The sequence below is a fragment of the Chelmon rostratus genome, chromosome 17 (assembly GCF_017976325.1).
Source record: "Chelmon rostratus isolate fCheRos1 chromosome 17, fCheRos1.pri, whole genome shotgun sequence".
Classification (NCBI taxonomy): Eukaryota; Metazoa; Chordata; class Actinopteri; order Chaetodontiformes; family Chaetodontidae; genus Chelmon; species Chelmon rostratus.
In genome coordinates this window covers 20,913,641-20,985,729 of record NC_055674.1, presented here as the reverse complement: position 1 = coordinate 20,985,729, position 72,089 = coordinate 20,913,641, and the positions used below count along the sequence as shown (strand labels likewise).

At 43.0% G+C, this 72,089-nt stretch overlaps 1 protein-coding gene and 1 long non-coding RNA gene across 2 annotated transcripts; both read left to right on the top strand.

Annotated features, from left to right (window-relative positions):
* Positions 1-14,005: 14,005 nt before the first annotated feature.
* On the top strand, positions 14,006-34,832 carry col1a1a (collagen, type I, alpha 1a). Its single transcript, XM_041956239.1, has 49 exons — positions 14,006-14,255; positions 16,429-16,620; positions 16,978-17,000; positions 17,331-17,366; positions 18,908-19,000; positions 20,881-20,949; positions 21,040-21,084; positions 21,516-21,569; positions 21,662-21,715; positions 21,822-21,875; positions 21,977-22,030; positions 22,124-22,177; positions 22,594-22,638; positions 22,751-22,804; positions 22,901-22,945; positions 23,060-23,113; positions 23,759-23,857; positions 24,049-24,093; positions 24,241-24,339; positions 24,714-24,767; positions 24,881-24,988; positions 25,666-25,719; positions 25,864-25,962; positions 26,058-26,111; positions 26,207-26,305; positions 26,416-26,469; positions 26,581-26,634; positions 26,852-26,959; positions 27,050-27,094; positions 27,846-27,944; positions 28,099-28,206; positions 28,562-28,723; positions 28,842-28,895; positions 29,018-29,125; positions 29,258-29,311; positions 29,577-29,630; positions 29,724-29,885; positions 30,148-30,255; positions 30,628-30,735; positions 30,842-30,895; positions 31,558-31,665; positions 31,819-31,872; positions 31,976-32,083; positions 32,180-32,233; positions 32,380-32,487; positions 32,649-32,928; positions 33,078-33,268; positions 33,566-33,808; positions 34,112-34,832. Exons 1-49 carry the CDS (start codon positions 14,174-14,176, stop codon positions 34,256-34,258), a joined length of 4,344 nt encoding a protein of 1,447 aa, XP_041812173.1. The 5' UTR covers positions 14,006-14,173; the 3' UTR covers positions 34,259-34,832.
* A 22,193-nt stretch (positions 34,833-57,025) lies between these two features.
* Positions 57,026-59,275, top strand: LOC121620957. The gene is made up of 3 exons (XR_006007598.1): positions 57,026-57,120; positions 57,216-57,290; positions 58,049-59,275. It is a non-coding gene; the product is annotated as an uncharacterized LOC121620957 (long non-coding RNA).
* Positions 59,276-72,089: the final 12,814 nt, after the last annotated feature.

Genomic DNA, 72,089 nt, shown 5'->3' with positions numbered 1-72,089 from the left:
CCTCCCGTTCTTGCCATACACACACTTGCAGTAAATGATTATTAGAGGGAGGCCCCGTTATACACACACACATGCACACACACATACCCTGCATAAAACCCTAAACTCCTGTCCTCACCTCTACTCTTTGCCAGTAGCATAAACTTCAAACAACCAATAGCTTCCGTCCATAAAGAGCCCATTACACACACACAAACACCAACACACACACACACACACACACACACACACACACACACACACATGCATGTTTAACCATTGCTGAGGCTCTCAAAGGCAGTAATGAGAAAGCAGCAGGTAGGCTAACCTTTTCATCCTCTCTCTCTCTCTCTCTCTCTCTCTCTCTCTCTCTCTCTCTCTCTCCATCACACACACACACACGCTGTCTTGCTGTGTGTGATGACAGGCAGCTGTGTATTCAGGTTTTACAACCTGAGAGGAAGTGCAAAGTCGACAGCAGAGCAACATCAAAGCGGGTGCTACTGTACAGTTGAGTACGGTTTAATTCAATACCCTTCAGTTGAGTTTCAGTGTGAAATTCACTTCGGTTCCATCAAACTGACTTTAAAGCACGAAAAAACACAATGACGGCAAACTCAGGTTAAGTTCAACAACACAGTTGTTTCATTCTCCTCAAATGTTGTTTGTGTGGAGATCTGAAACGTAATCACATCTTTGCATTTACTGGCACTCCAGCACCTCTCTGCCCTCACTTCACTTTCTAATCTGTAACCGTGAGTGCACACTAGCCTGCTGGCATGTGCACACGGACATTTATAACCTTTTGTGTGTTAGTGTTGATGGCTGCCCAAACTGCAGTGTTGCAGATGCACACACGCACAGAGACGCACAAATCGACAGCTAACATCTGGAGGTAGTACCGTATCAAGTTTATTTTCTTGATTTGAGACAAGAGGCAGAATTCTACCCAGCTGACTTCTGACTAACCTCTGTCTCAGTCACACCACTCTCCAGCTAAACTAGAAGCTATGATTTAAGTATAAGTAGGCTATAATACTGATGGTATTTAAACACACATATCAATAAAACACAGTGCAACTAAATGTGTCTGCAGCCATGCAAGCAGACATGTGAGGCTGTATTTAAACACAGCTTTGTGCGACAGTACTTTGAGCTAAATGCTAACATCAGCATGCACACATCAGTGTTAGCAGCTACAATATTTACTTATGTTCACCATCCTACTCACCATGATTACGTTGCTCATTAACACTACGCGTGAAGTACAGCTGAGGCTGATGGGAATTATTTGGGCAGGTATTTGCTCATTAATCAAAGTGCTGGCCAGATAAAATTTTGATGTTGTGACGTCATTAACATCTGCACAAATGTGATCCATCCAATATATATGATCAGAAAAGTTTTTCTTTTCGACACTGACTCCTAGCAGTGTGGACAGAATCCCTTTGGGGTTTTGGACCCAAAAGAGCCAATTTGACCTGAGCCTCTGGTAAAGAGCAATTATCACCAATTTCTGACACCATGTTCATATTGAACAAATCTGCTACACTTGACTTGTAGACATAAAGCGGCTTTTCCCTCCTCCTGCGTGCATGTAGTGGATCAGTAAAGCTGCTGCTCCAGGTCACTGTGTATTTACACTCAGAGCTGTCTTGCTTGCGTTTGCTTGTTGCAGCATCCTGGCTGCATTGTGACGCTGCCAACAGTTCAGATCCAGATCAAGAGGGAATCACATCTGTGTGTGCGTGTGTGTGTGTGTGTGTGTGTGTGGTTACAGTGAAGGCAGCTCCACCCTGCAGCATGTCTCCCTGCTCACTGACCACAGTACATATACAGCAAAGAGCGGAAAGCCAGTCAGATAGAGGACAATCAGGGAATCGCACAATCAGAGAGACAGACAGTCAGACAATCAGTCAGACAGTCAGCTAACAGTCGCACCAGTACAGGGACTAATGACTGCTTCTATTTCAGTCTGTTTGAAAAACACACTGCCCTCCAGCCAAGGACACACACGCCCTTTTCTTACTCCGTCTTGCTTTGAATCTCCTTTTCTTCTTCGTTTGTCTTCTCTAAATCTTGTTTTGTTCTCCTCTCCATCTTCCTTTTTGTCCTACATATCTTTTTTTCTTCGTCATCCTCCTACTTCTCCTCCACTTTCTTTTTGACATCATCCTCTTCTTCATCAGTTTTCTCTCCTCTTTTCTTCCCTTCTCTAATCTCCCTCTCCCCTGCTCTTCTTGCAGCCATGGTTGCATCTTCTCGAAGCGATGAACTGATTACTACTGTTAGCATGCTGTTATAGTTTTCTGAATAGAAATTCACGAGGAAAAGATATCTCTTAACCAGGCTCTGGTGACAGTGCTGGATGTTTTCCTGCTTATTCACATTCAGTCCATCTGTCTGACTCAGTGAAATTGTCTCCCAAGCAATGTTTTAATTTGAAAACACCAAAAATATCATTGTGAATACTAGTTAGAAAAGTTGGGTCCAGTTAACATTCCTGCCCTCCCTGTTTGAGCTCTGATGCTCTTGAATAATACACTAAAGCTTGATGTAAAACATGTATGTATGTATACATAATGCATACATGTCTTTGCACATTTCTGTTACTGTGACTAGTTAAGTGAGAAAAAGATGAACCTCCAAAGGGCACAAAGTTAACTATGACATAGCAAGAGTAGTGCATTATTTTTGTTTTGTACAATTTCAGAGTGAAAAAAAAGCTCCATGCAACACCCCAAGAGATTTTAGCTCTCATTTATTTTACCAAGGTCTCATTCATCCAGGTCATGGTACTTCTACGTGCTTTAAAATGGGAACTGTACTTGCTTGAGGTTCCAGAAGACACTTGGCCTCTCATCCAAGAGGCAGACCTTAATTAGCTTGTTAGCGCTATGGTTTGATCACAATGATCATTAGGAAAGGCCAAGTTTCACAGCTTTACAAAGGTTGTGTGTCCTCAACCCTTGACCCAGCAATCAGTAGCCATGGGCGCCTCTCAGCAGCTGCCAAGCACTCTGAAAATTAAAATCACTGATGCCCACAAAGCAGAAGAAGGCTATAAGGAGATAGCAAAGCTGTTTCTTCAGTTCATTACGTAATTAAGAAATGGCGGTTAACAGGAACAGTGAAGGTCATGTTGAGGTCTGGCAAACCCAGAAAGCTGCTTGAACGATTGCTGGAAAGACAAATCAAACCCCTGTTTGACCTTCAAGGAAATTTAGCAGACTCTGGAGTAGTAATGCGCTGTTCTATTATCAGTCCTTCAAAGTTCCTGCAGGAACATCTAAACAATGCATTGCCTGATGCATTTTGCCCACAACACAAGTTAAATAAAGCTTTTTGGCTAACAAAAGCCAGTTGCATGGGGGATATTTCATTGGTAAAGGGAAGAATGGATTCAATTAAATACCTGTGAATTCATCACACCATCTGTCAAAAAGCTGAAGAGGAAAAGAGGATGGACACAACAACAGTATAATGATCCTAAACATGGCTCATAATCTACAATGGACTACCTCAAGAGGGCCAAGCTGAAGGTTTTGGAGTGGCCCTAACAGTTGCTCAACCTAAAAATCATCAAAAATCTGCATATAGACCTCAAAAAAGCGGTGCATACAAGACGGCCAAAGAATCTCATGGACTAAAAGCCTTTTGGCAGGAGGAATGGGCCAGGATGCCCCAAACAAGAACTGAAAGACTTAGCTGGCTACAAAAAGCCTTTGCAAGCTGTGATATTTGCCAGGGGGTGTTACTTAGTACTGACCATGCAGGGTGCTTAAAGTTTTGCTTCAGCCCCTATTTGTTATTTTGAAACTGTAAAAGATGGAAATTAAAAAATCATCCTTAATGAGTCTTTAATGTCACACTAAAGACGTGTTATCTTTACTCACGAGTTCAAGATGAGATAAGATAAAGCTTTATTAATCCAACATCGGGGTAATTAAATAGTTAGAGCCAGCAAAGTATAAAAAGAGAGGCAGAGCAAGATCAAGATAAAAAAAAGGATACAGAATAAACAAAATCAGGTCATCTTTTACTAAAAAGGACAAAATACAAATAAAAAAGGGGGGGGGGGGGGGTAAATGGAAAAACATCTGTAATATTATCTTAATAAATGTATTTGCATGTCTGTGCACTCAAAATTGAGGCACAAATATAATTGCATATATTTGGCATTGGAAGCAGCTGGCAGTCAAAGGTCAGGGTTAGAGTCTGCTAATGCTAAAGGAAGTTGTTTTGTCTTACTTCTTCTCCACTTACACAGAGCTTTTCTTGCCCTGGATTTGCCTCCCAGGCTGTATACTCTGCAGGCTGCATGTTTTGCTCATAGACGTAACACAGCTCACATACACTATAGAGCTTCAAGGCACAGTATAATGTTAAGGTTAGGGCCACACATCTTTGGTCTGCCAACTCCAGCGAGGGAGGTGGGATATCTTCATTTACCAACGGTTCCTACACAAATGGAAAAAAGGACATTACATTCAAATTGGGAATTAGTCTCCAGGATAGTGATTAGGACATATGCTTAGGCAGGACTACGTTCTTGTTCTCCAAATTCCCCGAACCCAAACCTTCCATTACCCACTACACACCCACAAGCACACACACACGTATACCAGTGTGGCTCTCCCTCCGTCTGCTGCATTATTCTCAACGTCTTGGATCCGAACTAGAGGGATAAAAATATGTTTGTGAGGAATTTTAAACGTTTGAAGGAGGGACCCGTCGGTACAACTTTCTCTCAAGATGAGCCAATGACGACTCAGAGCCAAGTGGGGCCTAATTTGAGAGTGTTAATTGTGCTGTTTTGGAAATTGCAGGGATTTTGAGGTACATTTAGTTCTACAGTCATGCTACACCAAAATAGATCTGCTCTGAATGTAGTCTGGTGTAGTAAACTGTCATGTTGGAGTGTTACCCCTCACTTCCACCTCTCATCCTGTCTATCTGAAAGGTGGAGAGAAAGTATATAGAGTTACAAACAGGTAATTTCACCCTGTCAGGCAGATTGAAGGAGGGTCGAGGGCATTCTGGTAATACGTCTAATACACGGTGAGCTGTTTCCTGTTCAAACATCTCCATCTGTAACTGTGATTTATTACTGCGACCAGTCGAACAGTTCTTCCTCTCCGCTCCATGTCTTCCACTCTTCCTCTCTCCATCCCTCCTCTCCACATTCTTCCACCCGCCTCCTTGACTCCGCATGATCTGTTTTTTAACGACACAGTCGGAAACGAAGGTGAGGAAGAGCCTCGCTTCGGGTGGGGGTTGAAGGTTTAGGACCACCCTTCTCCCCCTCCCCTCCTCAACCCACTCCTCACCTGCCTCTGCTGAAAGATGAGCAGCAGAAGCCCAACAGTATAACACCTGGACTGACAGCTACCCATCATTTAAATTTGTGTGTATGCTCTGTTTCAACAGATAGCGTTTCACATGCTAATTAGGCAGATATAGTCACATTTACACGACAGCAAACCAGTGATATACTGCATGTTATGAAATGCATATGAACTGGGAAGGGGTAAAGTAATCTACGTCAAATAAAGAAATACTTACTGTACATGTACGTTTGGTGGAGTTCATAAGAAAGTAACAAGACAATCTCAAAAGATAAAAACAATCTGTAAAGACAACATTGACATACAGTATTATCATCATATAAAGTTATTATGCAGAACAGCTTAGCAAACTGTTGCATATTAACAGATCCAACACACACACAGAGATACATGATGAACCCACTGGAGTTTCATTTTTTTTCACCTAATTCACACCCAGTATTTTCTCTCTTTTAGCTCTGTTTTTGGTCTCCACCAAATCCAGAGGGAAATGTTTGGCACTTTCGCTGTCAAACACTCCACTATGCTCACCAGCTAGTCGCTAACTGTGTCAGTCTGCAGTGTGGTGCAGGGAGATTACATTCGGTTGATAAAAAATTGCTGCCTGCTGGAATGGACGTATGAAAGCGGAGCGAGTGAACCAAAACAGTAAAGCTACAAGCCGCTGAAACCAAAACGATGAGCTGAAAGATGCTAAAAAGCTTAAAGTGGAGTTGAGTGACAATGCTCTGCTGCTTTGTCACTATGAGCATCCCCTTTTAAAACACACAAACCAACACATTTTAATCCAAACTCAGTAGTCAGAGTACAAACCCACTTTGTCTTAGCATCTCTTACAGACGGACCCTTTATTTCCTCCTCCTTCCAGGAAGTCTTTTCAGATGTGCTTTACGTAGTGAAAACGTCACTGCTGTGAAACACTCAGTTTGGTTAGGTGTTGGTACCAAAACTACTTGGTTAGGTTTAAGCAACCCTTTCTGACACATGGATAACGCTGTGAAATTGTCACAGTTATACATACTCATACATACAGATGCTGAAGGGTACCTTGTGCCAAGGGGCGTGACAAAACGTTGGTATTTGATGAACTGGGGAATTAGCCCGAGCTTGACAAACAGAAGCTTCACGCCGCTACACTGAACTAGATATCTGACACTACAAACTGGAAGAGGTTAGGTTTGTCCCCCAGCAGCTTCCATGGCAGGGTCATGGCATCTCCAGAAGGATCAATAACAGCACTGTCAGACTTACAAAACACCTCGTGGCATAAACCTGCAGAGCATCTCAGACGATGGTGGGGCCTCTTTGACTTGCTAAGTCCTGATGAGTATGATTAGGACTAGTGGCACTATCACTGTTATTAGTCTCTGCTGTTCAACCGAAACCTTTCATTTCCCAAAAGCTCAGGATCTGTGGAATTCTGAAGCGTGGCCTAGTTTTCTGATGGATGACTGTGTATTTCTGGAGTTACGTAATAAGCTCCGATCATGATTCATGGCTCACGTTTAAGATGTGCTTCCATGCAGATCAGACACTTTATGACGCTTTGTATCTCAGACATCTGAGACATTGGGATCTCAGACATCTGCCATGAACTTTCCTCCCCTCACAGAGAGAGTTACAGTCATCAGTACCAATGCCGAAAGTATTGTGACCTTTTTGTACCAAGGTAGAAAGTAAATATAGAACACCTAACTTTCATATATGAGATCTAGGTTTGTGTCTACAAAGGAGTTTTTTTAAGCTATGTTTTACACACATAGCTAGTGATTGTGTGCTGGCCTCTGAGGGCTGTCAAAGCGTGTGTGACCTACACTCAATACTGTGCATGAATACATCCTGTGTAGACAGAGGCTATTCCTGCAGCTGCTGCTCTGCTAATATGCTGCTCGCAGTACGTCTTAGCTGTCGATTACTTTAATCGCTTTACTCCAATGTTTCGGTCCTCAGACCGTCATCTGGACACGTTCAAATGCACCAACACTGCTTGATGTACCTGAGAACGTTCTGAGGACCATGTAAATAAAGTGGTCTTTTAGTTCTTTCACAGTTTTTAAACCAGCGCACCTGTCAGAAAGCCAGCCACTTATCTGCCTGTCGTCAGTGACGGTGATATTACTGACAGAAACAGAAGAAGCGGTAATGACAGCAAGCGTTGCTCCACTAATATGAGGTCTAAAGGGAAAAAAACGTTTAACTTACAGCAGGGAGCATGTTAACACTGTGTTAGCATGAGAAAATATTCCAAGCATCCCCTGACTAATGACTGTAATCTACACACACTTAGGTAAGCAACAGGTTTGGGATGTTTGAGGATGGGAGTCAAAGGTCAGTGTTCAGTATCGCTGCACAGTAAGTGAGCGACAGCATGGAATTCATGTCCAAGCCTGTTATGGGGCCTTTTCTCTTTACAGTGGTAGACCACGTCGGTCTGTGGCTCTGATGCCATTGTGGTGATGATGTGGCAGTGGTGACATTGCAGCTTCCATATCATACAGAGAAAAATGGGAGATACCACCTCCCCAGTAGAAAATGCAGCTCAGCTCTGCCTATTCGGGAGCTTGGGTGAATCTCTTTTCAAATTCTTTCCTTCTGTCAGCTTCCTGGATTCTGAAGTTCAAAAGCTGCAGTCAAGGACTGACCAATGACATCCATGATTTTCATCTCCTCCGTTATTTTATGATCAATGTTGTTAACAAGGAGAAAGAAAAAAAGAAGACACAGTGACATGACAGGCAATCATACAAACATCCATCACAACAGGACTCAACTCCAGCTCCTCACGGCAGATAATGTGCATCGGCTCGGATGTAGACAAAACGCATCTGTGTGTGTGTGTGTGTGTGTGTGTGTGTGTGTTGACATCTTGGTGTCAAACGTACAAACAGATAAAACTGAACCAAACTTCAGAGCTTGTTAACAGTTGTCTCTGCCTTTTTCTCACTCTCCCTGTAAACTCTGTGTGTGTGTGCGTGTGTGTGTGTGTGTGTGCATGTGTGTGTGCGTGTGTGTGTTTGTCCGTGTGTGTGTGTCATTGCATCCTTTAGACTGAAAGAGTGTTAAAGTTCTCATAGATCAGTCATTTAAAAACCAGCTACTACACACACACACGCAATTTTGTCTCATGTCACATTTTTAATACATATTTTAGTTGCTGATACACTTTTTTTTATTAGTGAATAACTAGAGGTACCTTTACAATATTACAATTAAGGACATTTTCAAGCAATATCCAGCAGATCCCTTTATATGACAAGCATCCAACACTTGAAGGTCTCTGAATGCTGCACTCTGAACTGTACAACACTGATTCAGACAAACACTATTGTTTAATAATCTCAGTCACATTTTCATTCTCTCTTATCCTTTATTGTGACATTTGTAGTACTTCCGTCTGTTGCATTACATTACATTTTTATTCTTTTTCTATTCAAAAATAAATGGGGTACTTCTGTGTCGAAGTGTTAGGGACCGTAAGGAGAATTATTTAAAAATGTGAGCTGCCTCCTCAAATTCCTCCTCACAGATTTTCCACGAAAAAGAATTTGACTCTTCTTCTTTTCAAAGACATTCAGCCAACATTTCCCTCCCCTCTCCTTCCTTACTGCGAGTGTGCAACCTGTGGATGGCTCCTTTGTTAGGAGCGCTCCACAGCAGATGGGTGACTTTTTTGTGACACATTTTCATTTAATTTTTTACGCCATGTTCAACTGACTGACATGTTTAAAAGAAAGAAATAAAATCACCTGTCCATCCACAGTGCCAAACCACCTCTCTGACCTCTTCACACATAAAACTGCAGGCCAACTTGGCCCACGTCGGTTGTTGTGTTGGATCGTACCAAGCTAGTGTCATTCCTGTCATCTTCATCAAGTTCAGTTTGTGGCAAAGGGTCGAGCTAACAAGTTCATAAGGTTATAAAAAATAAAACCATATTTGAATGACAACTAATTGGTTGGTGCACTTACCATTCAGCAGCAGCAAATGTCAGTTTCCACAAACAAACATTATTCTGCATGTGTGTCCAATTCTTGGATATGTTCCCACATATTCTTATTATATATTTAGCATTTTCACTTAGAGGTGTAACTGACATGTGATTCATAATCAGTACCAAATCATCTACATACAAAACGATTTTGCATGTACTTTTGATCACAAACTGTTCCACCACATCAAAAGTGGGTATTATCTGCTCAGTGAAATAGCAAACAGTTGTGCAAAGGTCTCTCTGTGTCAGTTGAATCAAGTCCTGACTCACTAAAGGCTAACTTTCCATCGTTCAGTTCCAGGGTCGTTTCAGAAGCCACCGATAGGCTGCTTTCATTGGCCCATAGTTTCCTCACTAAATCTCAGCGGCTCAGCATCTTCCAAGGTGAACTGGATCAGAATGAGTTCCCTTATCAAAGTAACAGTTATCCTAACAGGATCCTTTTCCCTTTCTTTATTAATGTTTTTGTTACCTGTGTCTTCCATAAAGTGTCTTTGTACCTCCTGTCTGACCTTGAGGGATAATTAATATAATTTCAACTTCTTCTTCCCTTCCTCCTGTGCAGAAATCCTAAACATTTCAATGGTTTTTCTCCAACTCTGCCCTGCCGGGGAAACGTTGGAAATTACAGAGTTGGATTTTTTTTGCTCCACTGATCACTCAGACTTTATTGCTTTATGGCCTTTGCAATGTGCTTTAATTAGATCACACTTATACGTACGGACTGTGTCCTTGCCGATCTGCGTGTGTGTAGTCCTGTCCCCGGGGTCAAATGTACTGTTGTGCTTGTAAGAACTGATGTGACTGTTCAGCGGGCTAAAGATAAACCCCTTGAAATTCTGAACCAGCCAATTAACTTACAATTAGTGAGTGACAGCTCTGTGCATGCAATGCCTTCTATGAAGGACTCTAAAGCCTTTATGTGCATTTATAGAGCTAAAGAGAAAATGTACATGATTATGTACCCTTTAATTTAGGTCCCATTATTTTGTCAGAGTCTCAATCATCACCTCGACGAAAACAACAAATTTGGTCCCGACTGCACAGAAGGAAAAACACAACTTTCATCTGTTTTTATGTATGTATTTATATTAAAGAGACTGATACACAGAAGCTCCACTCATTTTTAGCATCACTTTATTTCTCAGTATTTTAACCTACAATTACAGCTGTTTTGAAATCAGTTTTGCAAAGATCTTTCAAGTTCATTTACAACCACTGATTGCTTCCATGCTTCTTTAATTCGTGCTCGGATCGGCCAAAGACTTTACCGCCGAAACACTGCATATTACACACTGACTGACTGAGAGCTGAAAATGCCACATCGTGAAAATACTGTTGAATAATAGGTAAGTCTCAGTGGTGTGCTGCTGAAATGACAGCGATGTGTTTTTTTCATCAGAGACACACTGGAACAAAAACTAAAAGTGTGTGTGTGAATATGTGCGTTTGTGTGTGTTGGTGCGTGACGCTCTTAGGATCCGATCAGAGCTGGAGGTTGAACTGGAGAATGATGAGGTGGCGCTTTCCTCCCTGTCTTCTTCTCTACTGCCTCTCTTTCTTCCTGAAAGACAGATTGCATTCCATCCTCTTCCCTGTAAAAAAAAAAAAAAGGAACAGGCAGACACATGGATAATGTGAAGGTATCTGCAGTGTGTGTGTGTGTGTGTGTGTGTGAGAGAGAGAGAGAGAGAGAGAGAGAGAGAGAGAGAGAGAAGAGGAGTGAATTAGAGGCTTGCTTGGCCAGCTTCAGACTGTGCAACGTGTCTGCTGCTGCTGGATCAGATGGCAGAAAGCTGCTTTTCTGCGTCTCCCTGCAGCTCTTCTGCTCCATAATGTCTGCTTTCTGCTTAATTACAGCTCACCTGCAGCCTGGCCGGCGCTGCACACAGCCTTCTGCGGGGGGGAAACGAGAGAATCGCGCATATAAACCTTTATTTGGACTGGGGGGAAAAATGCAGCCGCTAAAAAAGGGCTTTTATTATTTAGAGCCAATAACAATCATAATGTCGGCAAAACCCACAATTGTGCAGGTATTTCACAACAGAGGCAGTTTCGGCCAACTGCTGCCACTTGCTCAAAACAATGCAAACATCTGGTTAACTCATAGGAAACTGAAGGTTTTTTTTACATTCAGTTGCTTCACTGAGCCAGGTATCTATCTATCTATCTATCTATCTATCTATCTATCTATCGACATGAGTATGTGGAGACATAGGAGCAGCACCTTAAAGTTAATATTCAAACACCTACTCAATTAATGATGGATAGTACTTTGCTGACCTGCAAGGTATCAGAGGTGGATGTGAAATAGTTGCATTTGAGGTTCTCACAGCACTCATTTATTGCTGCATTGTGTCTTTACAGAAACAATCCCCTCATTATAGTGCACAGAACAAACTGTCAACAGTTTTAATTGGGACTGGGAAGTTCTTTAAGACATTCATTTATATGATGTTATGGTTTTCATCGGTGTCTTCAACTGAAATCAACTACATCGACTCAAGACTGCAATTAATAAGTAACATTCTTGGTCCACGGGTGATGAACCTTAGCATTTTGGACACTGCTGATTTTTTTTCTGGGGTGCCATGATCATGCTAAACTGTCATCTTTGACAATTTTACCTGATAATAAAAGAAGAAAAAAAGATTTTCTGTGGATATTCATGGTTCCCAGAGGAGGAATCTTGTTTTTTGTGCTCCCCTGGTTTCTCTACTGCCATCATCAGGCCAAAATTTGCAATTGTACACAAATGTTAAAATCCAATGAACTGCAATAACAGTCAGAGAGCATACTCCCCACAAATGTCACTTTCGCAAACAATATATTTAATAAGCTACCAAAGGTTTTTTGTGTCTCCAGAGGGAGCTGCGTGATGACTGATTAATATCCTCATGTGATGTCACTTGAGTCAGCGTTATTTGGGTTTGAGGCCTACAAGTTTGAGACAGACAGAAGTGAGCTGACTGTGAGCTCTGTAGCCCTCTCCTCATCTCAGCCTCAGGCAAGAGGCTCAAGGTTACATTATCCTCCATTATCATAACACACCCAAATCTCCTGAGTTGCATTGTGGGTCATGTAGGCACCAGGTTTTTGCCAAAGAAGACGGGTGTGTGTGTGTGTGTGTGTGTGTGTGTGTGTGTGTGTGTGTGTGTGTGTGTGTGTGTGTGTCCATTGTGATTCAGATGATGTTATGGCTCTGAAATCTGAAAGAGAGGAGAACTCAACAACACAATTAAGTGTAGCAATGTAATTCTCTTACAGGCACTGACTGCTGACGAGTCACTGATCAAGATGTGAGTTGTGTCTGAAGTACAACCCTCTGACACTTGAATGAAAATCCTGATTTTAACGAGTTCTGGGAGTCATTTAATGATAAAGGACTGTGGCAGATAGCCCATTGACTGTCACATGAAAAGTAAAGGGGCAAACCAGACATTTAGTATTGCAGATACAGAGATATCCAGACTTTCAATCTCCATTATAGACGAGCTCCAGGATCCTGCTAGATCCTACAATTCCCACAATGCAACTTGTCATTGCACCCCTCCCTGCCTGGTAAATGCTTGCTTCTTTCCAACTCTATTTACCAAGTTTGTAACCTCGTTTATGCAGAGAAAATAAAGCTATCCTTAAACGGACAGGATGATAAAGGATGAATTAAACACAGCACAGGTGTACAGTAATTTGACAATCCAAAATACAACATATCATCCTTAAAACAGCTATAATCAATGTTTTTATATGTATCAAATGGCCGCAGCAGGCAGCCGTTTACAATGAAAAGGCTCTTAAAAAACACCATACACTACTTGCTCAGTACCCAAAGCAGAGTAGCGACTAGCTGGTAAACACAGAGGGACATTTAGCAGATAAAGAGCCAGACGTTTCCCTCAGGAGATGGTGGAGACCAAAAACAAAGGAAAAAGCACAACTTCAGCTTCAGCTAAAGTCACGTGAACAGTGCCAGCTATGAGGATTTCCTAACCAGAACTCCCACACTGATCAGAACTGAATTAGCAGGAGAAACAAAAATACAAGCTAAGCTAAACCTACCAGCGAAACCAAACACTTCTAAATCTGCAGCCATGTTCAGCACATGAACATGAACAGTCTGACAGCTAAAACCGTCGCTAAAAATCTACAACTAAAAAATAGTTTTAGCAAAGTCCAAGACGCCAGCTGGACACACCAAAACTGACTGAAACTGCACTGGTCTAAGACATGAGTTTGTGAACTAAACCTCAACAAGAGCTTGAACTGCTCTGAAAAGCTCAAACTGAAGTCAGACTACCAGCAGCAGTCTACAATTGAACTAAAATCAGAGTGAGTCAGGAAGTAGACCAGAACCAGAAATAAAATCTGGATTAAACCCGTGGCTGCTGGAGGAGGAGATCCTCCTCCGACCCTCCGATGCTCTTCAGGATCAGGTTTCCTCCTGCTCAGCTCCCCCCCTTCCAAACCCTTCTGCTGTGGAATTATGGAAGGAGGGACCTGCTGATTTTTCCTCTTCTTTTCTCTCTTTTCTTCTGCTTTTTTTTCTTTCTTTGAAGGAGGGGTCCATTCTTGTCTTCCCTAAACGTGAGCGGCAGCAGCTGGGTAATGAGGGTGCGTCCCCAATCGGTGCAGTCCCCAGCACCTCCCAGTTCTTCAGGCTCCCATATAAAAACCCTGGCGGAAAGTGAGTGTAGGCAGTAGGGAGTTTTCTGCTGGGGTCAGGAGGACTGTGAACAGACGAGCGGACCCTGCCCCAAACACCCGTGTATGAGTGGAGTGTAGCAGAAAAAGAGAACACCCCCAACTTTTTTCCTCTCTTGCCTCAAAGAGTCTACATGTCTAGTGGCATCTAGACATGTTCAGCTTTGTGGATTTGCGGCTGGCGCTGCTGCTCAGCGCGGCGGTGCTCCTGGTCAGAGCGCAGGGCGAGGACGACCGTAAGTTTCATCACTGTTTACTGGAGCTTCTCAACCCTTTTTTTTTCTGGTTTTTGAAAGTGGATTGTCTCTACGTGGGTGGACGGCTGCTGAGATCTTAGACAGAGAAGAGAAGAAAGGAAAGAGATTGAACTAGAAATAGAAACTTTGATGCGTGCTGGTCCTTTGTCTCCACATAGATAGATAGATAAATAGTTAGATAAATAGATAAATAGATAGAGAAGCTTGTGCAGCTTGTACTTTAAAGAGTACATGGTGTGCGTAATGCATTGGGCATCTTAAGAAGGCCTCTCTCTCTCCTTGTGCTTGTCAATGTCTCTCTACCCCCCACCTCCCCCATGCATGCAGAGCGAGTTGCTGCAGGTCTGGCAGGCTTGCTCCTCCAGGCGAGGGTTCCTAACGGAGACCAGCATAAATGCATGTTTAATCACATTTGAACCCAAAACAGCTGGAGTACTCTCAAAAAAACATCAGCTTTTTTTTTCCCCCCGACACAAGAGGCCTGATCCTCCAGCGGCGTTTTGTCAGATCGGTACACTAAATTGCAGTGTCTGCACCCCACCCCCTGAGAAGGTGGTGAAACCCCACAGTTTTGGATGTAAGATTGGAGGAGGAAAAAAATTGGCCTTTGCATGGCATCACCAGCGAAGGTTCACCCGCTTTCAGCAGACACGAGGCAGACAGGGAAAGCTTTTTACAGGCCTGATTGATGTGGCAGAGTAATTCACTGCCTGGAGCCAAGTGCTGAGTTGGCCAGGTGAGCGAGAGAGTCACATAGGGAGAAAACAGAGAGAGAGAGGGAGCAAAGGAGCTGAGCAGGCGTAGTCTTGTCTGCTAGGAAACATCTGACCTCTATCACCTGAGCAGGCTTCCTCTTTGTGCCTTGCAACAGAATTTACTAAAGCTCAGATGTGTTTCAAAAGAGACCATGGAGGCTCAGGGGAACAAAGGCCTCTGCTGGTGTTTAGACGCAAACATTTTCCTCCTGTAAGAAGACAAAGAGAATCAGCTCGGCTCTGGAAACAAGAACCAAGGAGCTGAAATTCAGTTTTTCCAGATGTTCCTCTTGTCTGGAAAGAGCTCAGCTGTCTGCCTGCCTGCCTGTCTGTCGGTCTATCTGAAGCAGATGTGGTTTGACCCTCTGAACGGTCTCGCAGCGCCACCCAGAGGTTTCTCTCAGACCTGCAGACACATCTGGCCGCCACGTCCCCCACACCGCCTCCTGTCCCCCTCCTCCTCCTCTTCTTCTTCTTTCCACTCTTTTTTTTTTTTTTTTTTTGTTGCTCTAATTACAAACACATGCGGACTGCGTTTCCACCAGCTGCTGCCAAGCCGACAGTCTGCTGCTGTGAGCTCAGCGCTTTGGCACGCTGCATTGAGGAGCCCTGAAAGGAGCCCCAGCTTCGGCTTTAGTTTCTTTAAGAGGCAAACAGCAGCAGCAGTGGTGAGACAGCTCAGGTCGGAAAATGTGACTCTGAGCGAGAGCAGTTTTTACTGCTGAACTGAATCGCTCCGTGCGTGTCGGTGATGTGACCCGCGCCCCGACGCAGGGCGCCGTTGCCCCCTCTCTCACCTCAGCCTGTCCTCTTTGGTCCGTTTCCGAGGTCACCACTTCCTGTCCAAGCTTTCCCCAACACCTTTTTCTCTATTGGATGCTGTAGCGTTGCTGTCTTCTCCTGTTCCTCTGTTCATGGTCATAGTTTTTGTGTCATTATATCTACTCTTTTGACGTATTTTCTCAACGTGCAGCATTTTTAAAACTGAACTTTTAACGCTAAAGGTTTTATACCAAACAAAAAAATAGGCCTGTGCCGATCGCAACTGTTATTAAAGCTATAAAAACTATACATTATTGATATTGTTATGTGAATTATATTCAAATGTCACTTTTAGTTGATGTGATAGGCCATAGATTTGAGCTTTTGGAGAAAAAATCATTTTTTTTTTAAAAGACAACAAAAATGAAAGCTGAACATGTATTTGTATTTATTTTTTAATTCATTTTAATGCATGATGTTTAAAAAGTTTAGATCAAGCTGCATTTGTTTTCTAGTTATAAAATAGACTAACATAGGCAGGCGAATTTGTTCATTGGTGTGTTCAGCTTCCATGTTGCATGTGCGTGTGCGCGTGCGCAGGTGGCTCACCTGTCTCTGTGTGTCGCCCCCCTCAGGCACGGGCGGAAGCTGCACCCTGGACGGCCAGGTGTATGCGGACCGACATGTGTGGAAACCAGAGCCATGCCAGATCTGTGTGTGCGACAGCGGCACGGTGATGTGCGATGAGGTCATCTGCGAGGATACAACTGACTGCCCCAACCCCGTCATCCCCCACGATGAGTGCTGCCCCATCTGCCCCGATGACGGTACCACTTCTCCGTCCCCTCACCTCTTCTTTCTTACTTGACCTTTTTTTCCTTTCTCCACTACTTTTTCATGGCGTCAGCTGCGTTTTGTCCTCTTTTTCTCACGTCTGTTCCTGGCCTCATTACAAAAAGTGGAAAGCATTGAAGCTCTTCCAGTTTTTCCTCTCCATCTCTAACACTTTCCCTCACTCCTTTCACATTTGTGAATAACATTACTGAACACATTATTACAGGGTTCCCCACTGCTGTCAGACAGTCTGCATCTAACTTAATGATTTCAGGATTCCCTAGTGTGTGTGTGTGTGTGTGTCTTATTTCCGAATCATAAGTCTCTGTCTGTGTCTCCACTCTCTGCAGGCTTCCAGGAGCCCCAGGTTGAGGTAAATATTGACTATTTCATTGATTATCCATCATTCAAATGAACGCAAATGACTTATCTAATTATCGTCATATTCTCTGTATTAATCATGATCATCATCACACAAATGTAATTCAATGTAAGAAAGAGACCTAATGGGTCTGATGTAACTATTGATAGTAATATTGCTTACTGATCATTGATGGATGGGTGATTTGAACATATGATCACTACATAATCACGAATCATCAGACACATCATTAAGCACGTGAATCATATTCTGATATATTAGTTGCATACTTTAGTTTTATCATGCACTGAGACACTGTTTTTTTTTTTTCTTTACTTCCAGGGACCCAGGGGAGAGCGCGGACCCAAGGGAGACAGGGTAGGTTCACACTCTCTTCCTCTTATGAATCACTCATCATCATCGTCGTTAGATTTCTGGTCAGCTGAGGGCCACGCGATGTGTTCACAGTCTGCCACTCTGAGTAGATTTTTATGTGTCTATGACGGAGCTGAAACAGCTATACTGACAAAAACATGGTGCATTTAGGTGATTTTGTCTCAGGAACATGTGGAAATAGGACAGATCCTTCAGCCCAGTCCAGCATTAACAATCTTACTTACATCAAAGCAAAGAAAGTGCTGCAAGAGCACTCACATTACTGACATACCACTGTGTAAACAGCAGCTGGTCTGAATGACATGAGCTCTGAGAATTTGTCCTACTTTAGCAGCAAAGCAGCCACAGACATCAGATATGATGAGGTAAAAGTCCCAGAAAATTAAATAAAGTAAATTGTACATATAGTTAATCAAAACTGTACTGAAGGATACTACTTGTATCCACTCCTAGCTCTGAATTAAGTCACTATCGCTTGTTTCTACAAATCATTTTACAGCAACAGAGTGAACTGAAGCAAGAGATTTGCTTTAACAGGGCTCATGATTTACTGAGAGCGGTGAAGTGATCAGTGACTGAAAACATGCTGGGATCAGGTTGAAACATGCAGACTGAGGTTGGAGCTGTTTGGAGCAGGACAGGAAGTGGAAACGTTGCTTGGTTGGAAGTTAAAAACTCAGGAAGAGATTTTGCTTGTTTCATTTTCTATTTAAGCAAATAAAGTATTTAGACACATTGATCACAGAGAAACGTACCAAAAATGATTAAATTTTCAAAACGTTAAAGGTGGTTTTATCTGAGGTATGGAAAAATCTCCAGCTACATCTGTAAGCTTTTACAGATCTCCACATTGATTTGATAATTTTATTTATTTTTTATCATAATGGGATTTGATTCCTCCAGCTCAGAGGCGCCTTTGGTTAGCCACATTAAATAAGATGAATACAGCTAAAAGACTTCAGCTGTTGTATTTTGGCAGGTCGGCTCACCTTCAATTGAGTCTGGAAGGGGATTTATAATCATATATAATTACGTGTTTTCAGTAATGATTGCTATAATGTGTTCATGATCATATTCATAATGTATCATTTATGACAATAATTTATCTTGAGTATTTGATGATCATGTAATTCCCTACAGAATAAGTGTAGTTTCCTACAAAAGGGTCAGTGACTGTTCTTACCCAGTTCCTGTATTTTGATGTCACATGACCACTACCAGTCCATTCCTGGTGGTCACATGGTCAGTCTTAGAGGAGAATAGACAGCAGTTCTTCCAGGTGTAATGCTGCTCTCATCACTATAGGGAGCTAATGAGCCTGTCAGGACACACATATAGGAAATTAAATATTATACACAAGGACTTGTTTTATAACAGAAGTAGAGGCAGTCATGTGACTGAGGTGGATGTTGTGTTTCCTCTCTTTGTCTATGAGTGAGCATTAGAGCGCTGATGACTCTTCAGGTGACTCTGACTCTTGAGGCTGACCCCTTCTCTCTGTATTTCTCCCGCTGCTGTCACAGGGTCTTCCTGGTCCCCCTGGCAACGATGGTATCCCCGGCCAGCCTGGACTGCCTGGACCTCCTGGCCCTCCTGGACCCCCTGGCCTTGGCGGAGTAAGTTGTTTATTTATTCTTTTTTTTGGCGTTTCTTAAACTTATTTAGGTCTAGCATGACCAGTTCTGAGCCAAAGCTGGAAACAAAAGTCACGTGACTGGTGTGTAGCTCACTAATAGGACAGCTGTGCCGTCATATCAGCCTGCTAATGTCAGCAACGGCAACTAAGAACACACAACAAAACAGCCATATTCAAGCATCTGTCCCAGTTCAGTTTTGTTAATCTTGACTGCCCAGCACTCATACTCCATTACCCATAATCCCTTTGTTAACTGTAGATGTTGGACTGCATTCTCACACCAGATGAACAGAGCACCTTAGTGCTTCAGTTCGAAAAACAAACAATTCCCAGGTGCGAGCAAATGCTGTGTTGTTTTCTTTTGTGAATTGTATGAAAGTGGACCAGTATAAGCCAGTAAGAGCATGCTGGGTGTGAACACAGCTTCACAGAGGGCAGGAAGAGCTGGGAACTTGAGCTCCATGTTCGCAGCTGAAACTCCAAGGACTTTGGCTTTCGGCCTGGGGTCAGAGGGTCAGAAGTTCACTTGTGTAGACCCACAGGGAGAGGGAGGAGATGTGTTCAGGACACTTGTTTGATCCATTAGCTGGTTGGTTTTTTGTACAATGAATAGATTTACCATGTTAACCATGTATACAATCCATCCTCATTTAGTATACAAAGCCGTCATCCCCACCTGCTCTCACTGTAGCTCAGGATACTGTGCTATCATTCCCAGGCTAATCTGCATTCTTACTGTATGTAGAATTTGCTAACGCTAATTCGTTTGCTAAGATAAAATGACACATCATCCCAGTCTAACTCTCCATGTTAACGTGGAAGGCATCATTGACTAGCATGCTACTTCACCACACGTAGTTAGTAGTATCACAGTCAAGTTTAGCATGCTGTGACTCAGCTAACTGTTGACTTTGACCCTAACTTACATGTAGAAGTACACTAAAGCAACATTTAAAGCCACATTCTAGGTTAGGGTGCTGAGCTAACGTTTCCTTTTGCATTCCTATATAGAATTTATCATTGCCTCACATGCTAATTCAGCAGGCTAAGCTAATATGACATATCCCAGTCTAATTTGATTTAGTTGTATAAAATTCACCGCTAACTCACATGCTCCTGTAATGTAGTTTTAGAATCGAATTAATCATTTACTCCCATGATAAAATAGCAGTGACTTAAATCCTACAACAACATATCAACAACAACCATTCTCTGTCTCCACGCTAAGCTAACACAGCCAGCATTAGCCTAGATTTACCTCACCTGAGACTGCATATTCTCCATGAGCAGCAGTGTGTCACACAGTGGCCTCTGTGGTCAGGTAACAGCAGTAGCATCCAAAGAGCTCAACAAATCCTACATTACTAACAGTACAAGTGATGAGGTCAAAGGTCATGGTCTGACAGAGAAGTGAAGGCAACCAAGCGGTTTAATGGCACATAAACACTTACAGAAACCAACTGCAGCAGAGCCAACTGTGCTGCGAGACTAGATCTGACATGTTTTGCTTGAGGTTGCTTCCCTGTGAATCATAATTTTCAGGATTTGATTGAGACATCATTGTGGATGCTTTGTTTTTTGCTCCAAAATCTATTAGAACATATCGCTTGAATGATCTTGCTTCTATGGCACATCCGCCTCTGAGTACAAATGCTTGTAGAGGAAGAGGAAAGGGTTTTGAGCTTCTTGTGAAAATGCATTGTTTCACATATAACTGGCATATAACACTCAGGGACAAGACAACATAGAAAAGGCTTTTTAATCTATGTCAAGGATATCTTAAACCAAACTGACATTTTCAGACTATATCTCACATGACAGATGGATTGTAATATTTATATCTCTGTTTGCCTTTTCCAGAACTTCTCCCCTCAGATGTCTGGTGGCTATGATGACAAATCCCCTGCCATGCCTGTGCCTGGACCCATGGTAGGACACACACACACAAACACACATGCTATCATTTCACTGTCAATCAGGGTGATACGGTGTCTGATCTTGCCTCTGTTTGATTGACAGGGCCCAATGGGACCCCGTGGACCTCCTGGAGCTGCTGGTCCCAGCGTAAGTACACCACATCCTCTTTCCTCAACTCATAATGTTTTAACGATGATGCTGCAAGGATAGAGGAGGAGAGGGCAGTGACATCACCATGACATCACTACCCTCTCCGCAGTGCCAGTCAGACAGAGTAGAGTAAAAAGGAGAAAGATTATGAGATATAATGAGAGACAGACCTGCAGTTCTGGAGACTTCTGAGTCCAGCCAGAGGTTGATTTGAACACAACACACAACTATTATAGCTATCTTACAGCTAGCGTCTGTACATTTTGTACAATGGCTGATTTGGGCAAATAAACACAGCAGTCAGATTTGCACAAATGAAGCGGCTTATGTGTGCATATGTAGATCAAATAGAGAGTGTTGTCAGAATGTTTGCACAGTATTGATGTTGTACGTGTAGTGATTGTGTTTATGTGTGTGTGTCCCCACAGGGACCTCAGGGATTCACTGGCCCCCCTGGTGAGCCTGGAGAGGCTGGACCTTCTGTGAGTACTAGGAACAAGGAAACAAATGCACACCTACCGCACACACTGATGATGTGCTACCATTCTCACATTGTGTGTTTCTCTCTCTGCAGGGTGCCATGGGTCCCCGTGGCCCCGCCGGCGCCCCTGGAAAGAACGGAGAGGATGTGAGTCACCTGGATCTGCTCATATTAAGCATCTATATCTCAGTTTAGAGTAAGAATGACTTTATCCATCCATTCAACCCTTCCTCTATGTCTCTCTTTTCCTCAGGGTGAGTCTGGCAAGCCTGGTCGTGCTGGTGAGCGTGGACCTTCTGGCCCACAGGTAAGTTGCCATGGCGGTGTAGCTCTCAGTGATGCAAAGTAAGAAACAAAAACAGAGCTGTGATAATAAATTATGTCTCCTATCTCTTTTCTTTCCCCCAGGGAGCTCGTGGTTTCCCAGGAACCCCTGGTCTGCCCGGCATCAAGGGACACAGAGTGAGTCAGCGCTCACACCCCTGTTCGACAAATTAACAATACAGCATCTCTCAGCTGTGGGCCTCATCTGAATGTCTCTCTCTCTCTCTGTAGGGATTCAGTGGTCTGGATGGTGCTAAGGGAGATGCTGGCCCTGCTGGACCCAAGGTGACTGTCCCTCTTTGTTACCAGCGCAGGAAAAGGTTTTACACATGCTTGGTAGCACTATGACAGGAGCAGCACGAGCAGTTGTTAAACTATATAAGTAAGAATAGTAGCAGCAGCGCTAATAGCAATGGTGATAGTGGCAGTGCTAGAGCTTGTAGTAGAATTATTAATGTGGTGCTCCAATGAGTAGAACTGCACTTCCATAATGTGCAGGAGAGATTTTTAAAAGAATAATAAAAAGGGAGGCCAAAAATTGGCTGCTCATCTCACCCTTTATCTAAGGCTTGATATTAGTATTAGTTGTGGGCACAGCCATAGTGCAGCCATGTTGGCTAGTTAAAGTAATATTGACAAATGATGCTACAGCTTCTGTCGTTCTCGTCATCTCACCTGCCCGTGTGTCATTGTGTGTGTAGGGAGAGAGTGGTGCCCCTGGAGAGAATGGAACCCCTGGTGCTATGGTGAGTATGACAAGCCCCTCATCCCAGCCAAGTAGCTGCCATGTTGGATTCGCCCCCCCTTCCAGCAGATTTCAAGGGTAAAACTGACTGACTCTCTCTTCCTCTGTCTCAGGGACCTCGTGGTCTGCCTGGCGAGAGAGGCCGCACTGGTGCTACTGGAGCTGCTGTGAGTCCGCACACACTCACGCACACACTCACACACACGGCTACTCTAATCAATCAGTGAACCGGTCAACCAATCACGTTTGTCTGTGTGCTGCAGGGAGCTCGTGGTAACGATGGTGCTGCTGGTGCTGCTGGACCTCCCGTAAGTATTTCATTCTCTAAAGCTTAAATGAAGGTTAAGTTGATGTGTTTGGTCAGATGCCAGATAGATCTGCTACATTTGTCTGAATCTCTTTGTCTTGTTGTTTCCGCTCAGGGTCCCACTGGCCCCGCTGGACCTCCCGGATTCCCTGGTGGCCCTGGAGCCAAGGTACTACCACACCAAACATGATCCATGCCAACAAACTCCATTTTTAATGTGCTTCACATTCAGCATCTTCCTAAATCTTCCACAGCTTTCTCCATCCAAAATACAATCACACGTCTCTTTGCTATATCTCATTTCTCTTCTCTTCTTTTCTCTCCTCAAGAGAGGTTGTGTCAATAGCAACAATGCATTTCCCTTAGCATATGTGTAGGTAGATGACCTTTAGTTTGATCTTTGATCCAGAAGGGGTCACATGGGGTGGGGGTCGTGCAAGGTCATCTAGGCTGCACAGGCATTCTGCATCATGCTCCACTTCCATAGCAAACCCTAAGTAAGTTTGGTTTATGTAGTAGTATATGAAAAGTCTCAGAGTTTCTACAGCATATATATTAAATTACAGTATTTTTGAGTGTGTTGCTGATGGACACTAACGTCTTGTATATCAACTGCAAAAGCTGTGCATTATATGAAGATTAGTATACCGCGACACAGTGGCCACTAAAGATACACTCCTCTGTTCACTCACTATCACATTTCCTTTCCATAGCATTTTTTCTGTCATGCCCATATTTTTCAAGTCATAGTTCATGTCTTGGTTTGGCAATGATGATCTGACTGAATCCTGTTCTTTGTTTCCCCTTTAACCAGGGTGATGCTGGAGCTCAAGGTGCTCGTGGACCCGAGGGCCCCGCCGGAGCCCGTGGTGAGCCTGGTAACCCCGGACCTGCTGGCGCTGCCGGACCTTCAGTAAGTACAAACAGTGATCCTCTATAACACACTCTTCAGGTCCTGTATGTGATCACAACCATAGAGGAAGTGTCCTTTTCTTAAGTGAAGACGAAACTTCCTCAGTGGCTGCTCCTTGAATGATGATAGTGATGTATTAGCATCTACATCATTCCGTTGATCAAAATCTCTTCCCTTCTTTCGCCTCTCAGGGAAACCCCGGAAATGATGGAGCCACTGGACCTAAAGGAGCCCCTGTGAGTGTCCCTCTCAGCACATTTACCTTATAGGCATATTAGAGTTGAGGGTTTGAATCCCTTTCTGGCTCAAAAGCTCAGATAAAGCAGCTGTGTTTCAGTATAGCATGATGTGACTGTGTTGTTGCTGTGTGCTGCCCCCTGCAGGGTGCTGCTGGAGTTGCTGGAGCTCCCGGATTCCCCGGACCCCGTGGACCCTCTGGACCTCAGGGTGCTGCTGGTGCCCCTGGCCCCAAGGGTAACACTGTGAGTAAAAGCTCTCTCAGCACTAATCAAAGCCAAAAAAAGTGTTTTCTTCTGTCCTCTTTAATCTACATGAGTGAAAATAATACTTCATCCAAACATACTGAAGTAGAAATAAATGTACTGAGTAAAAGTAAACATAATGTTATTTTAGTTTCCCTCCTGTGTAAGTCAGATGTTGACTTGTCAGATTCTTGTGTTGTTTTTAAGTTTTTGTTTGTTTGTTTGTTTGTTTGTTATTTGTTTGTTGTCAAGATTGGTCCCAATTATTGTATATTCATAATGTGTTTGTCCATGTGTTTTAGATGACTGACATTCACAGCTCAATCGTTCTTTGTTTCTTTGTTTATGTTTGATTGTTTGCCTGATTCCTTCAGGGTGAGGTTGGTGCCCCAGGAGCCAAGGGAGAGGCCGGTGCCAAGGGAGAGGCTGTAAGTTGAGGTTCACCACAGTCAGCACGGCGCACAGCTCTGTATACACACATGTATGAATACACTTTCGGTCTCTTATGCCATCTGTGTGCGTGTTTGTGTGTATTCTCCAGGGTGCTCCAGGAGTTCAAGGACCCCCAGGACCATCAGGTGAGGAGGGCAAGAGAGGAGCCAGAGGAGAGCCTGGTGCTGCAGGAGGCCGTGGAGCTCCTGGAGAGCGAGTATGCATCTCACCTAGTTTTCACAGTATTATTCTGTTCACTGTAATATTCTTTAAGATGACGTGTAATGTGTAGGGGTAGTTGCCTGTTGATGTATTGTTAAGTCAAGTCTCTATACAGAGTTTTAGATGTATTCTTAAATATCTGCTTGAGTTACCATTTTAAGGCAGTTATGCCACTTTTAACAGAGTTAATTTGGAATTATTCTTATGTTTGTGCTGCCACTGTCGTAACAGATATGATTTTAAATTAAAAAAAAAAACAAAACACTTTTGCCAGTCAGGGCAATATAACTGAATATTCTTTTCAGCTATGAACCCAAACACCAATGATGGAAAAGGTCAAAATACTGCCTTTATATATATATATATATATAGTATATATAGTGTAAGCAAACTCACTTGTGCCCCCTGCAGGCCAGATGACATAGAACAGCAGGAACGGAGTAGAATTTCAAGATAGCTGGAAACATTATTACTACTACAGTATCTGGCATATTGTCTAGTCTCCTGAGCCAGAATCTAGCCCACAATGCATCATGCCTCACGTTTGAATTGCTTTCCACACTCGAGCATACATCACAGTGTTGGCATGGACTGACTTCATGACAAAGGACATGTCAGGATCTTGGTTCGAGATCATAGAGCTAATCAGGATGTGCTTGACTCTCTCTACAGGGTGCCCCTGGTGGTCGTGGTTTCCCCGGTTCTGATGGCCCTGCTGGACCCAAAGTGAGTTAAACACACACACACACACACACACACACACACGTTTGATATGTCGTTCCATTTTAGTTACAAGTGTTGAGCCACGTCAGATCAATTTCAATTTAATTAATCCTTCTGCCTTTTCCCTCTCTTTCTTTCCCATCATAGGGTGCCAATGGCGAGCGTGGTGGCCCCGGAGTTGTTGGACCTAAGGGTGCCACTGGTGAGCCTGGCCGCACTGGTGAGCCTGGTTTGCCCGGAGCTAAAGTGAGATTCCCTGCCAACTATCTATCACATAATTGTTTGCAACATCATTTATTCACTTCAAGGGTTCCCCTCTGACCTCTGACTTCTACCTGTAGGGTATGACTGGCAGCCCTGGCAGCCCTGGACCTGATGGCAAGCTGGGAGCTCCTGTAAGTTTATGTTCAGTATAATACATTTAATCTTAATCAAAATGCCTACATTTTGTGTTTATTTAAGTTAATCCTTAATTAATCCTTCTCTCCAGGGAGCCCCTGGACAAGATGGCCGCCCCGGACCCCCTGGTGCTGTTGGAGCTAGAGGCCAGCCTGGAGTCATGGGATTCCCCGGACCCAAGGGAGCAGCTGTAAGTGATGTGTCTCAGCTGCTACACAGTATCTTTGATCATATGTTTATGAATATTTTGGTCACCAAAAATTGTCTCTGGTAATAGTGCTTTTCTACTCCTGTGTGTAGGGTGAGGCTGGAAAGCCCGGTGAGAGAGGAGTAATGGGACCCACTGGCCCTGCTGTAAGTTGCCTACACTATCCGACTCTTTTAATCTACTGTACTCCACTGTTTTCCTCTAACGCATAAAAGGTAGACCCTGTGTGTCTAAAAGCCTGCTATCTTTCTACCCAGGGTGCCCCTGGAAAGGACGGTGACGTTGGTGCTCCAGGTGCCCCTGGACCTGCTGTAAGTAAAACACACACAACTACACACACACACACACACACATTAGCCCACTTTAACACAAGGCTCATTAGCAGTACCCCTGATAAGCCTGATAGAGTCACACTACAAAATCTTTTCAAAACTTCAACATGCAGCTACTCACAACAAGTCATACCCACACAGTGCCTTCTGGTCATTTTCAGTTCGCTCTAACAGTCCTTCTCTTGCTAATCCACAGGGTCCTGCTGGTGAGAGAGGAGAGCAGGGACCCGCTGGAGGTCCTGGATTCCAGGGTCTTCCAGGACCCCAGGGTGCCATTGGTGAGAGTGGCAAGCCTGGAGAACAGGTACTGACTGAGATATGGTTGATTTGTATACCTGATTAAATTGAAACTTCCTAGTAAATTAATATATCAATTGCCTGTCTGTCTATCTAGGGTCTGCCCGGTGAGGCTGGAGCCCCAGGACCTGCTGGTGCTAGAGTAAGTAGCCCATCATCATTATCATCATGTTTACAATTACTTAGCAGTCTGCTCAAAGCACCATCCATTAATGGAACATCATTGTAGAGTTGTCCATTAATAATAAGTACCATCTTTACAAACCAGGCCACAAACTGGTAAAAAGTTGTTTTGTAATGAGAAATGTATTCAGTAATATTTGCAGTTAAAGGGAACTGTCTCAAAAACTATGTTTGGTTCCAAATGTAGGTTGCTGTGACACAGTGAACTGGCCTCACCTTTGCCCATGTTTTTAGTCCAAACACTCCAAGCTGGAACTGTGACTCGTTTAACTTGACCTAACTGTTAGCTTAACTCGCCAGCAGTTTCCTCTAGCAAACACACAAATGTTAATGCTAACAGGCTAAAACTTGCTGATAATGGGCCAAGGTGATGTTGGTTAGCTATGGAAATAGCAAGCTCTTTAAGCTTACATTGTTTACTATTAACATATAGCTGAAGATGTTCAGTGTGGCCATCTGAGGAAGAGGCCCTTTATAAAAACCAAGAGCCTATCTGACCACCCGCATTGATCAGAAAGTTTTGAAAAGGCTCTCACACAGATAAAAAGGATGAAAGCTTTCCACCCAACATCAGTACCTCATTTTATTGTTATCATCAACCTTATAGATATGCATTCCACAGCCAGATAGATCCCCTGGATTTTTTTAACTCTTGCACTCTTGTAATTTCACCTCAACTTATTTAACTCTTTGTCTCCCCTTCCAATCAGGGTGAAAGAGGATTCCCTGGTGAGCGTGGTGCACCTGGTGCTGTTGGACCTGCTGGTGCCCGTGGATCCCCCGGAGCTGCTGGAAACGATGGTGCTAAGGTAAACCTGAGAGACGTGGAAGAAAATGATCTTGATGGCCAGGAAGTTCTCATTTCCTGTGCAGCCATGTGGCACATGATGATTGATTGGAACTTGATTGATAAGTGGAACTTCTTTCCCTTAATCCCTTTTCTTTGTCCCCTGCCTTCCTCAGGGAGATGCTGGAGCCCCTGGTGCTCCTGGAGCCCAGGGTCCTCCTGGACTGCAGGGAATGCCTGGTGAGCGCGGTTCCGCTGGTCTTCCAGGACTGCGGGGAGACAGAGTGAGTTGCCACAACACTGTTTCTAGTACTCCCAGTATTCCCAGCATATAGGATGGTGTGTAAGTGGTCACTGTTTGTGAGTGGCACAACTCACAGACCACTTGCAGGATTATCAGAGGTCTAATGCACTAATGCAACAAAAACATTCCACTATGATGAGTCCAGCCAGTGTAAAGCCATCACCACCATCAACAGCAACTTCCCAGAGTTTTACCACCACACCACTGGCATAATTTTATTAACAATAATTACTAATCAGATGTGGCGCCACCTACAGAATGCTCCCAGTATTACAGGATCTGAAGTATGATAATATCTTGAATAACTCACTCACCCTCTCCATCCAATAACCTAGGGAGATCAAGGTGCAAAGGGTGCTGATGGAGCTGCTGGTAAGGATGGACCCCGTGGTTTGACTGGACCAATTGGACTTCCTGGACCCGCTGGAGCCACCGGAGACAAGGGAGAGCCTGGCCTTGCTGGACCTGTTGGACCTGCTGGAGCCCGTGGAGCCCCTGTAAGTGCCTGCCTATTTGTCTGTCAGGACCAGGAGATGAAGCTCCAAGTTCCTTAGTTGAATGACAGCTGAATGTTGAAATCCTTAGCTGACTTCTTTTACCCCTCCTCTTCCTTAGGGCGAGCGTGGAGAGGCTGGCCCACCTGGACCCGCTGGATTCGCTGGACCTCCTGTAAGTCATGTCATCATGAATGTCCTATATTCCCTCGACTCTTTTTGTTTTGCTTGAAGCTTCCGCACAGAATTTACAGAGAAATTGTTTGTCTCTCTCTATACATCATCGTTTCACTACAGGGTGGTGATGGACAGCCTGGTGCTAAGGGAGAGGCTGGAGATAATGGTGCTAAGGGAGACGCTGGTCCCCCTGGCCCTGCTGGACCCACTGGCGCTCCTGGACCTCAGGTTTGTATACTCATACTGTACATTCACACATCATTATAGTAAGAAAATGTGCAGAAAATCCTCCAATGTAGAGTGAACATCAGAAGTCTCTGTGGCTACATTGCCATGTTGACTGACACTATGTCTTTTCAGGGTCCCGTTGGAAACACTGGTGCTAAGGGAGCCCGCGGACCCAGTGGACCTCCTGTAAGTTCTTCTTCTACTCTGTCCTTCTCTTGCTCTATTACATTTACATTGTTGTCAACCTGCCTGACTTCAGCTTCAGAGAGACTAGAAAATACTTTACAATCCATACAATCCACCATAAAAATGCTTTCATTCAGTTGTTTTACTTTTATTGTGAAAAGCTAGGGGTGTTTCTGATCCATCTATGTTTTTTTGTTTTTGCACTGACTTGATACGGCCATTTTTCCAGCGAAGTCAGCTCATGGACATGTGTCTTTCTCCCTAGGGTGCTACTGGCTTCCCTGGTGCTGCTGGCAGAGTTGGACCTCCCGGCCCCTCTGTAAGTAATCTCTAATGTTATTACCACTTCTTGTTCCTGTGGCAGGGCTTAATGTCCAGGATGGTTTTCAGCAGTGTTGTATTCCTCCTATAGGGCAACCCTGGACCTCCTGGACCTGCTGGACCCGCTGGCAAAGAGGGAATCAAAGGAAACCGTGGTGAGACTGGACCTGCTGGTCGCACTGGCGAGATGGGTGCTGCTGGACCCCCAGGACCTGCTGGAGAAAAGGGTAGCCCTGGTGCCGAGGGTGCTCCCGTAAGTTGTCTTTATCGTGAAGTCCTCAAAACAAACAAGACTGCCAGTGGAAGGAGAACCAAATGATTGGTTGCCAATAAATAACTTATTTGATACCAATTTAATTATTTTCTTTATGTAATAATACTGAATTAATTAAGTCTCCACAATTTCACAGGCAACATGCAGACCTTGTTTAGCTGTTGGTTGCTGTCAATTTCTGCTGCCCTACACCCTGATGTCTAACCACTTTGTCTTTATCTCTCTTTTCCCACCCATGCAGGGTAGCGCTGGTCTGCCTGGACCTCAGGGTATTGCTGGACAGCGTGGTATTGTTGGTCTGCCTGGACAGAGAGGAGAGAGAGGTTTCCCTGGCCTGCCCGGACCTTCTGTAAATTCCTATTGTTACTCTATAAACACTACAAATCTAAAAACTGCACAGTGGATCTGATGTAACCAGAATATCCAAACAGCTTTAACCAAGCCAATGTGATGTTTAGAATCAAACATGGCTCCAAATCCAGAATATTAATGATCAAGAACCACTTCTAGTTGATGTGACGATGAAACCAAAACCACTGAGAGTGATTGGACAATACAATTCAGCTCCGGTTCAGTCAATGAACACTGTGTGGCCTCCAACAACAATGTTTGTAATGTTTATCCTCAAATAACAAACTTGGATTCAGCAATAAGCTTCAATCACTTAGAAAAGTAACTGAAATTATTATGACCGGACTGACTGTGGCTGTGTCACTCACAGGGAGAGCCTGGAAAGCAGGGACCAGGTGGTCCCGGTGGTGAGCGCGGACCTCCCGGACCCATGGGACCCCCTGGCCTGGCTGGAGCCCCTGGCGAGCCTGGACGTGAGGTATGAAGAAACAATCATACCTGATCACGAAGTCTATTTATCTGCTTTTTCTGTGCTGGTGTATTTAAGTCTGTTTCCTAATCAGTTAACCTGCTTTGTGCTGTAGGGAGCCGCTGGTAACGAGGGAGCAGCTGGTCGGGATGGAGCTCCTGGACCCAAGGTGAGTTCAAAAGACATCATCACGAACTAACTAGCACCAGAGAGCAAATTCGTTCTCAGTGAAGGTGAACAGTAAATGGATAGACTTGATTTGTTTTTCCAAATGGAAGCTACACTGGTGCAGTAAACCAGTCTCTACTATAGCACTGATCTTGAGAAGAGTCAACAAGGTTGACCTGAACCAAGCAATAGCTAAACTAACCTCCAAGGTCATTTAGCAAACAAAATGCTAACTGCAATGGCTTCTGCTAGGTACAGTGATTCTTAGCAGAGCATCTACTACAGTTAGCAAGCTGAAAAGCTGCCAGTATCACACAGTCATAACCACATGACATGGATAGAAACTTCATTATCAGCTGTTGTCAGAGCTAATATCGCCAATATGGCTGCCAGAGAGCAAAGTTATACCACCTGCAAGTATTGATATGTTTTGTGAAGCCTACAGTGGCCAGTTTTACCAAATCTTGTATATCTGAATTTTCTTTGGACAAAATGGTCAGTGACCATAGACATATTTGGTTTTATCTGAGCCTTTTTCATCACAACCCATTAAATTCCTTGAACACAGGACTGGACAGACCATGGTGATAAAATAAAGATATTATGCAGTATAGCATTATGTAAGCTGTGAAGTAAATAAATTATTTTGTGTTTGCGTTTTAGGGAGACCGTGGAGAGGGTGGCCCTGCTGGAGCCCCTGGTGCCCCTGGACCCCCTGGTGCCCCTGGACCCGTCGGACCCGCTGGAAAGAACGGTGACCGTGGAGAGACTGTGAGTGACAAAATTATTTTTTAGTTTAGCCAATGTCTTTTAATGAAAATATTCATAACTTTAGTATACGTTGATAAAAGTTAGCCATTGCTACAAAATCTACTGAAGATGGGAGACCTGCCTTTGCATTTAACTGATTTTTGTATGTTTCAGGGACCTGCTGGCCCCGCTGGCCCTGCTGGCCCTGCTGGACCTCGTGGCCCTGCTGTAAGTACCAACATCAGCACCATTAATAGACCACTACAAAAGATGTAACAGCATGAATAGGAAGGCAAAAACACAATCCTCACCAACTTCTTCCAACTAACAGGGAGCTGCTGGAGTTCGTGGAGACAAGGGAGAAACCGGAGAGGCTGGAGAGAGAGGCATGAAGGGACACAGAGGATTCACTGGCATGCAGGGACCTCCTGGACCTTCCGTATGTCACTTTACACTCATAACAACACACATATAAGTAATATATGCAATATGCACACTTTATTTCTAACTCCTGTTTATGTTTGTTGACCTACAGGGATCTTCTGGAGAGCAGGGACCTGCTGGTGCTGCTGGACCTGCTGGACCTAGAGTGAGTTAACTCACCACAACATTACTAGTGCTTGGAGCAGTTTTAAGTGTTTTGCATTTTGATATTTGCTATTTTCCATGTCTCAGAGTGTTTGGAAGGACCTTGACAGACAGAGACTTTAAGGTTTCCCTTTATGCTGTTTGCAGGGCCCTGCTGGATCTGCTGGATCTCCTGGTAAGGATGGTATGTCTGGCCTGCCTGGACCCACTGGACCTCCTGGACCTCGTGGACGCTCTGGAGAGATGGGACCTGCTGTAAGTCTCAGTAACAGTCTAACTACCAATCCATTAATCCATCCTCTGGTTTTTCATTCATTCATCATATAGAGGCTGTGATTTTGTAGGAACACCACAAGGCCTCTACCAGCATTGAAATAACTTCTTCTCTTCCTCCTCTTCCCTCACTTGTATCTCAGGGTCCTCCCGGACCTCCTGGACCTCCCGGAGCACCAGGTGCCCCTGGCGGCGGATTCGACCTTGGCTTCATTGCCCAGCCTCAGGAGAAGGCCCCTGATCCCTTCCGCATGTTCCGTGCTGATGACGCTAATGTTCTCCGTGACCGTGACCTGGAGGTGGACAGCACCCTGAAGAGCCTGAGCCAGCAGATCGAGCAGATCCGCAGCCCTGACGGAACCCGCAAGAACCCCGCCAGAACCTGCCGTGACCTCAAGATGTGCCACCCTGACTGGAAGAGCGGTGAGTAAAGGCCTTAACAAGAAGTGGATAGTGGTAGATGGCAGCATTTAAGACAACATTAAGGCAGTCGCCATATTTGGAATTGGAACATTTGCCTGGAGGACAAATAGGTTGCTGGAGTTCTGACTTTTCCTCTCCAAACTCTAAAGGCGAGTACTGGATTGACCCTGACCAGGGCTGCACTCAGGATGCCATCAAGGTCTACTGCAACATGGAGACTGGAGAGACCTGCATAGCCCCAACTCAGCGCGAGGTCGCCCAGAAGAACTGGTATGTCAGCAAGAACATCAAGGAGAAGAAGCACGTCTGGTTCGGAGAGGCTATGACCGATGGCTTCCAGGTAAACACACTAAACCCATGAAATAGAGCATTTTTTAACCCCTAGATACCACCTCCTCTCAGTTTCTTCTGTTTCTCTTTACCCCCCCTCCATCCTGTCCTCCTTCCCTTTACATTCAAATCCATCCCTACTTTGGACAGCTTGCATCTTAGTTCCGTCTTTCTATATTCATCTCAGTTTCACTTCTTCACTTCTCCCTCCTCTTTTGTTTTCTCAACTCTTCCTTAATTTTCCAATTCTACACCTCTCCCCTCACAGTTCAGTCATTAACTTCTCCCCCCTCCTCTCTCCGCACAGTTCGAGTATGGCAGCGAGGGCTCTCTGCCTGAGGATGTCAACATCCAGCTGACCTTCCTGCGTCTCATGTCCACCGAGGCATCCCAGAACATCACCTACCACTGCAAGAACAGCGTCGCCTACATGGACGCCGCTGCCGGCAACCTCAAGAAGGCCCTGCTCCTCCAGGGCTCCAACGAGATCGAGATCAGAGCCGAGGGCAACAGCCGCTTCACCTACAGCGTCCTGGAGGATGGATGCACGGTGAGGAAACTTTAGCTGATACTCTCATCCCAATCCCACCTTTGGATGAATACGCTGAATAAAATGCTAAACCTTAAAAGTTAGCAAGGAAGTCAAGGGTCAGACTTCACTATTCGGTGTGCATGGACGTGACATGGAAGCGTTCATCAGACGTGAAACATGCCTGCTAGTTACTGTAGCTAGTCTTGCAGTTCATGTGCTTTAAACAAATGGAGAAAGAAATTTTGAAATTTCCAGTGTTAACTACGCAGTGGCCATTTTGAATGTTGACCCTAACTCTCCTCTTGTCTCTTCTCTCTCCAGTCACACACCGGTACATGGGGCAAGACAGTCATCGACTACAAGACATCGAAAACATCTCGCCTGCCCATCATTGATATCGCTCCTATGGATGTTGGTGCTCCAGACCAAGAGTTCGGCCTTGAAGTTGGACCCGTCTGTTTCTTGTAAAAAGAGAAATCTGGACTTGAAATTGTTGTTGTGTGTGTGTGTGTGTTTTATTTTTTCTAACAGTCATCTCTCTCTAAAAAAACCCCCACCAAAACGTTCCTCTAATGCCATTTTTCTGAAAAATCCAACCCCTCGCTCGTGATTCTACGAGTTTGCATTTGGCCGTTGCTCCGATGGTCCACTTTGCCTAAAACCTGCACTTCAACAAGATGGCGGCGATGTGGCGGAGTCTGCATCGTCGTTTTTGGGACCACTACTTTTTTTGTTTCTGACTCTTTTTTTGTTTTTTTTTTTTAACCATCACCAACACCAAGGATCCTGTAGAGAAGACATTTTGTTTCACTGGCAACAAGAAAATAATATATGCTTCTGTAAAGTGTAAAAATTTACTTCCCCTCTTCATCCAGCCAAACCAGGCCTCTCTGGAGTTTACAGAAACCAACAGAAACACACAGGTGACTTTTGTATTTTTATACACCACTGCGGTGAAAGGAATGAAAGGACAGTCCCAACAGACAGAACCCAATTGCTTTGTACCACGTTTCAGGTGTTGATGAATAAACGGTGAAACTGACAGCCATGTTTGTCTCTGTTGTTCTCCCCCCCCACCTCTCCACCTGCCCCAGACAACACTGACAACTCCCTCCTCCTCATCCGCTGATGTTGTAGCTGTCGTGATTTGTTTGTTGTTGTTGCCGCTTTCTTGTCTGTTCCTTTCAAGTTAACCCTTTTTTTTAAAGAAAAGTCACATTAAACCACCAGCAGAGAAACATGGGTTTAAACCTCTTTTTTGAAAGAAAAAATCCTATGGCTACCTCAGAAAAGCAAGGAATTCCAGCTGTAAAAAAAAAAAGGGCCCAGTGTTTTTAAAGTGAAGCCTGCAGTAGTTGTGGCGCTCGGTGGGGTAGTCGAGGTTGACTGACACTTTAGCAGAAGCAGGAACAGCTAAAACTTAAGGTGCTATTCTTTGAGGTCTCCTGGCCGTGCAGTATGGCTTTGCTGTTCTGTAGCGTTGAGCTCACTCTGGCGTGGCAGGGCCCTCTTGGTGCTAAAATGAAACCACGGCTTTTATTCTTGGTGCCGGACTGACACAGACTTCCTCTATTTCCAGCCTTGGCAGTGCTGGCGGTCAAACTCTTGCTCTGTTTCTGAGCTCAAGTGAAAAGTGGAGCCGCTTGTCTTCTCTTCATAACACTTTTTGGTTTTGTGTTTTGAACCTCCCCACCACCTTTCTGTCACCCAAATTCTTCTCCACTCCTCCATCCACACATCTGTTGTAGTTTCTTTCTTGTTTTCTTGTGCGAAGGGTGAATTTTCTCAAAAAAATTGCAATCCAACAGATTTTCAAAATGCACAGAAAGAGAGCCATCAGCAAAGACTTTGTGAGAGAAGGCAGACAGACACACCCATGGGGGAAAAACACCACAAGGATCTGTACCTATTTTGTATATGTATAATAAATTGAGATGTTTTTAATTATTTTGAATGCTGAAATAAAGCATGTTAAGTGGTCTAACATTGAATCCTGCCTAATTTCCCTGACTGACTCACTGACTGCCCCTCCCCCCGCCCAGGACTTGTCTGTTTTACCTATTTTGTAGAGTGACTGAGAAAACAAGATTAAAGAAAAATCAAATGTTTTTTTTCTTGTCTCTTGTTCAGTCTATACTATTTGGAAGGGCCAAAGTGTGACTGTGTGGAAATAGAAAAAGTTGCAACTGACCACCCCAGACAAAACAGTACTTTTATCTTTTGCGGTCCTTGTTTGCTTGAAAGGTCAGAATGGATTCAGAAATATGTTGAAGCAGTGCTGTGACATTTTGCTTCTGATCTGAGTTCTTTTTCTTGATAATTCAAAACCTCTTAAGCATCTTTGTTTACTGGAATGATCAGTCAGCAATGTCAGCCTCCTCTCCTCTCATGTTTCCTACAATCTTGGCCTAAATTGCGGTCTGAAAACGTAGCCATGTAATGTAAGCAGCTCAACACATGTGGCTTTTTAACTGGGCAGCATGTACAATGGCTGGGTCAGAAAAGAATAACTGTGGCCTACCTCTCAGTTGGTGGAGACTCCTTGTTGTTGTCAGGCAGTCCCAAAGAGCTGGTGATGTTTTATCCAGGCCATTAAATCCAATTTGTGAACATCCATAATCCACCAAGAAAAGACTCCAGCACTCCTGATAATCCAGCACTGATGACGATGAAGATATTTGTCTGAAATAATCCAATGTTTCCACAGAGAGGCAGACCATCTGCACAGCTCAGGCAGCAGGACTGAGGGGCTGCCGGGTGGACCAGCTCTCAGCTCAGCCTGTTGGCATCAGCTTGGCTTCACAAAGACACTGATTGTCCACCTTGAGGGAGGCAGCTACCCAGGAACAGCGGATAGGTTTGCACTCCCAGTGGGAATCTGGATTATTTCTGCAAGAATTTGGGTCTTTATTTGAGGCCTGGGCAGAGGAATGCTGACCTCTCCAGTTTCAGACACAGAGAAGGCTCTGTTTGCAGAGAGGAAACCCCTCTGCTATTCTACACTCAGGGTAACAACATCAGAGGGAGGATGATGAGGTGAGGCCAGGTAAAAGTAGATAAAAAGGAGATGGTGATGTATATACATGGGACTTTTAAAACACTTTAAAGAGTGAGGTAATGCAATTTACAAAAAAAAATATTTAACATAATAACATATTATTATGTGTATCATTATATCACCTACCCCTTTGTGGTTCAAAAACAATTGGAAAATTGCAATTAATAAGATTCAACAGCTATAGCAATCTGTTTTTCAGAAAAAAAAAATGTACAGACAAATACTGTAGTTACAATGTAATCTGACCATGCCATGTTTTCTGGATTGTGCTATAACTAGGGCATAGTTTCTGGAAAAAATGTTTAACTTATTTCAGTGAGCATCAGTGTAAAGTACTGTTAGTAAATGTTGTGAAACTGCTAGTTTCACATCTTAATATTAAGTAATTACTTCACTAATTACTCAGCAGTAAAAGTAATATGTTAAGTTACTTGTTACTTTGCTTTCATTATTCAGCCCCAGCTCTCTTTAATGTGCCTTAAAACCTGCAATAACTGATTCTGGCCATTTGGGGGAAGCAAAAACAAGATGAACTTGTTACCAAGACATCCAGAAGTTATAGAGCAACATTATCATTGATTTGGATGTCATGTTTGTGTCACCAGAAGTATGTATTTCCAATTTTCACTCTATTTTAGCTGTGTTTTTAGTCTCTACTGCTGACAGAAATATTAACTCTTTAGCTGCTACACACTTTTATTATTATTTAAGATTTTTGCCATTATTATTTATAATCATTTATTTCATCTTGAAATTCAGTCAATTTTTGTTGACCTACAGGTTCCACGTTTATTTACAGACAAGCCAAGTACACATCACCTCCTCCGCCTTGCCCCTGCTTTCCACTGTGTCAACCCACTGTTTCTTCTGTCTGGACAACTCCGCTCAGTCTTGCTGTTCCTCGCACAACTGGTGGAGGATGCAAGATGAGATGGTTACTGTGAGATGGAGATGTGCAACATGCCCCCACCAGAGTAATCACGTGGTGGTAGGGGCTATAGTTTGTTGTTTGGAGCTGCAGGCAGGAGCAGTTCAGGTGCATCTCTCTGCCATAGTCAGCATGCGTGTTGGTGGGGATGGCTGGAGTTGGAGGTTGGTGGGTTGGGGTGGTGGTTGGGTTAAACGGCCAAGTCAAATAATCAAATCCAAGGATATGCAGCTCTTTTTAAGTGAATGGTGATGAAATATTAATATAAACAACATCATTTGAGAGAAGCTTCAATGACTCACGCTTTCAGTTTCAACCCATCACAGATTCAGTGTTGGAGAGTACAGTCTCCCACATGAACTCATCCTCCTGCATCTTAGATATCATCCCCACTATACAAAATTTGAGGTATTTCCCACTGGAAGCCCTGCACTGAAAAAAGTATAACCCTGCTTAAACAAACAAACAAAAAAAATGATGTCCAGATATCACATCTAAAATATTTGACTTCACAGAAACTATATTTAGTGACTTCTTATGACCTGATTATTTTATGTTGATCGTAACAATAATTCTTCACTTGAACTAACCTTAATATTTTTGCCTTGATCCAAATTATTTATAATATAAATATAACATTTTAGTTACTGAGCCAAACTATTAAATTGAAACTGAAACAAGCTAATTTATTCACTTTTAACTGAATTAACATGTTTACATTGACACCAGTTAATTAATTTATGTATAACCAAACTATATTTCTCACATTTTATTTGACTTTATTATTGAAAATAATTTGTATTGCCCATCTTATAAACTCTATACAAAAACACACTTGTCCAACAGATTATTCTAAATATATTTATTAATCTTTAACACATGAGCCATATGCAACACATTTAACATCTGGCAATATATGAACCAAACAGCATGAGAAAACATAAAATGACAGGCTGCAGTCTTTACACATCCGATAACTGTGAAAACAAAGGAAATAATAGTGAATTCCCTTACAGATGATCCACTGATCTGTGTTGGTTCAATCAACAGAACTAAAAAATATATAGTAGTCCATCTGCTGCTAGATGAGTCATGGTCTAGTGTTCAGGGTGATTTGAGGAATAGTTAAAAAGGCGATGCGCAGTGTAGATGCAAGATATTACCTGTTCAAGTTGAATGAAGCTACAGAGAGCCAAAGAATACAAAATAAAATGACCTATTACTACTCTCTGAAGATCACATAATACATAAATGCAGATAATACAGTAACTGCAAAATATGGGTAAAATATCAAATTAGTCACTGGAACCACTAGAGACTGAAGGACTTGTGGAGATTGACACTGAGCCACAAACACCAACAGTGACCAACACAAGAGTTGTGGAAACAGCTGCAGCGACACCTGCCGACCAGAACCCAACAGTACAGACAGAGCGAAACAAAATGTCTGTGCAGGTACTCATTGAGAAACTGTTTACTAAAATCTTCAGAGAAGCAGACGTGGACTTTCACACTGATGACCCACAGGACATCGCTAGGCATCTGCTTGAGTGCACATGGGCCCAAGTCAAGGGTGAAGACATCAATGTAAAAACCTTTCAAAAGCTTGACGAGGCCATTTTCATGGACCTGCTGGACAAGTGGAGGGATATAGATATGTTGCTGATTTCTTTGAAGACAAGGGACCCAGCAGTTGAAAAATGTATTATCTCCACTTTCAAACGACACCTAAAAAAACGCAGCACCATCCGCAGGTTCTTTTCCTCTGTGGGCAAAGTCATCTCTGCGCCCTTTACTGCACTCTGCAGATCACACAGAGTTGGTCCTTTAGATGAATTATAGCATTCATCTTGAAGGGAAAAAATGTCTCCAATCTTCTTTTTTCCTTCAAATTGAATGCAATAAGAGCTCAAGTCCTGCTTCATGTCCAGGATATACCTTCTCCACCACCGGCCGCTGTCGACAGACACGGACCAGTGGAGCAGGAGGACCTCGATCTGGGCCAGGACTTGAGCTCGTGCAGCCACCTCAGCAGTGTGACCACATTACCAGAAGCGAGGGTCCGGCCCCGATCCTGAGCCTTTCTAAGTTTGTGTGTTATCTGCCTGGTGGTGAGGTTTTCTCCGAGTGCTCCGGTTCACAAACTTTCTTCAAAACCATGCAGCAATTGGGCACTCTCAGTAGTCCCCAAAGGCTGACTGGTTTTTTTTTTTTTTTTTAAATCCTCTCTTATATATATATCCATCCATCAATTTTTTTACCTGGGGCCGGGTCTTCTCTCCCCACGACACTTCCTCCAGCTCTTCCGGGGGAACCCCGAGGCACCCCCAGGCCAGCCAAGCGACATAGTCCCTCCAGCGTGTCCTGGGTCTTCCCCAGGGCCTTTTCTTTATAGATAAATAAAATGAAAATAAATGCATCAACAAGTTCATGAACCTTCTAGAGCTCCAATAACTATAAATAAAAATGTTAAATAAAGATTTCAGAGTTTCAGTGTCTATAAATCTACATCACAGGTGTCTCAGTGTCATTGTGCATCATTCCACTAAGTGTCTTGTTCACAGTGAGCACCTGAGAGCAAAAGCAAAAGAAACAGAACATTTAAACAGCACTTTAGACTTTTTTTAAGACAAATATCTGAACAGAACAAATTTAGGGAAATTAGGATATTTGGTGAAAATGTTCCTGCACTCAATTTTGAGGAAGAGCGTGTTTTTAATGGAATGAAGATTCACCTGTTACTGATTCTTTTGGCGTCATGACATTACCAGATTATTGAAATTCAATTCAACTTTATTTCAGACTCAGAGGTTCACATTAGTGTAAAGAAAGAAACTGAACAAGGACAATAACACAGAGATGTGTTATCATTGCAGCTCACAAGTGTGCTGTGATTAAAACACCTACAGACAGCTGTTCCAGTGTTTCCAGACACACCAGGAGAACCTTGAGTCACTTTGTGTCTCGTGCAAATACTATGATCTACAGTCCTCTCATGTCCCCAGTTAATGGAGACAACACTGTCCAGGGGAAACGATGAAATTCACTCAGACTGCTGACTGTGTTCACACAAACGCTGGACTGTTGCAGACCGTCAGCTGTGTCTTCATTTCACACATTGAATCAGGTGCTCATTATTAGAAATCATAACATCAATTTCCACAATTGATGCAGCAGATGCTGTATTTCCCCATCAGAAATGTATTCCTGGTTTTAAAACAGCATTTATAATTTCATTTTGGGAAATAACATTTGCATGAATTTAGTGTTACTGAAACAAAATAAGATTGAAATTTACAAGAGTACAAGACATATTTTTCAAATCCTGATTACAGGCCTACATCTAAGGAACAACAGTATGTGCGTAATATGGATAATTAATGTTTTCACTGATGTGATATATTCCTTTAGCCCTGTATTGGGGCTTTCATTGAATTATAATTTATTCTCATTTGGCTATCAAAATAAAATATTTACATTTTGCCAAAACTCTCATTCTGTGGTTATGGAAATAAAAATCTACACCTTTATTGAAGACTGTATTATAAAATTGCAAGCCCAGAATTATTTCAGTGTACCTCACTCAACAATCTGAATAAATCATGTAAAAAGGAGTAATTATCCCCAACAACTTACACAACAATTTGTTCCATGTGTATTAATAATATTAAATGTCTGCTGTGGCTGATTAGCAGTCTCTCTTCAGTCTCCTCCAGTCTCTTTCATCAGTGATCTGCTGTGCTAATCAACTGGATGTGGAATAAAAAAGACAAAACGTTATGATACAAAATGTCCCTGTAAACCATAAACGGAACAGGTCCCATCATTTCATATCAAATATTAGAACCATGAACGCACCAAGCTAAAACTTCTCATCCACCGAAAGTAAAACTTTTTAGAAAAATTATATGCGGCTGATACTGAACATGAAAGTAACATCGATTGATTTCTTGAAGATATTGAAAAGGACATTAAAGATATTGATGACGGCTTCAGGACTATGTGCGACCTGAGGGTGAACTTAACAGAGGTACAAACATGTATGGGCTCACTAAAAGATAACAAATCTCCCGGTAATGACGGGCTAATATGTGAGTTTTAGAAAGACTTCAGTGAGGTATTGGCCATTGCATGGTTTTGAAGAAAGTTTGTGAACCGGAGCACTCGGAGAAAACCTCACCACCAGGCAGATAACACACAAACTTAGAAAGGCTCAGGATCGGGGCCGGACCCTCGCTTCTGGTAATGTGGTCACACTATTGGCTTTTTGAAGAAGCCAGAGGAAAAACAGATCTTCCACCAACGCTTCGTCAAGGACTCATTAAACTGATCCCTAAACCAAAAAAAGATTAACTGAGTATTGAGAATTGGAGACCAATTAGCCAATTGAATAATGACGCAAAGATATTTGCCACGGTATTTACAAAAAGGTTAAAGTCTGGACTGGATGAGATTATCGACGAAGAACAATCTGGGTTCATGCCTGGAAGAAATATATGTAATAATGTAAGATTAGTATTAGATATGATTGATTACAATGGATGATAGTTTATTCGTTGATTTTTACAAAGCCTTTGACACGATAAGTCACCAATTTATGTTGAAAAGTATAAAGTGTTATTTTATGAAGGCCGTTGAAACGCTGTATCGTGGTTGTAATAGCTCTGTTAAGTCGGCCCACAGGACGACTCCTAGATTTGATATCTGTAGGGGAATAAGTCAAGGATGCCCCTTCAGCCCTTTTTTGTTCCTCCTTGTAACTCAAAATATGGCTGTTGTCGAGGACAGTCTCAAAAATCTCTCTGGTCCTCTGGGTTCTTTTAATGAAGCAATAGGAGAAGCTGTTGAGTCCCAAAAAATCAGTTTTATTCTAACATCAATAGAATGTGCAAGGTTACAGAGCTCTGGGTCTCGACTTAACTTTTCCCTGATCCACAACAGAGTTGGGTCAGTTCACGAAGTCTGACACACTACCTCTCCCTGACCCAGTATTTTATAGACAGAACATGAAGAAATGCTGAAACAGTCGTCGGCTCCTCCTCGTTGCCGTTGGGCGCTCTCTCCCTCCTCTGCTCGGTCATCTTCGAGAATCCAACATCACCGGCCCAGCAACCTGTTTGCAAGGACAAATCTAGAGAGACAACCTTATCCCTGATGCCAACCTGTTTTATCTTAAGTCGAGGGGCCCAAGATGTCTCCCATGCCAGGCCTCCATCTCAAAACCTCCTGTTCTAGGTCACACTGGCCTCAGATATATTTTGCACACAAAGAATCACTCCTCGTCTAAATCACTTCTATGAATAATAAAGGAAAAACTTAACCAGGAGAAGAAGAATTTCTGTTGATTATTCAGTCACACAATCCATCAGCAGAAAATATGAATAAGATCAACATATCAGGATCCAACTATCATTAATATAAGCATATGCATGTAATCTAACTTTTATCAGAATATATGTGTGTAATCAAACTTATCAAAGGAATATGACCCAAATATCCATCAATTCCCCCTTTTGGTCTCATCTTACTGAGACCAACAAACCACTTACTCACGAAAAATCAAGAGCGGGGTCGAAAGCCAACATGTAGTCCCCATCTCCACCTAACACTGGAGCCTCAGGGACCAGTTCTGTCATCTGTTATGCTGGAGCATCCCCTTTCTCTATGGCTGCAACGACTGACTATGGCTGAATAACACGGCAACACAGAGATACATGGAATACAACAACAACCAATCAATATCACCTTTCATTGGGGATGTACCTGATTAAACGAGATTAAAAACACAAGCAATAAAACAGAAGTTAATTCATATGGAACAACCAAATGCAACTGTCAATGTTATCCCTAATTCCTCACTATATTGTCCAGTCCACTGGCCCAAGCTCGGTCCTCCTCTGTTTGAGTGGCAGGCGTGGTGTCAGCTGGTGTGAGATCAAACATACATCTTATATGCTGAAAAGCACCTTTCTCGTGGAGTCCTATTTCTCTCCCTGTAGCTGAGCAGAACCTCTCTCAACTTAAGATGTTTTATGCCTTCACACCTAATGACTCACACTCTTTACATAGCGAAGCTTATAATAAAAAAAATTAAAATAAACTGCAAATAGAATGACATAGAGAGATTAGAGAGATGGGATTTTAGGATCAACACTAAAATACTAACACTAAGTATCATTAGAATAAGAAGTAAAATAAGAATAAAACTAAAGACCCAAATAATAATAATAAGCAAAATTTAATAATAATGAGTAAAATGCAGTGGCATGCACAGACTTTTTGAAGGGCAGGGGCCAAAAGGAAAAAAAAGGCACATATAGCGCATCCTCGCCACTGAAGACGGCACTTTAGCACGCGTTTTGGCTCCCAGGGGGCACTTTTGCACGCGTTTTGGCTCCCAGGGGGCACTTTAGAGCGCGTTTTGGCGTCCAAGAGGGCACTTTAACACGCGTTTCGGCTCCCAAGAGGGCACTTTAACACGCGTTTTGGCTCCCAGGGGGCACTTTAGCATGCGTTTTGGCGTCCAAGAGGGCACTTTAGCACGCGTTTTGGAGTCCAAGAGGGCACTTTAGAGCATGTTTTGGCTCCCAGGGGGCACTTTAGCACGCGTTTTGGCATCCAAGAGGGCACTTTAGCACGTGTTTTGGCTCCCAGGGGGCACTTTAGCACGCTTTTTGGAGACCAGGAGGGCACTTTAGCACATGTTTTGGAGTCCAAGAGGGCACTTTAGCACGTGTTTTGGAGTCCAAGAGGGCACTTTAGAGCGTGTTTTGGCTCCCAGGGGGCACTTTACCACGCGTTTTGGCTCCCAGGGGGCACCTTAGAGCGCGTTTTGGCATCCAAGAGGGCACTTTAACACGCGTTTCGGCTTAGGTATTGGGTGTCCTCTCACAATGTGTGCTGTTTTGTTTAAAATCTTTGCTACACCTGCCGCATGCCTGGTGCATGGTGGGTGTCTGTGGAGTCTAATGCAACACTCACACAGGTCAACACCTGTCTCTCACCCCCCTTTTTCTGAAAAATCACTCCACTCACCGAATTTGTTGTACCAACACTGAGTCTTGGGGGAGCTGCATTTCAGAGAGAAGCTCTTTCAACACCTGATTAAAAATGCCTGGTGATAACATAAGCCCTGTGGCAGTCTGCTGTAGGTGAGTTGACGCCCCTTAAATGTGAAGAAGAAAATCTGTCTAAGGGCAGGATCAAGTGGGAGACAGAAAAAAGCGTTAGCCAAGTCTATGCATGTGAACCACTTGTGCGAGGGGGTGACAGCTGAAAGTGCGATATATGTGTTTGGAACTGGAAATGTGGGAGCAGCAATGATGGTATTTATGCGACGCAGATCATGTGTCATACGGAATTTGCCAGTGTTTTGTTTCTCTACAGGTAAAATTGGTGTATTCCAATCACAGTTTGATTCCACTAAGACACCTGCGGCCAGGAGACCTGTAATGGTGTCTGTTATTCCCTCTTCTGCAACTGGTTTGTGTGCATACTGTGCTTAAGAAATGGGGGTGACAGTAGAGCAAAACCCCACGTCTGTTGGTCCTAACGACCACAAAGAATCTGGGAGGGCATTTAGCAGGTTCCTAGCATCAGGGTGATCAGTTTTTCCACTGCCATTTTTTTTTTATTAAACCTTAATTTAACCAGGAATATTGGCCCATTGAGATTAAAAATCTCTTTTCCAAGGGTGTCCTGGCCAAGTGGCAGCACAAGTTACAAAGTTAAAAATTTCAATTTGATTGCCATGAAACCTCTCAATTTGCTGGTGTTCTAGTAACACCGAGTCATGGGCCTCCTGTGTGATTTTGTAAGCTTTTTCAGATGGAGAATAGGCAACACTAGGAAGCTGAGGCTTTTAACAGCCTTTTTGTCATAGGGCCAAGTTCCATAGCTTGATGGTCAGAATGTACAGCAAGAGTGATGTGAGGTGACGCTTCAGTGGACATTTCATAGTATTGACTTCAATCATCCTCTAGCAGTACAGCCGCCACCACACCCTCAGGCCCTGCCAACAAACAGGTCGATTTTACTTGTGCCACCATGTCTCCACTGCCATGAATGCCTCATGATATACACAAAACTCATTGCGATCATAGAACAATGTGATATGGAGGGGATCAGGAGGGGGAGCGTAGGGATGTAACATGTTTAGCCATGGCTTCCAGTCGGTGTATAGTGAATGCACCCCGCCTCCTTCCTGTGTTTCTGGCTGCACCAACCCCCAATAGATATCAGCCCACTGCCCCTCTGCAACCGGAGAGTTGTCTGGAGCCAAAACCATCTGTGAGTGAGAATGAATCCTGTTGACAGAACACTAAACGACTGTCAATTAGGAAAAGTCACAATCAGCCCGTCGGGCCCACACAATATGGAAGCACCACTCTTCACGAGCAGGTCTCTGCCCATTAAGTTCACAGGACAACGTGGAGATGACACATGTCTGTGCTTAAACACTTGGCCAGCAACAAGCACGCACAGCGGAGAGGTCAAAGGCAGATGACTTGGCTGTCCAGAGAAACCAGTTAGTTAACAGTGTCTTTGGTCAAACAGGAGCTTTAATGTAGAATATTTAGCTCCAGAGTCCACCAGAAAAGGCAAATCCTCTTCCAACACAGTCAATGACAGGTATGGATCTGCCAACCCCCTGTCTGTGGTTCCCTGGCCCCCTCATTCCTCATCATAATCATGACCATCAGTCCAAGGTGTCAGGATAGGATCACTGTTGCGGGGGCCGAGTGCAGGGTATTGAGTGCTAGGGGCAGCAGCTACGTTAGGTGCTTGATGAGTGGGAGGTTGGTGTTGTGCAGGCTGTGCTGTATATGCTTGTGGAGGTGCATAAACGTTGTGAGGTGGATATACAGGACATCTTTTCGCCCAGTGTCCGCGTTGGCCACAAGCAAAGCAGATTGTAGATTGCTCTTGAGGCATCCCTCTTCCTCGCCCTCTTGGCCTAGACCCTCCCTGACCCGCCCCCAGTACCATGTGTCCCTGACGCCGAAGCTGCATAGACACGGGCTGCATGGGCAGATACACCGGTGCAGGAGGAGCCTGATACACTGCTGGGCTCTGCTATGGATAACTGGCTGCTGGACCAGTTGAGCATACTGCTTCAGAGGTGTTTTCTTTGGAGTGGTTAGTTTGTCCAATTGTAATTTTAGCAGCTGCTCAGAGTTATTAGCAACCTCTGCTTCACGAGTTATTTGTTGTTCATCACTCTGCCGTACATAATGAGTCAGGGGTTTTTCCCATTTCTCAGTGCTGCAGCCTTGTAGGTCGGGATTTGCTCCCATTTGACCCTGTCCTGATTTAGGCATGCCATCCAATATTGCTTTTCTGAACAGTATGAGTTGCATTTTATCATTACTACCGTTTCAGTCCAAATGGTTTTACAGCGCACTAAAAACTCTTGCATACCCTCCTTGTCCTGTCTACAGAATGTCAAAGAGTGTAATGCTCCTTCTGACACAGGATATATGTCACGCATTGCTTGTCCAATTTGTGTTGCATATTGAAGAAATGGTGTACTATCGGACACCGCAGTTGTTCTGGCTGAATCTTCAATTCTTTGTTGCTCATGAGCAGGGAGTTGGTGCTCTCCAATCTCCCATCGCCAATTTCCAGCCATTAGTTAGTTGAAAAAATTTATTCACCCAGGTATATGCAGTTCATGTCAGTGAATGAGAATGGTTGATATACCACAGTGCCACTACTTTTAGTTCGAAGAGGCAAATTGAATTTTCCTCCTTTTGAACCTAAATTGACCTGATGAAAGTCTTCCTGCTATCTAGTGCATGCACATGTGCATAGTGCTGGTGGGGGTGTAAGGGGGAATGCAGCTGCGTTTGTGTCTTCCTCTATCTGTCTCTCAGGGTCATGCCTACACCCACGACTGGCACTCATATCACAACAGTCACCAGGAAGAGGGGGAAACACTTCCAACATTTCTGTAATCTCAACTGCATAAGCCATCTTTCAACTCTGCCTCCTCATACTCTGCCTCCTCAGGTACAAAATGCCTGATGTAACATTAAGTAGCGGCGCCTGAATAGTACGAGAAGTTTCTCCTATATACCGGGGAGGGGCAGTTACTGTTTGTGTCGCAGGCAGAGTGTGTAACATGGCTATGTCAGGGTATAGTCTGGGGTTTTGTGGCTCCGGAGATGGAGCACTCTTGATCACTGTCTCATATATCTGTTAGTCTCTGTTGTCTGTGTGGTTGTGTTTCTGTCACGTGCTGCACAGGTCAGAGTCATAACATGGATTGAGGCTCTTCTATTCTCTTTTTCGCCTCTTTCCACTTTCTCCTCCCAATCCACTTTCCTTTCCCTTCTGTTGCTTTATGCTCCTTCAAGTCTTGCACCACCAATTTCTCAGCTCTTGCTAAGTGCGTCAACAGTTTAGTTTTTTCATGATCTCGTACTCGCTGTACCTCTGGCGCTGACTTCTCACTAGTACAGCGTGTTTTATGCCGACTCTAACGGACAAAGGTGTTTCAACCCCTGGGTTAGGCTGGCATTTCCCTTTTACCTCAGTGCTCCCTCCTCTGGTACATCCAGCGTCTGGACACGCTTAAACCCTGTTTTCTTATTTTTATTTTCTTTTTAACTGTTTTTTTTATCGGGACGGACTTTAAACCGTTGGATTTTCGCGAGGCCTTTCACCCCTACAGGTTACCACCCCTCGGGTCTACCTGCTTTGCGCCTTAAACAGTGAGGCCCCTTACGGCTCTTCCCTTAAGGCAGGCATGTCAAACTCATTCCATAAAGGGCCGTGTGGCTGCAGGTTTGTTTCGTTTGGGACTCAACACCCACCCTGAATCAGCGGAGGGTCCAGGTGGAGATTATGGTGGGTGCATCCCCCTGGGAGCAGCTCCTCAGGTGGTTGAGCAGCCAAACCCATCAATGGCAGCTCCCACCATGAGCTCTGGACCACCACTGTTCCCAAACATCATGGAGCAGCCAGTTTCACCTGTACGGTCAGGCAGGTGTTTATAGGCAGGGACAGGTAAGATACTGAGTATAAGTGAGGCCACTAGGAGTAGATCAATACCCTTATTGATACGGATGCTTGTTGATGGTGGATGCTTGATGTCAGTGCAGAGTAATTTTAACATAAGATCACTTTGTTGTCCCCTCACGTGTGTTGAGCTGTTCACTCCTGTGTGGCTCTGCTGATCAATGAACTAGAAACTGCCAATTAGCCACAATTCAAAAGCAATCATTCAGGAGAGCTCAGTGCAGTGAAGCTGTCATGTGACTGTCCTGAAAATAAAATAGATATAATAGACATTTAATGAAGTAAGTCAAAAATTAATTGTCCGCCATTTTGATTTTGATCATCATTTTGATCATTTTTCATTTTTCTGATGTCTTAAAAATCGATTTTTAAAAAGCAGTTCATCCAGAGCCTGCGCTGTGTTGGACACCTGTAAGCAACACACACATACATGAGTGAGCACAGCTGATGGCCTTTATAGGAGTAGCAGTTTATGCTGTGCAATAAACCAGCCCCACCTCCACCTCTCCTCAAATACACACACACATGCAAACAGGCTGAAGAGTCCAGAGCAGAGGGCTGCTGCTGTGTAATGCCCACATAGCAGCATGAGGGTTCAATGCTTTCTCAAAAACACCTCACCAGAAGGGGCCACATCTAATTCATTTTTCATACTATTCAGTTTGACATTTATGTAGACTTACAATTTTAGTGTTATAAATCATTACTATAAACAATGGCTGAGTCTGCAAGTGTTCAAGTTAACAGAGTCAAAACTGAGTTGTGAGGGTTACAATTTTGTTGCCTTTGAACATTTTTCATGGACCAAGTTAAAATATACTCTAATGCAGGGGTCACCAACCCGGTGCCCTCGGGCACCAGGTCGCCCGCAGCATCCACATCAGTCGCCCATAAGCCAGTTCTAAAAATAGCACTAATCACGAATTAGCTCTGTCTAAAATTTTATTTAATTGTGTTGCTATTCTTTTTGGATTACATTTACAGTGATATAAATTAAAAAACGAATACATAAAAACGTCAAAAAAAATGTATATCATAAAAAAAAGTTTAATATACGAACTCTGACGTAGTATGGGTCGGAGGTCAGTCTAGTGCGCATGACAAACCAGTTTTGCTGAGATGAGCTCGTGAGCGCTGCAAAGATGAGGAGACGAACGCGTTTTCTACCCACAAAAACATGGCAGAAAAAAGGAAGAAAACTTATCATTTTCACAGTGAATGGGAGGAAGAGTTCTTTTTTACTAACGTGAAAGAAAACTGTGTGTGTCTCATTTGCGGTGCGACTGTGGCGACGGCTAAATGGCACAACGTGGAGAGACACTTCAGTACATGTCACAAAAGCTACCATGCTAACTACCCAGTCGATTTTTGTTAAATCTTACATAATTGATAATTTGTACAAACATGGTTCAGAGTTTATGATTTGATAAAAACTGTTAGTGGCTAGTAAAAACTGAAAAAGATTTCCTGCAAAATGTTGTGGAAGTGATCATTTGAAAATGAAACTATTGGATATTGCATATTGAAATGTATCTGTTTCCTACCTTGCTTAATCATTCTGAATAACTATTGTGATTCACTGCGATCAGTGTCTTCACATAGAATATCATTAATAATAATATAAAATTAAAGGTACACTGCAACTTTGTTATTTCAGAAGTGTATTATCAAAGTGGTAGCCCTTTGCATTACTCAGTGCCCTTGAAGTAGCTCTTAGTTTCAAAAAGGTTGGTGACCCCTGCCATAGACTGTGTGTTTTGATGCTAATGGCCATCGACTGAAGCATAACCACTTAGCTCATTTGGTGTCATGTGCAAATTATCGTATTATTGTTCTTAATAACTGTTTACTTCAGAATATCTTTCTAACCTGTCGTTCACTACATGTGTTGGAAAAAAATAAGATGGTGGTGAGTCTATTGCTGTGTGTATGTGCTGTGGTAAATGCAGAGGTGAATGTTTGGTGCAGTTTCTCACTGTTAGCGGTGCAAGGGGAGACATATAAGCACAGTAGGCCTTAATGCCTTTAAATTACCATGAGTTTCTCTGAATTTAATGCAGTTTTCTACAAAAATGAGAGGGTACTATGCATTCTTTCTTTTGTTTTAGTAAAATGCTATTTTCTGTGTTAATTAGGACTGTTTCAGATCTTTAAACTGTTATTAATGTAGTTACAGTACTCAAATTTAATTATAAAATGCACTTGTATGTATTTATAGTTTCACAACTGTGTTTTTTTGTTGTACAGCTGAACCTTTTGAGAGCTTGATTTAATCCAATTAATGTGAAGGATTATTATTGATTGGTGATAATCAACATGTTATTTGGATCTCCTCTGACCTCTTTGTAGGTCAGGTTTTTTGTTTTGTTTTTTTCCCCTGTGACATCAGTAAATGACGTCCCATCCACATCCCACCGTCCAGTGGAGAGCTGCCAGCTGGGTTTTCGTGTGAAGTTTCAGAGATCCCGAGATACCCAGCGTGAGCTGGGTGGCGAGCCGCATCGAAACGACTGATACTGAACTCAGAGTGGAGAAGGATTCTTTCATTCCCCCTTCCTCACGGACTGTGTGGTTGGACAGAACAAACATACACTGATACACTTGACACGGAGCCGAAGGAAAAGAAGGGCCCCAACAGTAACTTTGGGACACAAAGGGTTTTATTTTGTTATTAGTTATTTTTCATTGAATGCCTTGCAACTATCTGTATTTTCATTGTGTTATTGGTTATTAATAACAAGTGGCCACACAAAAAACTCAAACCATTGTCTGCGTCTTTTAACTTCACCAACAACAAGGGCTCTAAGTAGCTTATAGTCTTCAATTACTGGTCCATGTCTTAGCATTGACTATTACTTACCTGTGCTGTTATAACATGGTAATAAGGGTTACATAAAGAACAAACGGAAACGTGTCTCCTGCCTTGAGTAAAGTGAACTGTGTGCCTTAAAGGTGAACTTGGTTGAAACTTCCTGGGGTGAAATCCCCCAGGTGGCTTAGTGTATAATCTGACTTTAGTGTATAATCTGACCAGAAACTCTTATACTTCATCACTTCATCACTTCTCGCCACATATGGATGAAAGAAATTACAAAGTTTTTGTCAGATTTGAGGAGTCAGACTGATTAATCACTGTGGACCCATGCAGCGGTCTTAACAAAATCTTGCTGTGAAGATAAATTTAAGTGCAAAGCTTCACAGTAAACTGGGTTTAAAATTATTTATACTTTGAATGTTTTATTATTTGGGTTTAAAGAGAGAACATGCAACATTGTTTGTGGTCTGTAATAAAGGTTAATAAAAAAGCACCACCACCATGCCTTGCTCCTTCAGATCATCGATGAGATATGAAATGTGCATTTCTTCAGATGGTTGGTGGATGGATGCAGACAGACAGACTTGATGAAGGAATAGCTGATGTCGGTTTTGGTGATGGTCACAGCCACAGGTGCTTTGTACAGCTATTTCAGAAACACTGGTTAAATTATAATTACTTGGCCCTAGTATAATAGGCTGAAGCCATGAAAAGGGAAAGGGAAACAAGAATATAGCTCAGCGAATAAACTATCATCCAATATATATTCATTGTAATCAATCATATCTGATACTAATCTTACATTATTACATGTATTTCTTCCAGGCATGAACCCAGAATGTTCTTCGTCGATAATCTCATCCAGTCCAGACTTTAACCTTTTTGTAAATACCGTGGCAAATATCTTTGCGTCATTATTCAATTGGCTAATTGGTCTCCAATTCTCAATACTCAGTTAATCTTTTTTTGGTTTAGGGATCAGGTGGTTGGTGTATTTTTTCTAAAAAGTTTTACTTTCGGTGGATGAGAAGTTTTAGCTTGGTGCGTTCGCGGTTCTAATATTTGATATGAAATGATGGGACCTGTTCCGTTTATGGTTTACAGGGACATTTTGTATCATAACGTTTTGTCTTTTTTATTCCACATCCAGTTGATTAGCACAGCAGATCACTGATGAAAGAGACTGGAGGAGACTGAAGAGAGACTGCTAATCAGCCACAGCAGACATTTAATATTATTAATACACATGGAACAAATTGTTGTGTAAGTTGTTGGGGATAATTACTCCTTTTTACATGATTTATTCAGATTGTTGAGTGAGGTACACTGAAATAATTCTGGGCTTGCAATTTTATAATACAGTCTTCAATAAAGGTGTAGATTTTTATTTCCATAACCACAGAATGAGAGTTTTGACAAAATGTAAATATTTTATTTTGATAGCCAAATGAGAATAAATTATAATTCAATGAAAGCCCCAATACAGGGCTAAAGGAATATATCACATCAGTGAAAACATTAATTATCCATATTACGCACATACTGTTGTTCCTTAGATGTAGGCCTGTAATCAGGATTTGAAAAATATGTCTTGTACTCTTGTAAATTTCAATCTTATTTTGTTTCAGTTACACTAAATTCATGCAAATGTTATTTCCCAAAATGAAATTATAAATGCTGTTTCAAACCAGGAATACATTTCTGATGGGGAAATACAGCATCTGCTGCATCAATTGTGGAAATTGATGTTATGATTTCTAATAATGAGCACCTGATTCAATGTGTGAAATGAAGACACAGCTGACGGTCTGCAACAGTCCAGCGTTTGTGTGAACACAGTCAGCAGTCTGAGTGAATTTCATCGTTTCCCCTGGACAGTGTTTCCATTAACTGGGGACATGAGAGGATTGTAGATCATAGTATTTGCAGCAATGCAGTGCAGAACCTGTGAGGCTGTGGTGTCATCTGTTTGCAGCATCATATCAGTCAGTAAAAAGTGAATGAACACTGCCATCATGTGGAGGCTTTCCAAATAACAACCTGAAAGCTATATTTTGTTTTATTTTACAACTACATGAGTACATGAGAAAAAAGTGGAGCATTTATTGTGATTGTTTTATTTTGGTTAACTGAACCTACAAAGTTTAGGACTCAAGCAGACTGAATGCTGACATGCTGAAACAGACGTGTGTGAACCCGTAGGCTATTTTGTTTTGAAGAGTGTTTCACGTGGAGAATACAGTATGACAATGCATACATGAACATATTGAAACAATATCAGAAACAAAGAAGCTTTGTTGTGCATATGGGGAAAAAATTCTACTGAGCGAAGCTAAACGAACAGAACTTGATCGTAATGTCCTGAACTGAGTCGACACAAAGTGACTCAAGGTTCTCCTGGTGTGTCTGGAAACACTGGAACAGCTGTCTGTAGGTGTTTTAATCACAGCACACTTGTGAGCTGTGATGATAACACATCTCTGCGTCATTGTCCTTGTTCAGTTTCTTTCTTTACACTAATGTGAACCTATGAGTCTGAAATAAAGTTGAATTGAATTTCAATAATCTGGTAATGTCATGACGCCAAAAGAATCAGTAACAGGTGAATCTTCATTCCATTAAAAACACGCTCTTCCTCAAAATTGAGTGCAGGAACATTTTCACCAAATATCCTAATTTCCCTAAATTTGTTCTGTTCAGATATTTGTCTTAAAAAAAGTCTAAAGTGCTGTTTAAATGTTCTGTTTCTTTTGCTTTTGCTCTCAGGTGCTCACTGTGAACAAGACACTTAGTGGAATGATGCACAGTGACACTGAGACACCTGTGATGTAGATTTATAGACATTGAAACTGTTGTTTGAAACTCTGAAATCTTTATCTTAACATTTTTCTTTATTAATAACTTTCACAGAGTTTTTCCTTTTGTCGTCGTCTTTGCTCAACAGCATTTGTCTCTTCTACTCGATGCTGTGGCAGGGCTGTCCTGCGATTCTGCTGCCGTGCTGGTTGCCTGCAGGTCAACGTCAGTGGCTTTGCTCGATGACCTGGCAGGGCTCTCCTCTGATGAGACATCCTCGAGGTCTCCCTGCCTCTGTCTACGTGGTCGACATGAGCAGAGAGTGTCCATGTTAATCTTGCATTTCTCGAACATTTTGCAGGCATGCTCGACCACAGCATTGAGTCTATGTGTGGGAGTGGGGCGCTGATATACAGGCGATGTGGACTGCGATGCGGACTGCGAAGCGAAGAGGACAGAGTTGACATTTTCTGCTACCTCTTAACGTATGAGGGACGACGAGCGCCCCGGGCTGTCACTCCGGTCTCCATCCTCCACAGACACTGCAAAACTCTGGGGGAGCGTTCGGTCCAGACTGGACTGAACATGCTTCTCAGACACGGCTACTTTCTTGCTTCGAATAGCCTCTGAGAAGATTTTGCACACCACAGAAATGATTTCCAGCATCAATCCGGCCATCATCATTTTAGTGGCATGATCAGGGGAACCTTCTTTCAACAGCTGTCACTGGCTTGGTGTTAACCCTTTCAAAAAGGATTCAACCAGCTGGCGAACTGTCTCCCCTTTAATCTCCGGTATCTTCTCCATTGGTGATTCTGTTTTATCCATCAGAACTGGTTCTGTATCACCTTTTTTTTTTATTTAGCATTATTTTGAATGCATATTTTATTTCGCCAGATTAATTGAATTAGTTTATAGCTGCAGTAGTTTGTAGCAGCTTTAATTTACCCTCTGGGAACATTCCCAGATCAACAGTGGTTTCCCACCAGCCCGAGCTCTCTAAGAAGACGAGGAAAAGCTGGGCCAGAATTGGAAGAAACCTGGGGGAAGAGCAATTCTAAGAGAGGTCCTCCCCTCCACGGACAGCTGGCTGTTCTTTGGAAACCAGAGTCCCCTACTGTTCTGTGCCTGGTCCAAAAACGCATGGAAACAACCTCTGGAGCCACTTCATCCACCTGGGCCTGCTGTCCGTCTTCACCCGCACTCTATCTCCACCTGCACTCTCTAGTGGCACCCTGTCCACCATCACGGCTTTCTGGAGCTTGCTAAGCTCTGCCGCCCGGCTGTCCAGCACATGCTTGTACGAATCACAGAGCTCAGTGAGTGCGTTGTCCACGATCGTCTGGACCTGACTGACCTTGAGGCAAATCAGTTGCTCACCGGGCTGAATGCTGGAATCCTGCTCCTCCTGCTCCCTTGTGGATTGCGTGTTTGCCTCTTCCAGTTGGCGGCTCCGATCCATATTGACGGCAGATGCCAGTGCCAAACTTAAGACAGACTGCTGGGCCTCCTTCAACCGACAGGAGGGGTCTGCCTTCTTCCTCTCTTTCATCATTGAGTTAATGGCCCGCGCATAGCGGTTTTTAAGCGTCGTATCTGCCTTTATTAGCGCACGACAGCTTTCCACATCCTTTTGCTTCTTGGCGTTGGTCTTCTCCAGCTCCATCTTGAGAGCTTTGATTTCTCTCCTCAGCCCTTTTGAATTGTAGGTGTTCACTATCTGATCACCATGGAGCCGATCAAGGACCGCCAACAGGGTCTCAATTTTGGCTTTCAGTGGGCCTCTTTCACGTGGCTTACACCACATGAGGCTCATCTTGGTGAGCTGTATGTCCTGGTGGATGCTCGCCTCCCAGTCTTCGACATAGGCACGCACACCAGAGGCCAATGTTGCTGTGTTTGTGTTTGCCATTTGTCTTCTTTGTTGTGCTTCCTGATGGTGAGGTGTCACTTTAGATTTGTTTTCTGTCATAGATTCCATCATATGTTTTCTCACACTTGTCAAATGAAATGAGTAAATACGTTGAATAGTAATGGTATGTGTAGTCTGTATAAGTTCAGGTTTATTCATACATCTCAGCCCTTTGATAAGTGACGTCACAGAGGAACAAAGGAATCACAGCCCGACGTCAGGGATCAAAGGAATTCTGATCGCTGAGCCCCGCCCCCCGAGCGCGTCTTCAGCATAGCAACCGTTGCTAGGCACGGACTCTTTTGCCGGGTTTTCTATTGTAAATGCTGTTTCTATAATTCTAAACGAGGATACGATTTACAGAACATAAAAATGAAAAATCAACATTTGATATATGGTCTTTGTGCTTTTTAAATTCATTGTGTGGGTTTCAGTGTCCGCGTAACTTCCAATCATTCTATTTCCAATTCTGAAACGCAAAAAAACATGCATTTTTAGTTGTCCAATATATGTAGCAGATTTTAAAAGAAACACACAAGAGCCGTTTTCCTTAAAAATTGATTTATATGCACCAACGACTGTTAAAAGTGGTTAAATGGAGAAAAGGATAAATAGAAAAAAACGAGTTGTTGCACAGGGCTTCGTAGAAGGAGCCAATCAGTGAACCCCTGTGGGCTCACGTGATCATCCCCGCAGGGTCACGTCTGGTTTCCTCTTCCGGTTCTGCAGTCAAGTTTACCTCTGCTGCCTCATATGCTATGTGCTCCAAACCGCGAGTAAAACTGCTGCCATCCACGGGGTAAGACATGAAAATAATGTTCCAAACTGAGTTGTAGTAATTTTTGATGTTGAGCACTGGTTGACCGGTATACTGTTAACATTTCAACTTTGTAGAGCTCCGTGAGATCGGACGATTTCCGCCGACCTGGCGAGGGTAAATGGTGAAACTGCTCCTAGCTTGATAACTCGGTGAGTGAAAATGCCCTTGAACCTGTTTGGTTAACCTGGAAATCATTTTATATTCATGTATGACCTGTTTAGTTGTGTGTAAAGCAGCTAAAAGTCGCGTTATATAGCCATGAAAAAAAGGGTGCTAATGGTGCTATAGACGCCATAGACTGTGTGTTGTGATGCTAATGGCCATCGACTGAAGCAGAACCACTTAGCTCATTTGGTGTCATGTGCAAATTATCGTATTATTGTTCTTAATAACTGTTTACTTCAGAATATCTTTCTGAACTGTCGTTCACTACATGTGTTGGAAAAAAATAAGATGGTGGTGAGTCTATTGCTGTGTGTATGTGCTGTGGTAAATGCAGAGGTGAATGTTTGGTGCAGTTTCTCACTGTTAGCGGTGCAAGGGGGAGACATATAAGCACAGTAGGCCTTAATGCCTTTAAATTACCATGAGTTTCTCTGAATTTAATGCAGTTTTCTACAAAAATGAGAGGGTACTATGCATTCTTTCTTTTGTTTTTGTAAAATGCTATTTTCTGTGTTAATTAGGACTGTTTCAGATCTTTAAACTGTTATTAATGTAGTTACAGTACTCAAATTTAATTATAAAATGCACTTGTATGTATTTATAGTTTCACAACTGTAAGTTAATATTTAAACTGAAGATTTTTGTTGTTCAACTGAAGCTTTTGAGAGCTTGATTTAATAAGGATTATTATTGATTGGTGATAATCAACATGTTATTTGGATCTCCTCTGACCTCTTTGTAGGTCAGGTTTTTTGTTTTGTTTTTTTCCCCTGTGACATCAGTAAATGACGTCCCATCCACATCCCACCGTCCAGTGGAGAGCTGCCAGCTGGGTTTTCGTGTGAAGTTTCAGAGATCCCGAGATACCCAGCGTGAGCTGGGTGGCGAGCCGCATCGAAACGACTGATACTGAACTCAGAGTGGAGAAGGATTCTTTCATTCCCCCTTCCTCACGGACTGTGTGGTTGGACAGAACAAACATACACTGATACACTTGACACGGAGCCGAAGGAAAAGAAGGGCCCCAACAGTAACTTTGGGACACAAAGGGTTTTATTTTGTTATTAGTTATTTTTCATTGAATGCCTTGCAACTATCTGTATTTTCATTGTGTTATTGGTTATTAATAACAAGTGGCCACACAAAAAACTCAAACCATTGTCTGTGTCTTTTAACTTCACCAACAACAAGGGCTCTAAGTAGCTTATAGTCTTCAATTACTGGTCCATGTCTTAGCATTGACTATTACTTACCTGTGCTGTTATAACATGGTAATAAGGGTTACATAAAGAACAAACGGAAACGTGTCTCCTGCCTTGAGTAAAGTGAACTGTGTGCCTTAAAGGTGACCTTGGTTGAAACTTACTTCCTGGGGTGAAATCCCCCAGGTGGCGTTGTCGTTTGTGTTGGTCTTTCACATAAAATGCCAATAAAATATATTTATGTTTGTGGCCGGAATGTGACAAAATGTGGAAAAGTTCAAGGTGTATGAATACTTTTTCAAGCCTCTGTATCAGCAAAAATCTGTCAGTATTCATGTGATGTCAGTGGATTTCACACCTTCGTTCTGGCCTCTTCTCTTCACAGAGATGACCTGGCAGAGGTGCACCTGAAGCCAGAAATCCCTCAAAACGCCTCCGTGTGTGTTGTTTGCTCTACTAATAGTACATTTCAATCTAAATATGCCAACAACTCCAACAAGGCAGGTGATGCTTCCAGCTGTCTTCACCAACTGCTTGTTGTCTGCACTCGTCCTTCTGAGCAACCAACTGTCTGTCCAGCTGTCACCATTATTTCATGACCATCTCACAGTCTGTCGCTACTTAATACTGAACATTTACTTATTACAATTATCATGTGAAGAGTAGCTAACAGTCTGAAAGAGAAATAGATTTTAAAATGGGAAAATTTAACTGTATCAAGGTCTTAGTGTATTATTCAACATAATATTAAATGGCAAAGTTCAATAAGCAGAGATTAGTGTGTGTGTGTGTGTGTGTGCGCGCGTGCAGCAGAGCTGTTGATAACCTGGAGGAGGATCCTTCTAATATCTCCACCAGGGGGGGCTTTATTTTATAGAAACAGAAATGTCAGGAGTGGATGATCCACACAGATCAAGGACAACATCGATGGCAGATGTGTAGTCAGTTCTGGGTATTGCTGCAGTTGCAGACTATACATGAAACATGGATGTATCAAGAGAGAGGCTGGACTGTCCCCTCTTACTTCCTATGCAGAAAATCACTTCCTGACCTCCATCTGCAGTTTAAGCCTTGACAAAAGAGTCACGTGACATCATATGCAAACAAGCTATCTGGGATTACTCGGCCACAGCACCAGCCAGGGCATGCACAGAACGCCATGAATGTAGTTATTGTTCATAACTGTGAATGAAACTTGAACCAAATGAAACTTGGACCTAAGATATATTTTTGTTGTACAACTAAACCTCTTTGAGACCATGATTTGAGCAAATTAATACAAAATGGAGTGTATTTAATTGATAACAATTCATGGAGAAATGGTAAAGGAACAAGATTTACACAGACAGTGTGTGAATGTAACAAGCCATTTGGATCTTGTCTGGCCGACCAACAGGTCAGCTGAGACACGAACACATCACTGAGACACGACAGCAACACAATGCACACAGCAAGGGACGCCATCACAAGGAGAAATAGTGATAAAGCAGAATCTGAGGAGGACTAGTTTCTGGTTCTAGAGAAACTAGAACCAGAAACTACAGAATGAAGCAGGTAGAAACACGCACGCACACACAGTGCTGATGAACATCTGAACAAACTGATCTTGCAATCTTCATGTTGTGTTCATTTAGATGAGTTCTGGCGTTCTAATAGTGTAACACAGCAAGTTGTTGTGCCTTCATTTCCCTATAATTTGCTTTGTTTCCTGTTTGAAAGCCATAAAAAGTCCAAGTCAGAACACTGATCTGATCCTGGAACGACTGGGAGAGAGCGTTTACTTTGCTCCTCTTCAGAAGCACTCGCCCTGTTTGATGTGAGCAACGCTGCAGAAATGATCAAGCAATCATCTGTTTTCATCTCCAACAAGCTTTTCTTCTGTAGACACTTTTAGTGTTTGAATAAAGTCGCAGTTAAAACATTAAACATTTGATTACAGCTCATTAAAGAAGAGAAGCTAAAGTTATGACAACCTGCAGTGGATCAATGGAACAGAAGTGACATGATGAGACTAATAATCAGGACATTATCAGCTCAGTCATGTCTGATCGTGGAAATACAGATCTTAATAATCAATGAAGCACAAATATCTTGTTTAGTTCCAGTGCTGTAAATCTCCAGAGCCTGAAATACAACTGCTCTGTGGAGAACATGAGACTGTATTTAACACTCAGCCATTTCATTGAATATACATGAGTGTGAGATGTTGCTACTGCTTCAGATTAACTGGACAAACATGAGGCCCAGACTGGGTAATAACATACAGGTGTAGTAATAAGAGGGCAGATGGAGCAGACTGGTCCGACACCATGTTTATTTGTCCATTGGCAAAAGCAATTTGGCTTCAGCATTTTGGCTTGTTAGCACCTACAGTGTTTTTTGGAGCAGTAAATTATTCACAAAGAATGGGATGTAGTCACTGTTTGTTGTTTTCCTGTCTATCATCAGCTCTGATCATAAGAATAAATATAACTTTCCCCTCGGGGAATAATTTGGGAGAGTAACAACAAGACATTTCAGTGTCCAGTGAGAAGTTGTTGCATCCACATGGTGTCCAGCTGCTCAGAACTGGCTGCATCTTTAGCGGAAGTGACGTTTCAGAGCACATTTAGGAAGCGGCTGTTCCCTCACAGCCACTAACAGCATCACAATGTCCGTCCTTATGATCGTCGACCCCTCCAGTCAAAGCAGAAAGCCAGTAAACCAGGCTAGACTTCTACCTCTGAACAGAGCGAGAATCATATCAGTCCAGCACACAGCGATTCAAAGCACTCTGACAACAGCTGAGAGGTTATAGAGCGTCATGTGACACATTCCTGTCACTCAGCTCTGGACGCAGACAGAAATGATGGAGGTCAGTTCTCAGTGATCTGACTCAACACACAAAACAGTCTTCGACAAGGGTTTGACACTGAATGTAGAGTCTTACTGTCTCTGCTGAAGTCCAGTGTAGAGGTCAGGAGGTGGTGTCCTCATCACTGCACACACACACACACATACTGCAGGGTCAAACTGGCCACTCTTACCTGAAAGACAGAAAAAGAGGAGAGCAGACTGTGAAGATTTCACGTGTTCTTTCTCTTCAAATCATGTTTCCCACAAAGATCCACCTTCTGTCATTTGTTTGTCATTCAACACTTTCACTGCGAGCACTTTACATTTAGCTGAACTGTGACTTTAAGGCGCCTCCAGAAAGACCAAACGAAGCTGACTGTTTCACAATCTGCTGATCTGTATGAAGAGATGTTGAACACACGCTGCTGTGCACGTTTGACTCTGTCTGAATTCGCTGTATCGTTCACTGGATCAAATGAAACAACACGTGTTTGCTGTTGCAGAGACACTGAGATGTTTGTCCTCGTCAACAGGGATGTGAACGCCACATGAGATGAAACAGACTCCAATTTTTCTCAACAATTGAGACCATGAAGGCATAATCAGCCAAGTGTTCCACTTCTCTGCTGCATTCGTGGGTGCATTTCACTTGATCACAACTTCTCATAGTTGCTTGTGTCTCCTCATCAAGTCCTGAACATCACAGGAGACGTGCAGAGAGGACGGGAGGAAGACAGGAAGCAAGTTAACTGACTGACTTGAAAATGTTTAAAGCTCGACACTGATGAGCCGCCCACACAGGATTTTCTTCCCCTCTAAAGATGACAGCTGTCATATTTATTGTAAAGCTCAGGTTAACACCCCGACTGGAACATGAAGATCACTGTGGAAAGATATTTAGTATTCCACTTCAATGATAATGTGGAAGAAACTCACCTCTCAACTACTTGAGCTAAATATTTGTTTCAGAGTGTTGCTGTGCGTTAATTTAAATCTCCTCCTGATGATGATGATGTTCTGCAGGTTTTTTTGATATCTCATGAGCACTGATCTCAAGTTTTATTGCTCTGCTCTAAATTATAATGGATCAGCCAGTGAGAGAAAACAGACTCCGTCACATTTCATGAGATGAAATGAACAAAATGGGATAAACTCAATAATCTCCAACAGTGGTAATTATTATTAAAGACTGATTCATTCATAAATACTGTCAACAGCAGCTCAGCAGCTCGAACTTCTGCAGACGTCAAGCAAACACACACTGATAATGTCATGTCTCGTCGTGTCTGTTGAGGTTTCGTTCACTGGCGTCATGTTGTGTCTTGCACTTCCTGTTTTATTGTGAAACCTAACTTCCCTTTCTTTTCCGGTCCTTGACTTCCTGGTGTGTTTCCCGCCTGTCTGATTGTCTGCCCTGCCCTGATTGTCTCCACCTGTTGCTCGTTACCTCATGTATATATTGTCTGCGTTTTCCCCTGTCCTGTGCCAGATTGTCTTGTATAGTCATTGATTAGTCATCGTCAGTCTTGTCTAGTTACCTTGTCAAATATCTTGCCTTGTCGACTTAGTGTTTCTTTTGTTCATTGTTTGCCTTTTTGAGAAACCTTAACGCCTTTAGTTACCTTTTGCTCTGAACACCTTTAGTTGTATTTTGTATACTGAGAGTTTTTGTTATTAAACCGGCTTCGAGCCTCTTTTTGATTTCCAAGTGTGTCTATGAGTCTTTGCTTTTGAGTCCAGCCTCGTTGTGCCTGAGCGCTCTGACAGATAATCATGATGAGCACATCCAAATTACTAACCATGAAGCTTGAAGGGAAAAAGCCGTAATTATTCACGACAGCATCAATTATACAGCTGGTTCACACTCAAATGAAATGGCTGGAAAATGTGTGAATTTTAAAGGAAGAAAACATCCTCGAAACCTGCGACACTACACAGCTGCACAGGTGATGAGGAAGAGCTCATTCCCTGGTTTTCAGGAAGTCCTCCCTAAGGTTGTGTGGCTACACAGGCTAGGTGATGCCTTCAGGGTCATCTGTTGCATTTCAGCTACTGGTTTACAGGAGGAAATGAAAGACAACAGAATGTCTGTCTGCTGTCTAACTCTGTCCATCCACCCTTAATCCCTGGTTATTTCATCCCTCTGCTTCAACAACATGCGGGATGTTAAACCAACCAACCAGTCCAGAAGACAAGTCCTCTGGCTGAGACAAAGACACTGTCCCCTTCCTTCCCCCCCTGAGGGCAGAGACAGCATCATATGAGGCTGTTCACCACAGCTGAGCTGCTGCCTGACTCTGAAGTAAAGAGGTTTCAAATCACAGCTTCACAGTCTGGTACAAACCAAAGGAATCACACAATAAACCTGATGTTGTGTTCAGGGGCAGTGATGAAGATCAACGGCTCACAAACCCACACAGCGAAGAGCAAATTAGTCAGGGAGAATTACTGAACTGGCAGCAAGTCAAAACTGGTCCAATTTAAGATTGAATACTGTCCCTGGTAGACATCATGTATTTGTTCTCCTCTGAGTTTATATGCAGTGCAGGGAGCAGAGAACAGCAGGTCAGGAGAGGCTGAAGAGGCTCAGAGGAAAGAAAGAAGAAACACATGACTGTGAACCAGAGGCAGGATTCTGCTCCAGATGTTTCTGGCATCAGGAGCAAAATATCCTGATAATGTGTCAAAGCATCATCAACAAAATGCAGTGAGACGTGTTACACAAAGTCAACTCTGTTGTGTTCATGAACAGATGAGCAACCACAAATGAAAGTGCACCACCTGCATATGTGACAGGACTGTCCTGTCCCCGTTTTTAGCTCTGGTGCATTGTGGGACAGTCATGTCAATCAACACCACGTGTTATTTCCGGAGTAATTTCAGTCATTGTTAGAATTGGATATATATATAAACACTGCGCTCTCTTCCTCATCACCTTTACCGGATTCAAATCAGACTGCAACGTGAAGAGACACGCAAAATAGTGGAAGATGTGGAAAAAACGCAGCGAGTGCCCTCCTGGATGCCCCAAATACCACAAATAAACCTTTCATGTCCGCAACACAGATGTCGCTCTCACGTGACATCGTGTGTTCTGTAATGTAGGAAAAGTGAATCACCTCCGGAGAGTTGCCCGTGGATCGCGCGTAAAACCAGCGGCGACAGGCAGATGTAATGGCGAACTCTATTTGTTCTGTGATGGTGGTTGGTGATTGGTTTTGCTGTTGTGACAAATATCCCAGCTGTGTATCTAATATGATCCAATGTTGAATTCCAGTCGAATGGAAATGGTATTGTGGGAGCCTGATCTATAAAATCAAAGACCTCTCTGTCTCACTGTGCCAGCGAATGCTTCTCTCTGTGTCTTTTCAAGATCATATGTTTGTCTTGCCCTGAGTCGCCAGGAGAACGTCTTGGTGTCAGATATTTAATATAAGAGTAGAAATGCGTGATGATTTACTTCCTTCTCTCCGGTGGAGGCCGGGTTTTTTGGAGAATACATACAAGAATGACAACAGAGCAATGTGAGCAAAATTGTTTTAATGTGTTCAGTGACAGAGCGATAGAGGAAGCGTTTGATGTATCTTTATCTCTCAGCGTCGTTTTCTTCTTGTCCTGGTGGAGCCAGTGCGCTCTGTGAGTATAAGCTTTCCTTTCGGCTTTCGTACAGTCCAACGCGGTGATCGTTTCCTCATTTCACTCCTCTGCGGCAGGGGCGGATTTAACAAATTTGGGGCCCAAGGCAAAGGCAGGCATGGGGCCCTCTGAAATGAGAAGACAACACACAAAACAACAGGTCAATTAAAATAAACATTTTAACAGAATACGCATGCACTATTTTTCTACCAGTAGGTTATCTGATACTGGTGAAATGTATTAATAATAATATTAATAATATTAATAATAATAATAGTAATATTTACTCAATTGCTAACGTAGAAATTTGAGGATTTCATGCAACTCCAATTTTGTCTGTATCTCAGAGGCAAATACTGCACTTTGCACTTTGTACTCCACTACTGAACATTATTTACATTGCTGGTTATATATTTCAAACCCTTCCTGCTCATTGGAAACCATGTACCCCCAAAATGATGATTTAATGGTAATATTTGTGATAAACTTAAAGTCTTCCTTTGAGGGTTGACTTCTTAAGCCAAAACTCATCTTGGGCCAGCTAGAAAATGCATCATGACAAGGCTGAAAACAGGCTGCATGTCACAGGAAAGACTAGTGAATATATGACAATTGCTATGCCCAACAGTAAATTAATTCATTTAAAATTAGCTCTACCTTAAACATCTACAGCAGTAAATGATAACACATTAAAGCAATCTTAATAAATATGAAGCTATAACACTGACAGGGATTATTTTAATGCAGTGAGTAGTTGTTAATAACTTCCTTAAGTTACATAGTTTCTATCATTTTGAATGCATAACTTAGCACATTAAGGACTAAAAACAACAGCCAAAATTACCTGTAAAACCTCTGGGTGATTCTGAAGTTTTCCTTGAAATTCAACACAAAAAAAGCCTACTAAATAATTGATTTCTCATCCTCTGTAGCAAATAGAAACGAAATTCAAAGCTTACTACAAAATGACACATAAGCTTTCCCGTCTTCAATGGGATAAAGAAATACTTATTAATATAGCGGGTTTGGGGGGGATCACTCCTTCGACAGTTTTGATACTCACTAGTTGTTCATCTCCACACGTCGACAACGGACCCTCCCCAACAGGTGTCGACGTCACCGTTTCACTTGCCGGTTGTGGGTTCCTGCTGTTAGCCGCTGCGGCAGTGAAGAATGCACTCACTTTGGGGAATTTTGAGAGCAGCTTTCTGCTTTACTCCTTTTTTCTCCTATTTTCAGCAACGCTGGGGTAACTTCTTTTCATCTTCTCTTCTCTTCGCGCAGTTTGTTTTCGTACGTTTTGCCGCTGTCTTCCTAGATCCTTTCTGCACAATAAGATGGACTGATCCAATGTAGTGGAGACTGAAGGGGGGGCCCCGAGACACACACAATACAATAAGCATTCTGCTGGCATTTTAGCGAAAGGATTTTAATCAAAAACATAATTAATGTGCGCAAATAAGTAATAACTATATTAACCATAAATGTATGAGGAGTTTTATGGGGCCCTCAGGAACTTGGGGCCCTAGGCAACTGCCTAGTTTTGCCTAATGGTAAGTCCGCCCCTGGTCATATCATCCATATAAGCCCTAATTGGTGGAAGACGCATTCCATTCTGCCGTCTCTCTCCACCTACGACCCACTTGGAAGCCCTAATAATTACCTCCATAGCCATTGTGAAAGCTAGCGGGGACACTGTACATCCTGCCATAATACCAACCTCCAATCTTTGCCAGCCTGTTGTGAGCTCTGCGATACTTGCACACAGTCTGATGTCTTGGAAATATGCTTTCACCAAGTTAACAACTATCTCCGGCACTTTAAAGTAGTCAAAGGAACTCCAAATAAGGTTATGTGGCACTGACCCAAACGCATTAGCCAGATCTAAAAATACAACATTCAAGTCTCTTTTCTCCCTCTTAGCTGTCTGAATCTGATGCCAAATCATGCTAGTATGCTCTAAGCATCCCGCAAATCCTGGTATCCCTGCTTTTTGCACTGTCGTATCTATCATACCATTCCTTTCTAAGTATTTAGCCAGCCTCTGTGCTACGATACTAAAGAAAATCTTTCCCTCAACATTTAGGAGAGAAATCATCCGAAACTGGCTAAGGTCCGATGACTCCTTCTCCTTAGGGATGAAGACACCTCCTGCCCTGCGCCATGCTCTTGGAATACTATGTTTCTCCCAAACTATTCTCAGGTATCTCCATAGTGTCCTTAAGATGCCAGGTGCACTCTTATAGACACGGTAGGGGACTCCATTAGGCCCTGGGCCCGAAGAAGCCTTTGCACGCCTAACCACCTCCACCACTTCTCTCCACCTAGGTGGGCTCACATCCATCTCCTGCTCCACTTCCCCTAATGGTGGCATGTCAGGTGGAAGACCTATGTTCCTATTCTCCTTTGAATCTGAATACGTCGACTTCAAATACTGTTCAATCTCTGATTTCGTTGCCTTAAGTTGCCCTCCTTTTTCTTGATTAAACAAGCCTTTCACAAAATTAAAGGGGTTCCTAAAAAATGCTGACCTTGCACGTTCCTTCTTCTTTCTCTTCTCCCTAAGGTGTTCTGCCCTTCTGAGTACTGCTAACCTGCTTCTCAGTTCCTCCTGCAACACCTTAATTCCCTCCCTTTCTTCTTCTGTCGCCTTCCTCCACTGCTTTCTTAACTGCCTCCTTTCCTTTACTAACTTCTCTATTTCTCTTTGCCGCCTAGACTTGCCGACCTGCACCCTCTCGCCTTTCCTTTTGACAAGCACCCCAAATCTCTCTCGACCATAGGAGTAGATCACATCTCCAATTTTATCCAATTTCTCCACTACATCTCCTCTAAGCCTGCTTAATATGACTGATAAATCTCTATCAACTGCCTCCCACGCTTTGCTATCATTAGCCCTCGGCCACCTAACTCTAGCTTTCTGCTCCATGCTTCTCTCCTTGGCTGGCCTGTTGCCCTCAACACCAACTGCATCCCCTCTCCGTACCTCCTCCTCTCCAGGGATAGTGTTACTGATATCCTGCGAACTGTGGTTTTCTACCTGTCACTGGACTTCATCCGACTGATTCGACTGACTTCTCAAGAAATACTGGTCGATGCGGCCACTCTGCCCTTCCACCGCTAAACACTTCCTCCTTCCCTGATGAGTTCTAAGGCCTCGGATTGATGTTATCTTCTGCCAGCCACATGGGCAAACTTGAAGCTTCTTATCCTCTGCTGCACAACTTTTGCTCTCCTTAGTTGCCTTCCCTGTCACCTGAGTACTGCTACCTCTGGCCCTAAGAGATGGGTCCGTGCCCCCATCCCTCACTGAGTCATGTATCCAAGGCATAGTCATATCCGTTATCCTGTTCGTTACCATGCAATCCACCTGTGAGTCATCTTCCACCCCTGCTCTCGCTGATTCTTGGGGTATTTTCCTTATATTGGTTGTAGCTAAGTCTGGTTGTAGCAAGGTTAAGGCTTGCCACTGCTGCCATGGGTTGCTAGCCCATACCAGCACCTGTGGGGTCTTTTCCCTCCTGTCAGCTGTCTTTCCAAGCAGTCACATGGTCTTTCCCTTGTTGTCAGCTGCTCTATTCACAACAGTCACTAGCTAAGCTAGTTGTGAGTTAATTTAAACACAAGATACTTGTGCTCAAAAAGAGGATTCATTCTCAGTGAAGAACCTTGGAGCTCTAATCTGCCTCTATACCTGCCAAAGAGCAGTGATTCCTAACACGTCTCTGGGGGTCATCAGGTGGAAACCTCCCTTCAACAGTGTTTCGCCTACTTAGTCCCACTACACCTCCAGGAGGTTAGGCAGTGAACTCCAGCGTCCCAGAGTCACCCCCCCTAGTGCCAGTTCACACTGCTCCTACACAATCCAAACAGCACCGCCACGTTCAACTGACCCAGAGATGCTCCAGGTAGTGGCCAGTACCGATGCTACCATTTAACTATTTAACATATAACTATTGCTAATGCTAATGCTAACCGCTAGGAAGAACAGAAGAAGACAATACAGTTCCGATGCTACCATTTAGCTAATGTTACGTGCTAGCCGCTACCTGCTAAGAGGAACAGAAGAAGACAATAAAGCTAGATTCACCTATACTGTTAATGTTAATTGCTAGCTACCAATACTAACTGCTAAGATACTATCATACTCTCACCGCTTTAGCTATTGTTAGCTGCTACAATGCTACCACAGGCCTAGATGCCACATGTAACTGCCGATTGCCACACTCCCATCATCTACCCCTGCCTCTCACCAACTGCACCAAGAAAAAGCGGGGTGGGAATACAAACCCTGGTTCGGGTAGGGGATGGAAAATAAAGAGGTAGAGTCAAAAGATGAAAGTAGGGATTGGATACAGACCCTTGTTCGGGTAGGGGGTGGAAAATTTAGAGGGTGCTGAAGGTGGAGGCCTAAACCACAGACTAGATTTAACAGCCTCTTCTAACATTTCCTTCAAGAAGCAGCAAACCCTACCATTTCCTTCAAAAAGCAAACAGAGCAGGAAATCAAACCCTAACATTTCCTTCAAGAAGCAAACAAAACAGGAAAACAACCAAAAAGATCAAAAAACAAGCCAACTCTGTGTCTTACCACGCAAACTCACCTGAACAGGCCGCATGGTCCCAAAGAGAGACTCTTGCTGGCCACACCCCCACCTTATCTAAACTTCCTGGTTCTCTTCCTATTGGCAGAGCGAGAAGATGGGGCGGGGAAAGCAGTGTTTTTAATCTCGTTTAATCAGGTACATCCCCAATGAAAGGTGATATTGATTGGTTGTTGTTGTATTCCATGTATCTCTGTGTTACCGTGTTATTCAGCCATAGTCAGTCATTGCAGCCATAGAGAAAGGGGATGCTCCAGCATAACAGATGACAGAACTGGTCCCTGAGGCTCCAGTGTTAGGTGGAGATGGGGACTACGTGTTGGCTTTTGACCCCGCTCTTGATTTTTCGTGAGTAAGTGGTTTGTTGGTCTCAGTAAGATGAGACCAAAAGGGGGAATTGATGGATATTTGGGTCATATTCCTATACTTTGATAAGTTTGATAACACACATGTATTCTGCTAATAGTTAGATTACATGCATATGCCTACATTAATGATAGTTGGATCCTGATATGTTGATCTTATTCATTTTTTCTGCTGATGGATTGTGTGACTGAATAATCAACAGAAGGAGTCGTCCTGTGGGCCGACTTAAAAGAGCTGTTACAACCACGATACAGCGTTTCAACGGCCTTCATAAAATAACATTTTATACTTTTCAACATAAATTGGTGACTTATCGTGTCCCTTGTTCTAGCCACTTCCTTCGAGACCTGACAAAGGCTCCTCTGGCCTTTCCCTCATACACTCTGATGAGGCGTCTACGTTTATATGTCTACGCTTAAGACGTACTCGCGAAAAAAGCTAAAATACTGCTTCCTCACTTGGAAATATGTTTAAAGAAAAGCTATTCCATGATATCAAAAAGCCAACAAAAATAAAGATAGCAGATAAAGAAGTGACACTAACGGAAACTTATTGTAGTTATCTTAAATGACCAATTTCACCCAAAGTAAAAGAAATTCAGTTCAAATTAATAAACAATATTTATCCTGCTGTTGAAAGTCTTAGGAAAAGGTTCAGTTTTGAAGTAAGTCCGTGTGTTTTGTGTAGGACAGAACACAAACTTATTCTTCTCTTGTTCGCTCACAATGCTGTTTTGGGAAGATGTTAATCGATGGTTGAGTATTGGGATTAGCAATTCTTTGTTTAACAGATTTCAGGTGATGATTTATATGGTTGATGGTGAAGTGGCTCCAGAAAGGTCAGAGGGAAAATATTAAACCTCTGTAGAACATTGTGCTTTTTCTTTCTGAAGTTTAAGTGCGACTGTTTTTCCGAGATCAAAGTCTGATGTTAGTGTGTATATTTTATTATTTCCTGTCAGTACGAAACAGAAAAGCTTTTTTTTTTAAGATGTTTAGAATTGAGAAAAGACTGTTATATGAGAATTAATATATATCTATACTAATTTGTATGGAGTGTGGAATTTGGACACAGCAGGTGACAGTCTGCTTGTGAGAGCAGGATGTGACAGTGCTATCTGCTATTGGCTGATCTTCAGTGCACCAGGTTTTGTCACCTGTTGATCCGGCAGGTGATAGGAGACAAGGCTAAAAGCAAATACTCACCCCACATACAGTAACATGTGGTTGTATTTTTTCTAAAAAGTTTTACTTTCGGTGGATGAGAAGTTTTAGCTTGGTGCGTTCATGGTTCTAATATTTGATATGAAATGATGGGACCTGTTCCGTTTATGGTTTACAGGGACATTTTGTATCATAACGTTTTGTCTTTTTTATTCCACATCCAGTTGATTAGCACAGCAGATCACTGATGAAAGAGACTGGAGGAGACTGAAGAGAGACTGCTAATCAGCCACAGCAGACATTTAATATTATCAATACACATGGAACAAATTGTTGTGTAAGTTGTTGGCGATAATTACTCCTTTTTACATGATTTATTCAGATTGTTGAGTGAGGTACACTGAAATAATTCTGGGCTTGCAATTTTATAATACAGTCTTCAATAAAGGTGTAGATTTTTATTTCCATAACCACAGAATGAGAGTTTTGACAAAATGTAAATATTTTATTTTGATAGCCAAATGAAAATAAATTATAATTCAATGAAAGCCCCAATACAGGGCTAAAGGAATATATCACATCAGTGAAAACATTAATTATCCATATTACGCACATACTGTTGTTCCTTAGATGTAGGCCTGTAATCAGGATTTGAAAAATATGTCTTGTACTCTTGTAAATTTCAATCTTATTTTGTTTCAGTTACACTAAATTCATGCAAATGTTATTTCCCAAAATGAAATTATAAATGCTGTTTTAAAACCAGGAATACATTTGTGATGGGGAAATACAGCATCTGCTGCATCAATTGTGGAAAATGATGTTATGATTTCTAATAATGAGCACCTGATTCAATGTGTGAAATGAAGACACAGCTGACGGTCTGCAACAGTCCAGCGTTTGTGTGAACACAGTCAGCAGTCTGAGTGAATTTCATCGTTTCCCCTGGACAGTGTTTCCATTAACTGGGGACATGA

Bases quoted from the DNA above. Each gene is read 5' to 3' on its own strand.
- col1a1a (XM_041956239.1), top strand. From the start codon at position 14,174: ATGTTCAGCTTTGTGGATTTGCGGCTGGCGCTGCTGCTCAGCGCGGCG. The intron at 29,312-29,576 runs GTAAGTTCTTCT...CTTTCTCCCTAG, and splicing joins GCGGACCCAGTGGACCTCCT to GGTGCTACTGGCTTCCCTGG. The intron at 32,234-32,379 runs GTGAGTTAACTC...TGCTGTTTGCAG, and splicing joins CTGGACCTGCTGGACCTAGA to GGCCCTGCTGGATCTGCTGG.